Here is a 72,089-nt window from a genome sequence, read left to right on the forward strand (position 1 = left end):
TGGTGGGGACGTAACAACTACAAATAAAGGTATAGCATGGAATTCTCCTTTAATATGAATAAACATGATGTCATGCAGTTCATGGCTCTGTCTGCCCGTTGCGCAAATTGGAGGGAGGAGGAGGTCGGGCGGTGACAATAACAATAAAGGATTATGCTTTTGTTATCGAATGCTTCGTTGCTAATCTTCCAAAAACAACATCATGCCACAGGTATGGCACATACTGTACCACGTGTGTGTGTGTGTGTGTGTGTGTGTGTGTGTGTGTGTGTGTGTGTGTGTGTGTGTGTGTGTGTGTGTGTGTGTGTGTGTGTGTGTGTGTGTGTGTGTGTGTGTGTGCGTGTGTGTGCAGTGTGTATGAAGCGCAGTGTGTATGAAGCAGCAGCGTCTTTTCTCTCAGCATCTCCTCTGCAAATGAAGGTAAAATGTCTGTCTCAATTATTTTCATATGGATGTGAATTCACCTTCCTATAGTGGGAATTTGACATATTTGATCAGTTTTTGTGCTTTGTATTTGTCCCATTGTATGTAAGTGGTGTGACTGTAGATGTGTGAAGCCTACTTGATGAGTTATTGACTAAGTTGTCCTTTCTAAATCCTGTACTGTACTGTATGTCAAACTTATACGGACAGATTGTGTTGTGTTAAAATAGCAAGAGTTGCAGAGCTAGTGAGCTTGTAGATCTGCTATTTTCAGCATGCAATGTAAGATCTTGCATTATGACGGTATAAAGGCCTGCCAACATAATATGTTTTGTTGGCAAAATCAACTGTAGATTGTAAAATCTTATGATATTTAGTCCACTAAAACTAGACTAAATCTACAACTTTTCAGATGACAAACATGTGTCTAAAACTAAATGACATTTCAGATGACTAAAATGTGTCCTTTGACTCCCAAGTCAAAAAAACACTTTTTGTTTTAAATAGACACTTGTGCTTTCTAAGGTGTGATCTGGGGCCCTAAAGATGAATACAAAATTAATATCAACATCTTAATACTTTCCAATACTTCAATACGGGGGGGGGGGGGGATTATGACAGGCTTACTGCCGTCAAAATGTGACTCCAAGGTAGAGAAAACTTTTTGTTTGAATACAAATTTAAGTAACACTTGCTATGCATCCCAAATAAGCTTATGTGTTATGATAAAGATTATTATTTATAAGTACTTATATATAATTGAGTACCACAGACGAATAACAGTCTAAGTCCACACTATTGATCCATAATATATAAATGATAGATAAGGGTTCAGGAAAACGGGGTCAGTCTGAAATTTGGACTGTTTTTCGTCTGTGGTACTCAATTATAAATGTTTATAAGAAAACTATATTCACTTATAATATTTGTATAATGCTTTATAAACATGGAATACATAGCAAGTTATGAAGTGTTATAAGTAGTATAATTATTAAATAGTATTAAGTCATTATAATAAAGTCTATAATGTGTTATGATTAAGGTTATGAAGTATTATGATTTTTTATGAGCGCTTTTAAATATAATTATACATGTTTATGAGAATATTATAATGTCCTATAAGTGTTCATAATGCGTTATAAACATGGGATGCATAGCAAGTGTTCCCGTAGAGGACAGGGGTGGGCAACTTTGACCATGGCGAGGGCCAATATATGTCCACACTCACTCCAGAGGGGCCACAGTGCACATTACTGTCGTAGCAAAAAATAGCTGATCTACACGCTCGTTTTGAACTTGTAGATCAGCTATTTTTGCTATATTGGAATTGAAAAGCTGAATAATTTTTGCTAATTTTGAATTTGAATCCTGAGAAGTAACCTTTTTATTGAATTTCAAATGCATTTAGTTATAGTTATGTTAACTTTATGAACTGTTAACATGACTACATTGGACACAAAAAGACAATAACATTGTAATACTATAGTCATTAAGTACGAGTCATTTATAGTCATGAAGTCATTAAAGCGGGTTTGGAATAAGAGTACCACAGACGAAAAACAGTCTAAGTCCAAATTTCAGACTGACCCCTCCACGAAAAGGCCTCGTTGTCCTGAACCCTTATCTATCATTTATATATTATGGATCAATAGTGTGGACTTAGACTGTTATTCGTCTGTGGTACTCATTATTGTAACAGCTGAAATCAATACTATATCAGTTGCGGCCCGGGGGCTTAATTGGTTTAGATTGTTGTTATAGAGCGTTGCAGTCCCGCCCCCTACCAGGGCCCAGGAAATGATTCTCCGTTCATTTTCCTCATAGACATTTCAAAACGTATTTATTTAAAGACGTTTACGCCGCGGACAACGCCAACTCGAGTCGTGACAACTCATGACAACAAACACCATTTTTTGGGCCGAACAAATAATTAGAAAGAAGAAAAAAACGGCAGGTTACAACACTTTTTTTGTTGTTTTTCTTCTTTGTAATTATTTGTTTGGTCCAAAATATTGTGTTTGTTGTCATGAGTTGTCACAACTCGAGTTGGCTTTGTCCGCGGCGTAGCCGTCTTTAAATAAATGCCTTTTGAAATGTCTATGGGAAAAATGCATTGGGAATCATTTCCTGGGCCTGGCGTCGTCATGAAAGGGGGCGGGCCTGCGACGCTCTAAAGTACCAAGCTCACCTTATGCCACACCTAGTATTCAACAATCAACACACTTAACACATTTTGACTTGGGAGCGATTCTACAAATCTCTTCTAAATCCTGACAGTTTTCTGAAAATGTTTCTATGTCAGTGGTTCTCAACAATTTCATGTCAAGGACCCCCAGAATTATCTGTATTTGGCCGCCGACCTCCATCTGAAAATATGTTGTTCCAGGAACCCCCCAGAAGCAAAGATTTGAGTTAAAAACGTTCGTTCTGAAAAAAAATATATTCCAAATTTGCGCCACATTTTCACGATTTTTCAAAAATACCAGACCTACAAGATCGTAGCGCGCCACTCGGTGGCGTGCTATGAGCTTGTAGATCTGCTATTTTTCAATAGCTAAAGTATAACATATAATGCTTAAAACACCAAAAGGGGTTCCCGCCCAAAATGGGTTAAGAGACGTATTAGTAACAATTAGAGTTGGCTAATAATATTTTCCCCAGGGCCACTGTACAAGCTGCGGCATTGATCCAAAATGTCACCAGCCAAAATGATCTCACATGTCACTCCTCCTCTTCTCCGCTCCCGGTCGCTGCTCGCACAGAGTACAAAACTCTGATTCAAAGCAACCAAAGGTAATGGCACCGCCATATCTTACAAGTAGTTATCTGTCTAAAGCAGGGATTGGACCATATTTATATGCATAGAGATAAGAGAGGCCTACACCACAGAGTGGTGTAGGTTCTCTGTTCTCATAACAATACATTACATTCAATGTAATACCACCCCATACAGTAAGTGGTAGTGTGGAATGTACAGACGGCTCGTCAAGATTCCTCCTTAAGCTACACAGACTATAGTAGTATAGTAGTATAGTAGTACACGACATAGCAAGACCACACCTAACAGATTCCTTCTTAAGCTACACAGACTATAGTACACGACATAGCAAGACCACACCTAACAGTGAATATAAGAAGATTCCTCCTTAAGCTACACAGACTATAGTACACGACATAGCAAGACCACACCTAACAGTGAATATAAGAAATTATCGTATGAATGAAAGTAATTCAAGTTGTAATTAAAGCAAAGTAGGCCTATAAGTATATAGTGATGAGTCATATACACTAACCACTGGACCACTGAGCACTCTTTATATTTAAAAGCATGTGGTACACACCACACACACACACACACACACACACACACACACACACACACACACACACACACACACACACACACACACACACACACACACACACACACACACACACACACACACACACACACACACACACACACACACACACACACACACACACATCTGTGGACAAAATCAATTGTAGATTTAGTTGACTAAAAAGAAAAGAGTGGTTTTTCTGGATTTGATCCTCAGTCCTACTCAAGCGCTCCATACTTAGAGTATATATGAATAGAGACGGCACCAGAGTTCTCCTCCCATCCACTAGCATTAAGTTGCTCAAAAGCGCATGAGGCGATTTCACTCCTCCTTCCGGGTAGGAACAGAGTGCATTCTGGGATGGATTTGCCCCAATAACATGAACGCGCTGCCGTTGACTATCATCGCGCGCGTTCACGTAGGAAACAGCGTTCACGTGTCATGGGCCCAATAACATGAACGTGGGCAATGATAGTCAACGCTGGCTCGAGCTGCAATGACAAATACGGCCACTATGTCCATTTCGCCTCAGGGTTTCCTCCGGGTGCCGTCTCTATTAATATATACTCTAAGGCTCCATACGGCCGAACCGGGGCCCGCCCGTCTCCACATGGCCCGTTTCCTCCAGTCAGAACCTATGTTTTCTACAGGAAGGTGTTGGGGTGAATTTATCCCGTGTTTAGTGATAGTGTGATAGAGAACATATCCCAAACACCCACAATGGACTTTTTTATTTTTGTATTTTTTTCTTCACTGGACCATTCTCACATGTCTTAGGCATGAGTTCCCAAAGTGGGGCCCGGGGACCCCTAGGGGTACTTGAGGGAGTTCCAGGTGGTGCCTTGCTCAATTAGAGATAGTTAGGAACCAATGTCCGTTCTCTGTAACTCAGAGAACGGGTCCATTTGGTTCCATTTGTACACTCTGAGTTAAATTAACAGTGGTTTTACAATATAAATTGGGGGTCCCAGAGATAGAAATGCCATTAAATGGGGGTCCGTAGACGAATGCATGTCAAATCTTCTCTTATGGGGGGTCCCTGGCATGTATTTTCAAATGGGGGTCCGCGGGCTAATTAGCGTCAATTTTGGGGTACTTGACATGAAAAAGTTTGGGAACCACTGGTTTTAGGATTGGGTGGACCAAAGGAGACGTTCCCAACTGCACGTTTTTCATCGGTTTTGCCCCCCCAACTCATGCTGTGATTGTAAATGCCAGAGTATAAAAATGAGACTTGAGGCATGACTTAAACACCTGAAGGGTGGGTAGCTGACGAAAGCCACAGAGGCCCAAACGTTGTGTGTTTTTTTACCCCGTCTTGGTAAATAACGTTTTTTGGGGGGCTTTCAAAACGGTGTGAGGCTTATTCTTCCTTTTGTAGTCTGTTCTTTTTTGTTCGAGCACCCGTTGAATTACCCCGGGATGTGCGTGCACCTCCTTGACCACAATACTTGAAATGCACTGAAATGTAATTCTTATCTGAGTGGTCATGTGGATTTAGAGCTATTAATAAAATAGCATCACTTACAGCACCTTTAACAAGCAAGTGTAGCATTGCACGAAAGTGGGGATTGAACCCGGGGCTCCCCCTCGCCAGACCAACGCGCAACCTACCGTGCCAATTGGGCTGAGCCTGATTGGCAGGGTGTTGCAGGCTGGGTCTTGGCCGGGGGGAGGGGCTACAGGGCTGTTGTGGGCGGGGTCTTGGCTGGGGGCTACACAAGCAACAGACGGACAAGTTTAATTGTTTGTTAATCCACCTTTTTTATTACAAATCATACATTTGAATTCCATAATGTACTGTATATTCACAATGTGTATTCACATATTTACACATCAAGTTCGCTCATTACAACAATTATCAATCCCGGTCTCCTCTTGCATGACTGGCAAAACAATTCACACAAACACCAATAAGTGTAAATCCCATAAGACTGGAATTAAAACAATCAAGTGCTTACACATGAAAACCAGTGCATGCAGCATGCAGCACAGGCATACTAATACAGTTCTTCAGCAGAGATAGAAGAGGCACCAGAGGTCCAAGCTCATCTACACTGTGCATAATCTCTGCAATAAGCAACAGTAACATATTGGTCCATTTGACACACATTCCCACTGTGTCTGCACACTGTGGCAGCGGTGGCCGAACGGTTTGCGGAGCGGTCTTGATACAGGAAGGTCGCCAGTTCGTATCCCCGGACCGGCACGTTAAAATTACCACCGCTGAAGTGCCCTTGAGCAAGGCATTGAACCACTACCATGAAATGTTCTATGAGCAGGGCCTGGCTGTAAACAAGTATCTGATGCTTAGTCCAGTTACCCTGGGTAAAGATAGTAACTTTGCTTTGCTTTGCACCGTAGGCATACTGCAGATTGTTCCCTTGTTTTAAGGAGTTTTAAGTAGTTTGCCTCGAACATGAATTCCTTCCACCGGAAGCCCGTGAAGCGAGTGTCTGAACCAACACACCACAATCCTCAATTTACCCCCTTCAGTCACATGCTGTGTGACATGCCACTTTAGCTCCGTTTATAGTCCTGACAACTGACCAAAGGCATTGCCATCGTGCTCAGCTGATCCACTTTGTGTCCAGGCTCTGAACCTGGGTCTTTTGGCAGGACAGCAGGATGGCAGGGCTGGCATGCAGAGCCTTCTTCAGGTCGAGCAGGCCCAGGCACTGGGAGCGAAAGCGCACGTCAAAGAAGGCATACAGGAAGGGGTTGAGGCAGCTGTTGACGTAGGCCAGACAGGTGGCGTAGGGGTGAGCCAGGAGGAGGAAGCGTAGGAAGGCACAGGAGTCCGGGGCCAGGTTCAGGTAGGAGAGAGCGTCGGCACTCTTCAGCACGTGGAAGGGAGTCCAGCAGGCGGCGAACACCACCACCAGCGTGGTGATGGTCCTCAGCAGTCTCCGCTTGCGCTGCTCTTCCTTGCCGTCGAAGTGGCGCGTGACGGTGCGGCCGATGAACCAGTAGCACGCCATCATGGCCAGGAAAGGTAGAAGAAACCCCAGGATTGAGGAGCAGAGGCTGAGGCCGGCCACCAGCAGGCTCTCTTTGTTCTTATCCGTCACCACCAGGCTGAAGTCCATGACGCAGGAGGTCCGGTTGCTCGTCTCCTCGTGTTTGGTGGTGCGGAAGATTAGAGTGGGCGCAGCCAGTAGAGCAGACAGGAGCCACGTCACTGTCAGGGACGCCCTCATGTGGCCCCGGGTACGAAGCTGTGAGCTGGACATAAGAGGACACACAGGGGGTTGTTATAGTTAAGTAAAAGTATAGCTAAAGGAAAATAACTGAATTTGAACTAATACACATTTTATAAAACTGAAATAATATTTAAAAGATACCTGAAACTGTATTTTTTGTTTACAAAACTTTCAAAAAGAACTAATCATGGAGAAAATTTGTTTACATTTTTCTTCTTTATTTCATTCATAAAATTACTAGAAACCCCACGTTTAAAACTGATCAAAACTATATCGAACCTAATCAAATCTATATTATTGAAATTGAAAAATAAACAAGTCAAAAACCCAAATCAAGATTAAAGTCAAAACTCCAATAATCACCTTGAGGAGGAGCGTACGATGGCCAGGTAGCGGTCGTAGCTCATGCAGGTGAGGCAGTAGACGCTGGCGTACATGTTCAGGTGGACCACGTAGCTGCTGACCTTGCACAGGGCCACGCCGAAGGGCCAGTGGTAGCCCGTGGCCGTGTACACCGCCCACAGAGGCAGGGCGAGCACGAAGGCCAGTTCGGCCGCAGCCAGGTGGCCGATGTAGACGTCGGCGGTGCGCCGCTTATTGCCCCGCCGCGCTCTCCACACGGTGAAGATGACCAGTCCGTTTCCGGACAGGCCCAGGGCGAAGATGAGCACGTAGAGCAACTCTCCACACGGTGAAGATGACCAGTCCGTTTCCGGACAGGCCCAGGGCGAAGATGAGCAGTCCGTTTCCGGACAGGCCCAGGGCGAAGATGAGCACGTAGAGCAACGGGACGACAGGCCCAGGGCGAAGATGAGCACGTAGAGCAACGGGACGACGGAGTACGAAGGTCCCCACTCTGAGTAGTCACACAGTGCGCTGGACGACGTCTGGTTCTCCTCGTAGTCGTAGTACTCGTAAACGCTTTCGTTCTGCATCTCCATCTCCATTTTGTGTTCCTCTCTGATGATCCCGTTGTCGTATTTTGAAATCTGTATGTTTAGTCTGTGTGTGTAGGTTCAAATTAACGAAACCTCAAAACAATGTCCCGCCGAGTGAAGCTATACTTCTGATGGACGTGATCCCAGGAGAAGTTGTCAGCACTGTGTGTCTCACATCTGAGTGGTCTGACCCTTATATACCCCTCCTAGACCCACCTCCTACCTAGGACATGCCCTAGTCCCATCCTAGGACATGCCCTAGTCCCATCCTAGGACATGCCCTAGTCCCATCCTAGGACATGCCCTAGTCCCATCCTTGGACATGCCCTAGTCCCATCCTAGGACATGCCCTAGTCCCATCCTAGGACATGCCCTAGTCCCATCCTAGGACATGCCCTAGTCCCATCCTAGGACATGCCCTAGTCCCATCCTAGGACATGCCCTAGTCCCATCCTAGGACATGCCCTAGTCCCATCCTAGGACATGCCCTAGTCCCATCCTAGGACATGCCCTAGTCCCATCCTTGGACATGCCCTAGTCCCATCCTAGGACATGCCCTAGTCCCATCCTAGGACATGCCCTAGTCCCATCCTAGGACATGCCCTAGTCCCATCCTTGGACATGCCCTAGTCCCATCCTAGGACATGCCCTAGTCCCATCCTAGGACATGCCCTAGTCCCATCCTTGGACATGCCCTAGTCCCATCCTTGGACATGCCCTAGTCCCATCCTAGGACATGCCCAAGCAGCCCCCTCCCTCCTAGAACATGCCCTAGTCCCATCCTAGGACATGCCCTAGTCCCATCCTAGGACATGCCCAAGCAGCCCCCTCCCTCCTAGAACATGCCCTAGTCCCATCCTAGGACATGCCCTAGTCCCGCATCCTAGGACATGCCCTAGTCCCATCCTTGGACATGCCCTAGTCCCGCATCCTAGGACATGCCCTAGTCCCATCCTAGGACATGCCCTAGTCCCATCCTAGGACATGCCCTAGCCCCCTCCCTCTTAGGACATGCCCAAGCCCCCTCCCTGACTTAGGACCCATTGTTCCTCAATTGGGGGTAACCCCAGGGGTACACAGAGTACTACAGGGGGGTACTTGAGAATAATAACAATAATGACATAACATTTTAGCAAACGTCAAAGGTTTTAACATGCTGATCTGTAAAGTGTTAAAACCCCCCAAAAACAAACTTGACCAGCACAACTGTTTATTGAATTGAAAGCAATAGGCCTAATTATTAGCCATTGTGGACAAATCCGCGATTGTGTTCTTTTTTAACCCTTTTGTTACACCAAATACACACAGGTATATTTTACCCAATGCAAAATATTTCTCGTCAAAATATATTGAAGTACAGCAATACATGGCAACTTGAGGTACTCTTCTTTAATATTGCATCATGGCTTTTCACAAAAAAAAGAAAAAAAGATATGGGGGGGGGGGGGGGGGGGGGGGGGCAACATTGGTGAAAAACGTGCATATTATTTTTGAAATTTTCCTAAAAAAATATATATTAAATTGGGAACTTCTCCTTTGGTCAACCTATTCCTAATGTGTGAGAATGGTCCAGTGAATAAGAAAATGTAATACAAAATATATACAAAAATAATAATAATAATTTAATATGCGCTTGAGTGAATTCATTCACAGAAAGAACAGTTTGCCAGGCCTAAGTTATGAATCACAAGTGTACAACAATCAAGATATCACAATGATACTAAATCATAATACAAAATACTAATCATGTGAGATTAAATGTAGTTTCCATGGTCAAATTATCACTGCACTATAATTAAAGTAGCCTACATGATATGGAGCATGTTGTGTGGACATCGTTGGTTGTTCTACCCATGAGCTGTTTAACAATGGAGTGTTCTGTCCATAATGGCTCCTTCTCACACCTCATTGAATGGACTGTGACATAATTTACATTTCAATAGTTGTTGTGTCATGGCTGCCTACTGCACTGTACATGCTAAACATGGCTGCCTACTGCACTGTACATGCTAAACATGCAGCTGCAGAACAAACTAAATGCAATGGCCTGAGCCATGGTGAACCTCTCAGCAGATAGGGGCCTATAGCCATGGTGAACCTCTCAGCAGATAGGGGCCTATAGCAGGTTGACAATGGCCTGAGCCATGGTGAACCTCTCAGCAGATAGGGGCCTATAGCAGGTTGACAATGGCCTGAGCCATGGTGAACCTCTCAGCAGATAGGGGCCTATAGCAGGTTGACAATGGCCTGAGCCATGGTGAACCTCTCAGCAGATAGGGGCCTATAGCAGGTGGCCTGAGCCATGGTGAACCTCTCAGCAGATAGGGGCCTATAGCAGGTTGACAATGGCCTGAGCCATGGTGAACCTCTCAGCAGATAGGGGCCTATAGCAGGTTGACAATGGCCTGAGCCATGGTGAACCTCTCAGCAGATAGGGGCCTATAGCAGGTTGACAATGGCCTGAGCCATGGTGAACCTCTCAGCAGATAGGGGCCTATAGCAGGTTGACAATGGCCTGAGCCATGGTGAACCTCTCAGCAGATAGGGGCCTATAGCAGGTGGCCTGAGCCATGGTGAACCTCTCAGCAGATAGGGGCCTATAGCAGGTTGACAATGGCCTGAGCCATGGTGAACCTCTCAGCAGATAGGGGCCTATAGCAGGTTGACAATGGCCTGAGCCATGGTGAACCTCTCAGCAGATAGGGGCCTATAGCAGGTGGCCTGAGCCATGGTGAACCTCTCAGCAGATAGGGGCCTATAGCAGGTTGACAATGGCCTGAGCCATGGTGAACCTCTCAGCAGATAGGGGCCTATAGCAGGTTGACAATTTGAATAGAAATGTGCCGTTTTAATTAATACATTTATTTGCAGAGGGCAAAACAACAACAAACAAAAAATCCCCGCGTAAACCCCCGAAATGTATAGAAAACACCATGCTGTCATCATATCAGATTATCTATCTCTATCTTCTCCTTCTTTGACCAGCAGTAAACCAATTTCCATGAGTTTTGGTGATGCTCTATATTGTCTGAATCAACTTTGTTTGTGTTTGTTTACGTACTAAAAGAGTGACTTTGAGAGCCGTTTTAGCATACAATGTAAGTCAATGAGGGGCATATTTTGAATTATCAATTTGTAATCACTGCAACATTTCTTTTTAATTTCTTGTCCACATTTGGAGTTACATCAAGGTAACATCAAGGTAACTACACACAGAGATGGGCAAAATACTTGTATTTTGTAACAAAATGTATTTTGTTACAAAATACAAATACTGGGTCACAGAATGTATTTAAACACAAAATACAAATACTGGTCTGAGAAATGTATTTGAGATACAAATACGTATTTTGTATTTTGAAAATACATTTTCATTAAAATGTCTATAATAAGTAAATTCATAATTAATTGCCAAATATTAAATTAATGACCTGTCAGAATGTCTAATACAGGGGTAACCAACCAGGGGTTCGCGAGCTACCAGTAGCTCGCACGAGCCATTCAAGTAGATCCCGGTGTGAGCGGGTGTCAGACTTACAGGCAGTCCATCACTACCAATACACAGAACGTGCATTTAGAATAGCTCGCAGTGATGGCCCCAGACATGTGGAGTTTGTTTGTTTGACTATTATGCACAACTTCCACAATCTCCACTTAGAAGCTTGTTCACCTATGATCAAAGTTACAGTAGCCCTTGCATGGAACTAGTTGTGACAGTGCATTCCTTTAAATCCTGGCATGGTCTTTTTATCGTTATCTAATCACTCATCATGGTTTTGACTCTTATCTTTCTGTTTCCATTGTCCCATTGTCATGCATGACATCACAGCTATGCAAGGTCTAAGACTGTCTCTAGGATGTCTCATCAAGATGTCACCAACTCCTCATGACCTCAAGCAACCCTGTCCTCTGAAAAGCAAGCAATCTCTACAATAACCATATGACACGCACCCACTCACCTCTGCACCTAAATGGCCCTTTCTCTCATGTTATGTAACATGCGATGGAAGCACTAACTGTACTGATGAGACCCAATTATTGAAACCTCAAATATGGAATAAACTGTCATCATGCCACAGTTAATGACCGTCTTATAGTCCCCTGGTGGTCGTAAGGTTTTCTTTAACCCTGGCATCTCCATTTTGTTTGGGCATGTCATTATAGGCCAAGTGCCGTAAATTGACTTTTCTGTATTATTCTAGTATAATTTAAAAAATGTGCAGCACATTTAGTTTATTATGTATTCATGGTCAAATTATTGATCACACAAACAGGAAGGTAGGAGCGCACACCAGTAGTGGGGAGGTGCTGACCGCAGGAGATAACTATGACTGAGAAAGGAGAGAGGCCGCACAGCTCGTAGTCACGATGCCATCAAAATCTGTATTGATCACAAATGTTGTATGTCTGTGGCATGAGGAAGGGGGAGAGACCCCCACACCGCCACTTGCTGGTTCAAGAACTTTATTTTAAAGAGTCATAGCAACGTTTCGGCCTTTCGGCCTTCTTCAGGCATAGTTTGAGAATAGGCTGACATTCATTAAATACATTAAATAAAAACAGTAGGTTTAGACAACCAATCAAATTGTATATAGTAATCATTCATCAGATAGCAGCTGTGAAGAACCCAGTCATGTGACTTAAAGGTGCAGTACTTCTGTAGAACATTCCTAGTATATTATTGAAAGTCACCAATTACAACAATACAGGGAATAATATATAAGTCATGCCATAATACATAAGGAAATCAACATACAATTAAAGAAGTAAATAAATGTCAAAAAGGTCCATACTCAAACAAGAGTGGACATAAAGGATAAAAAAGAAGACACATGGTGCTTTTAGTACCCCACTGGACATGAAGTTCAAATAAATAATATAATTAATACATTTTATGGATTACAGCATAACATTTAATAATAGCTCATCATTCAGCCCTTTCGGGTAGAGGGTTTGCAATGTGTGTATCCAGTAAGCCTCGCGTTGTTTGAGCAGGACATCATGGTTACCACCCCTGGCTGGTAGTTTGACTTGTTCTATACCAATAAAGCGAAAAGTGGAGATGTCATGTTTAAGATCATTGAAATGAATGGCAACAGGATATTCACGGTCATTTCTTCGAATAGAGCTCTTATGTTCACTCATTCTCTGTTTTAACTGTCTAGTAGTTTTCCCAATATATGCTAAACCACAGGGACATTTGATCATGTATACCACATGGGTTGAGACACAAGTTATAATGCTGTTAATCTTGAACTTCTTTCCAGTATGGGGGTGATTAAAAGAGGACGTCTTGTGTGTATTACCACACTGGGCACAATGGCCACATGGATAATTGCCCTGTGGCAGAGGACTCAATAAGGTCTGTCTAAGTGAAACCTTAGGGGACTGAAAGTCAGAATGTACAAGTTGGTCTTTTACATTTTTTTACTTTAAAAGAAAACAAGGGAGGGTACTTAAATAATGACAATAATTCAGGGTCAGAGACTCAGAGGTTAAAATGTGCCAGTGCTTTTTGAACATAGCCTTTATCTTACGAGAGTGAGGAGAATATGTGGTGTTACCGAAAACATTTTTTCTTTTTTCTTTGTTTTTGTCAACAGTTCTGTATATATACTTGTGTCTCAACCCATGTGGTATACATGATCAAATGTCCCTGTGGTTTAACATATTGGGAAAACTACTAGACAGTTCAAACAGAGAATGAGTGAACATAAGAGCTCTATTCGAAGAAATGACCGTGATTATCCTGTTGCCATTCATTTCAATGATCTTAAACATGACATCTCCACTTTTCGCTTTATTGGTATATATACTGTATATGTACTGTATGCATTTGTCATTTGAACATCTGTAAATGTGAATATTCATCGAACTGAGAAACAAAATATTGTGCTATATAAGCAATTAATTTCATGTCCTTTGCGTTTTGTTTTATAAAAAAAAGCCTCAACAAATAACATAATAATAATAATATGTATATTTCTAATACATTTGTCTTAATATTTAGGCATTAATTATATAACTATCAGTTATTTATTCTTAAACTATAGTCTCTGGATGTGTGCACACATCGCAAAAAACAAGTGTTTTTTTTAACAAACTTTAGTGGTAGATCATGGCTTACAATTGGGAATAAAATGGGCTCTTGGGCTTGAAAAGGTTGGTTACCACTGGTCTAATACATTGAAGGTTATTAAGAATGATACACTTTATATTTTAAGCAAATCAATGTGCTATAACTGTAACAGTAACAGTAACTGTAACTGTAACAAACAGGACCCACAAAGGAATGAATTGGCCATCTGATTCATCACTGTCACTCCTCTTTGACTTCTACCTCGAGAAAAATGTAGAAAGAGATTGATTGATTGATTGATTGATTGATTGATTAGGCCTACCACCAATTTACATTTAAACCAACAATAAAAAAACAAGATAAGTAAACAAGATACTAATGACTAAGATGAATAGATTATCAATTAGAGGAGCATTCAGTGATTTGGAAACCCCCCCGGTAACAAGATGTGCACATGCACGCACTACAGTGGGGAGAAACGCAACAGGCTGTAACAGCACACACACCAAGCCCCGTTCAATCATGATTGGTGGAAGGCCCCTCTCTATCCTGATTGGATGAAGGCTGGGCCACCTAGCCAAAAACGAAACCTACGGTCTTTTGACCCCCCCAGGGAGGAACAGGGAGGACCTCTTATATGGTCAGCACACTCTATAGTAGGGAGGATTATCACAACAAAACAAAAGGAGTGATATTTGAATTAAGTGAAATCACTGAATATACCTTTAATTACCATTAATAATTTAACCTGAACAGCGGGATGTCACAACAAAAGGGCACTTCATTATAATAAAGGCTAAAAGGAACAGTGAGGCTACTAAGGATAAATGAAAGCTGATTTACTATAAACTCATAAAAGTGGTGACTCATCTAAAATGTAAATGGTCTAGTTTAAAGTATGAATCACCATTTAAGAGTTCAAAGAGGGCATGGACAGGTTTTATATTGAACTGCTGTTTAAAACAAACAGCAGTTGTGCCACTAGGTGGCAACTGTTAATTTTTAATGAGATGAATTGCAGTCAGGTGTGTTTTTTGTGACTGATCCAGCCAAACAAAACACCAAAAATAGAATTATACACCCACACTGTGTTGAAATAGTACTGCACCTGCACATTTAGGCTCTACACAGTAGAACAAACATATTTATTATAACATGTTGGTTGTTTGGTGTGCCCTGTTCTGTTCAGTTCCATGTGTCCACATGTTCTGCTTGTCCACAGAGTCAGACATGTCCAGCTCTAAAGCCTCCCTCCACCTTCCACTACTTTACTAATATTTAAATATGTCCTGTTGTAAGCTTGCCTTAGCTTGCAATATCCAATAATCATGTTTAGATTAATACACCTTTTATCTCTGGGGAACAAGTAATCATTTAGTTGCAACTTGGAGATGTTAGGTAAAGTCTCAACTCAAGGCCCGTCCTACTCTGCCTCTCATTTGTGGTTCAATGGTCCTCATTCACAACGGCGTTTACGCTCATAAAGTGACGTTACGTGAGCGGAGCGTGAGCGGACAGGCATTTACGTGGATTCCCACATTACGTGGGAATTCATGAACTTGAACGTGAACTTGACGGTGACGTGGGTTGGTTGGAAATTCCGCTGAAAGCTGCGCCACCTCTCATGGTCGTGTACGGCTTGCGTAGATTTATTAAGAAGGCTTTAGTCTTCATGCTGAATCAATTAAAAGTCCCCAAATCTCAGATAAAATATGTAGGCATGTGTCCCCAACATTGGTCGCACATAAAAAAAATATAGCCTATATAAAAGCCAAGTATCACTTGTATGCCTAAATGCATGCATTCTAGAGGCAGGTTAGCCTATAGTGCCATACAGAAACTGCCCCTGCAAGCCCGACACCTTTTTTATTTATTTATTAGGATATTTCTAGCATGCGCGATTGCGCTGCTCACTTGACAGCTTTCTACTCGCAGTGCAACGCGCTGTGAGCTTGTAGATCGGCTCTCGCAGTCTCGCGGACTCGCGCTGCATGTTAAAAAACAAACTCACAATTATAATAAGAACATACACTTATCTGCATTCTGCACTGTACGAATCCAACGTTGTTTAGTGTAGTAATGTCTGCAGTATAGGCCTATTTAAATTGTTTCGTTATGGAGCTCCTTTGAGTCAGTCTGACTGTCGGTGCGTGTGTGTGTGTGTGAGGGGGGATTAGCCCTATATAAAAAATAGAAGACCACATTAGCCTATTTGAATGAATGGCATCAGCGTGTTTGAAAGTCGGCCAGTCATATCATAGTTTTAAGCCAGCTCACCTCCACTCGCGCTTGTTCACAAACATGACGGACAGACAGACAAGAAAGGCTGTTGATGATGATTATTATTACCACTGTAACTCGCTGATCAGCATGTTGACAGAGACTCAGCCAATTAAAGTTTCACGTAGGCCTAAATGCATTTGCTGCAAGCACCTATCTGCCTCCATTTGCGTCGTGGTATTAATTTATAATATGTATATTGATCACATGCGGACGCCACACAGAATAGCCAACTCTTACCTGCAGCTGAGGAAACATACAACGTAGTTGGGTCGGATGAAATATAGCCTTAAGTCCAAATCCCACAAGAAAAAAAAAGAAAGAAAATATGTCCTGTGTCCATGCATGTCCTGGATATATTTGCTTTCCAAATCCGACAGTGCAGGGCAGGGAATCAATCACCGCAGTAGACTAATCAATAGGGCCTTTTATCATTGCCGAGTTTTAATATAGCATTTGGTTGTGTGGTGAACAATACAAATTAACTTCTTTCTCATTATGTGAAAGTAACTGTAACATCAGTTAACTTATTAACGTTCTGACATTTAACAAGGAGTGAAGCAATGCGTGCCAAGTTGGCAAGTTTCGTTTATAATTATATACAAAACTTGCGCTGTTTGCTTGAAGATCTGTCCATGCAGAGACCCGCCTGTCAAAATTAACTGCTCTACAAGCTCATCGCGGCTGTTGTATATAATTTAAAGCCCGGTGCAGGCTATGATGACGTATTTCGATATTTCCTGTTGCCTTATATGGTGTGGGATGGGCGTTCTAACCAGGCGACACCAGGCGAATCGCTTGGGAAAAATGCGGAAAGGCTACACTCTGCGATCCGCACAAATGAAGTGATTACACCAGCTTCCCTGTATACGACGGGAGCAAATCGCAGCGTGATCGGACAGAGAAATACAATGATATTTAGTATCTGTTTACGCATACGTTACACTGCGGTGTATTTCTCCTTTGTGAATGAGGACCAAGTGTAAGCCAATTCAGAAGTGACATCACACATTGTGTTGTGTTGTGTGTGGGCCTAAGCACACTTTAGATTCCATGCGCGGACAGAAGAAGCTGTATTTTACGTCATTTCCGAGTTTTTAGACAGCTGGTGGATGGAAAAGAAGCTCCACCCCCTCGGCTGACTGCCGCGGAGGAGAGCATTTCCGGGAATCTGTCAGTCGAGGCAGTCAGCCGCGGGGGTGGAGCTTCTTTTCCATCCATCAGCTGTCTAAAACTCCGGAAAGACGTCGTCAGTCAGCTTCCTTTGGCCGCGCCTGTCGGCTCAAATGTGCCCACGGTGTGTGGGTGCATGTGTTTTGCCCCTACAGTTTAAACCTGAGGCTGTGTAAAATGACATTCAAAAGTATTTTATGTATTTGAAATACAGAAAATACTAGATCTGAAAGTATTTAGATACAAAATACATCTAATTTCTTCCATCCCAGCAAAATACAAATTACAAAATACAAAAAAGTATTTAAAATACTGCCCATCTCTGACTACACAACCCAAACCTCTAAAAAAGTGGTCTTACCCTTTAAATTTGTGTTAAAGGCAGACATATTGGTCCTCATTCACAAAGGAGAAATACGCCACAGTGTAAATGAGATGCGTAATGATATCATATTAATCCGTCCTCTTAACCTACGATTAGCTCCCGTGTTATTCAGGGAAGCTGGTGTAATCACTTAATTTGTGCGGATCGCCGAGTGTACGCTTTCCGCATTTTTCCCAAGCGATTCGCCTGGTGTCGCCTGGTTTATGAAACATCCACGCCCATTCCACACCATATAAGGCAACAGGAAATATCGAAATACGTCATCATAGCCTGCACAGAGGATTCCCAAGCTTTAAATTATATAGACCAATTATTTGTTTACAAACATTGGGACTGGGCGCACGGGTGACTGTTTGATGTAATCAATTCCCAACAGATCTCCAAACCTGTTGTTTTGGGGAGCGCTGGTTTCAGTCCATTCAACCTCCTCTTGTGACTTGGCTAGTGAGATGCACCCTAGGAGACATTTATACTTCAAAGCGCAACAGTACTGCGCACAGAGAACAGCTGATATACAAGCTCACATCGCATCACAGATGCGACTGTTGTGAGCCTAGAGGTCTGCGTGCGCGACACCATCGCGGGACTAAGCATAAATTATACTTGATGGGTTGCAGGTGCGCGTGCAGCCGTGGACAACCAGGCTCTGCTGCCGTGATCATGAGCGCACCTCCCGTTCTTATGACAGCGACTGGAGTAGCCCCATATGTGCCCTCTCCCTACGCTCATTCTGTAGCTCCAAGATGAGGTCACACACAGGGCCCCTCCCACCCCGTTCAGAAACGGCGCATGTTTCCACAAGGAACGATTCTTACCCTTTTCTAAACAATGAATCAAAAACGTGAAGCGGCAGAAAGGGTTTACACTAATTCAAATTTAGCAACGTACAAGAAAATCCAACTTTAAACGGTTACACGAGCGTCTAGCGGTTGTTTAGCATGTTTTTCAAGGAAGTTGAAAAGCTTTAGCGCCTCCCCTGGTCGAACATTTCCAACTGACTTCAGTTCATTCGACATGCACGCGCACACGCACGAATCCCTTGATAAACATGGAAGCGGCTGACTAAACCAACCGCTGTAACGCTCGTAACCGTTTAAACTCGGATTTTCTTGGACGTTGCTAAATTTGAATTAGTGTAAACCCTTTCTTCCGCTTCACGTTTTTGATTCATTGTTTAGAAAAGGGTAAGAATCGTTCCTTGTGGAAACATGCGCAGTTTCTGAACGGGGTGGGAGGGGCCCTGTGTGTGACCTCATCTCGGAGCTACAGAATGAGCGTAGGGAGAGGGCACATATGGGGCTACGACTGGAGGTGTGGTTTTGAGGACAACTGTTTTGAATTGCTATTATTGTTCAAACACAACAGAAACCAATGATTATATATTTCAAGGGCGAGAGATCACAATACAAATCCTAATCATTCTTCCTCCACACTGGGAGAAAAACAGCATCTGAAAGTTTGATGGGGCATTTTTTACACGTGAGTGCAGTTATAACTTTTCCATTGCATCTTATGAGAGGTGGTGTTCTTCTGCTGCCTTTATGCGCGTGCATGCTGTTTCGTAGGCTATCAGTGTGACGTCGTCTGATAAGGCGTCTATACAACAGTGAACCGCGATGAGCTTGTAGAGCAGTTCATTTTGACAGGCGGATCTCTGCACGGACAGATCTTCAAGCAAACAGCGTGAGTTATATGTATATAATTATAAACTAAACTTGCCAACTTAATTGGCACGCATTGCTTCACTCCTTGTTAAATGTCAGAACGTTAATAAGTTAACTGATGTTACAGTTACTTTCACATAATGAGAAAGAAGTTAATTTGTACAGTTCAAACGTCGTACAGTATGTGGTACTGTACGTGATACCTACCTGCAGCACTACGTCGTACAGTATGTGGTACTGTACGTGATACCTACCTGCAGCACTACGTCGTACGGTATGTGGTACTGTACGTGATACCTACCTGCAGCACTACGTCGTACGGTATGTGGTACTGTACGTGATACCTACCTGCAGCACTACGTCGTACGGTATGTGGTACTGTACGTGATACCTACCTGCAGCACTACGTCGTACGGTATGTGGTACTGTACGTGATACCTACCTGCAGCACTACGTCGTACGGTATGTGGTACTGTACGTGATACCTACCTGCAGCACTACGTCGTACGGTATGTGGTACTGTACGTGATACCTACCTGCAGCACTACGTCGTACGGTATGTGGTACTGTACGTGATACCTACCTGCAGCACTACGTCGTACGGTATGTGGTACTGTACGTGATACCTACCTGCAGCACTACGTCGTACGGTATGTGGTACTGTACGTGATACCTACCTGCAGCACTACGTCGTACGGTATGTGGTACTGTACGTGATACCTACCTGCAGCACTACGTCGTACAGTATGTGGTACTGTACGTGATACCTACCTGCAGCACTACGTCGTACAGTATGTGGTACTGTACGTGATACCTACCTGCAGCACTACGTCGTACAGTATGTGGTACTGTACGTGATACCTACCTGCAGCACTACGTCGTACGGTATGTGGTACTGTACGTGATACCTACCTGCAGCACTACGTCGTACGGTATGTGGTACTGTACGTGATACCTACCTGCAGCACTACGTCGTACGGTATGTGGTACTGTACGTGATACCTACCTGCAGCACTACGTCGTACGGTATGTGGTACTGTACGTGATACCTACCTGCAGCACTACGTCGTACGGTATGTGGTACTGTACGTGATACCTACCTGCAGCACTACGTCGTACGGTATGTGGTACTGTACGTGATACCTACCTGCAGCACTACGTCGTACGGTATGTGGTACTGTACGTGATACCTACCTGCAGCACTACGTCGTACGGTATGTGGTACTGTACGTGATACCTACCTGCAGCACTACGTCGTACGGTATGTGGTACTGTACGTGATACCTACCTGCAGCACTACGTCGTACGGTATGTGGTACTGTACGTGATACCTACCTGCAGCACTACGTCGTACGGTATGTGGTACTGTACGTGATACCTACCTGCAGCACTACGTCGTACAGTATGTGGTACTGTACGTGATACCTACCTGCAGCACTACGTCGTACGGTATGTGGTACTGTACGTGATACCTACCTGCAGCACTACGTCGTACGGTATGTGGTACTGTACGTGATACCTACCTGCAGCACTACGTCGTACGGTATGTGGTACTGTACGTGATACCTACCTGCAGCACTACGTCGTACGGTATGTGGTACTGTACGTGATACCTACCTGCAGCACTACGTCGTACGGTATGTGGTACTGTACGTGATACCTACCTGCAGCACTACGTCGTACAGTATGTGGTACTGTACGTGATACCTACCTGCAGCACTACGTCGTACGGTATGTGGTACTGTACGTGATACCTACCTGCAGCACTACGTCGTACGGTATGTGGTACTGTACGTGATACCTACCTGCAGCACTACGTCGTACAGTATGTGGTACTGTACGTGATACCTACCTGCAGCACTACGTCGTACAGTATGTGGTACTGTACGTGATACCTACCTGCAGCACTACGTCGTACAGTATGTGGTACTGTACGTGATACCTACCTGCAGCACTACGTCGTACAGTATGTGGTACTGTACGTGATACCTACCTGCAGCACTACGTCGTACGGTATGTGTGAGTCAACTCAACGGTATGTGACCACAGTGGAAAAGATGAAAACATGGCATGTCATCTGTTGAGAAGGACCGCCAACTGATCAGGGTTAGGCACCTTTGCGTCAAACTATTGTGACACTGCATTCCTATTAATCACGCCATGCCAGCGGCGTCAACTTTGGGAGTGCCTGAGGGCTTGGGCGCCCACTGAAAAAATAATAAGCCAAATAGCACCCACTGAGATTAAGTTGAAGATCCCCTCCCCCTGGTCATTTTGTCACGTATAGGCACAGCCATAGATGGGCACAGCCACACACCTTTACGGTGTTCACAGAACAGGTATTCAAATGCTAATACGGTGGCTTTGTTCCAGTGACCGCACGGTTCATTCACACTCCGTCTCCTGCAGCAACACAACACTAACACAGTCAGCGGAGAGGCTGCTGTCTGTGTACCGTCGGCCCGTCTGTAAAGAGCCATGACTTGAGACTTGACAAACAGAGCTGCATCTCAGCCAAAATATCCCAAAACAATGTCCGGGGAACAGAACTGTTCCTTTTCCTCAGACTACTTTTACTTTAAAAGGTAAGATGCAGTGGCTGTAATTGGGTCAAGGATCTTGCTTTCGTGAGCAATGGTGTACGAGATTGGTAATAAATTGGTCAAATCATGACATTGTTAGACCATCTGGGGGAAATAAATAAATAAATCTGCGTCGTCGTCGTCGTCCCACCTAGCTAAAGGTAAAATCCACCCGCCGCTTATGGCTGAAACAATTTAATTATTTACTGTTGATCATGCTGAAATGTTGAAACAAGATGCTGAAACAATTTAATGTGTTCGTTAATTGTTGTGAACTGAAAGCGCGCACCACTGTATTTATTAGCAACATGTAAATTATAAAGTACCAAAAAAATGTTTTTTTCCCCCGCTGCGGCCGGGGGGGGGGTCAGGGAGGCGGGGCGGGGGGCACCCACTGCCGTTATAGGAACCTGCCGCCCCTGCGCCATGCCCTGCATTAAACACTCATCATAATTATCTGTTTTGACTGTCAGGTAATTATATTGTCCCGTCATGCATAGGTTCATTCTTTATCATCAACATAGACTACAGCACCGCACCTTAATGGAACCACAACTTAAGCTGTTGACAAACAAGTCCTCAAATAATCCTCCTGTCCTCAAATAACACTGTCCTCTGGTAAATGGTAAATGGTGCATTTATATAGCGCCTTTATCCAAGGCGCTTTACATAGATTGTGCATTACATTCACCCATTCACACACACATTCATACACCGATTGCAGCGGAAGCCATGCAAGGTACCAACCAGCACATCGGGAGCAATTTGGGGTTCAGTGTCTTGCCCAAGGACACTTCGACATGTAGACAGGAGGAGCCGGGATTCGAACCGCCGACCGATGGATTGGACGACCTGCTCTACATCCTGAGCCACAGCCACAGCCTCTGAGAAGCCATCTATCTATCTAGGCCTACTGTAATAACCTAATGTGTAGCTCTCAAGTATCCTACGCACCCATTCACCTAAGTGGCCCTTTTTCTCCTGCAACTGTACTGATATTAAAGACCCAATTATTGAAATCCCAAACATGGAATATATGTGGCATAATATATGCATGGGCCACAGGCTCACTGGGTAGCTATAGCTAAACACTTTAACCCTGACATCCGGCTGAAAACAGGCTCACTGGGTAGCTATAGCTAAACACTTTAACCCTGACATCCGGCTGAAAACAGGCTCACTGGGTAGCTATAGCTAAACACTTTAACCCTGACATCCGGCTGAAAACAGGCTCACTGGGTAGCTATAGCTAAACACTTTAACCCTGACATCCGGCTAAAAACAGGCTCACTGGGTAGCTATAGCTAAACACTTTAACCCTGACATCCGGCTAAAAACAAAAGAACTGCTGATCTATACAAGCTCACAACATGATCGGCTACCCCCCCCCCCCCCCCCCCATGTAATGTGGCCATCATCCAACGTTAGGTCTTCAATAATTGATATCGTTTCATCGGGAGATAATAGAAGGATGGATGATATAGCAAAGAAGAATTATCAAGGAATATGGAGAACTTTGTATATTAAAAAAATGGTTCAGAAATCTATCTATCTATCTATTTACATCTATCACTATCTATCACATCTATGGCGCACGTTTGAGAAAAAAAAAGATATATATATATATATATATATATTTTTTAATGTGATTTCTGAACTGTTTTTTTAATATACAAAATTCTCCATATTCCTTGATAATTCTACTTCAATTTGCTATATGTGGCATATGTGGAATATCATGCATGTCCCAACAGACCTAACGTTGGATGAAGGCCACATTACAGCACGCAGAAAGAAGGCTATACTCACCCATCCAATAATCAGTGGCGTGCACAGACATTTAGAGGGGCAGGTGCTCAAGTGAAAAGAAGGGCACCTTGTGCAGCGCGTGGAACCGGCTGGTTGCCTTAACAGTGTGAGATTTACAGATGTTGGGGCATAAATAATATATTAGAGGCTTTTTTCATCAAGAATTGATCAATTTCACCATGGTCCACTTTTTTGTTTTCCTTTTTTTCCCAAAAGGGCACATTGCTGTCCGGAGGGCAAAGGGCAGGTACTCTAGCACCACCTAGTGTCTATCTGTGCACGCCACTGGTCCACACTGTCTGCATCAAGGCTAATGTTTTGCCTTGGTCAGGGCCGGATTAACACCTCTGAGGGCCCCTGGGCACTGAAGCTCGAAGGGCCCCCCCCTTCGCGCGCGCAACATTTTTGCTGTTTTGGAGCCGTTTTGGGGCAGTTTTATGCCGTTATATTGGCCTATTTCCGGTCGCCTACCCCCCCAGAGTGACAGCCAATCTAGCGCATTGTTGCTGCTTTACACACAATTGCACTTTTTAGCTGCCCTTCTCACCAACAATAAAACACTAATCTTTTTAGACACCATTTATTTCATTCGGATTAGCAGAGAAATTTTCTGTGGAGCTAAAAAAAAAAAAAAAAAAAAAAAATCTAAACTTTTTTTTTTTTTTTTTTTTTTTTGGGGGCCCCTGGTGCCCAAGGGCCCCTGGGCACGTGCCCAAAGTGCCCTATGGTAGATCCGGCCCTGGCCTTGGTGAAAAAGTGTTAAGCAAAATGACGGAACAAAGTTGAATACCATGTACGTTATTAGTAAATGTCTTTTACCCTCCATCTCGCTGCTATATTCCAGAATGAGGCGTCTGCTGAACGAACAGCGATGAATGGAGGAGAGCTGAGTGAACAGATTCCTTCAAGACAGGAGCCGTTGGCGAACACACACTAGACGTCACTTCAAGGTCCACCGTTAAGAATGAAGACCAAGTATGCCATCATCTTCATCTGCATCGTGGCCCTGGTCATCATCGAACAGGAGACCAACATCTTATCGAGGTGAGGGAGGTGGCCTTCATATTGAGATGCAGTGGAAGTTACGGGTCCATTTGGTTCCAGTTGTACACTGTTATAAACCTTTATTACACAGATTGTTTCTTGTTTCTTGATAATGACCGCTCTGCTCTATACCGCTCTGCTGCTCCCTACCCCGCTTGATTTACTGCTGTTTCCAACATAACAGCCATGTAAACACACACACACACAATGTCATTTACAGCTAAACATTGCTCTAAAAAATAACATGTTTCTGAAAACATTTTAGCGAGAGATAGACGAAGCGGTAGGCTACACGACAATGGATTCTATTTGATCAACTCACTTCCTTGTTTTCCGACTGTGCTGCAGCTGGGCGGCCAGTGCAACACTTATAAAATACTTGCATTGCCGTAAGCTGCAAGGAAATACCAGAACCACTTTGCAAATCTACTACATTACACAAGTATACTACATTACACAAATCTACTACATTACACAAGTCTACTACATTACACAAGTCTACTACATTACACAAGTCTACTACATTACACAAGTCTACTACATTACACAAGTCTACTACATTACACAAGTCTACTACATTAAACAAGTCTACTACATTACACAAATCTACTACATTACACAAGTCTACTACATTACACAAATCTACTACATTACACAACCCAACTACATTACACAAATCTACTACATTACACAAATCTACTACATTACACAAGTCTACTACATTAAACAAGTCTACTACATTACACAAGTATACTACATTACACAAGTCTACTACATTACACAAGTCTACTACATTACACAAGTCTACTACATTACACAAGTCTACTACATTACACAAGTCTACTACATTAAACAAGTCTACTACATTACACAAATCTACTACATTACACAAGTCTACTACATTACACAAGTCTACTACATTAAACAAGTCTACTACATTACACAAATCTACTACATTACACAAGTCTACTACATTACACAAATCTACTACATTACACAAGTCTACTACATTACACAAATCTACTACATTACACAAATCTACTACATTACACAAGTCTACTACATTAAACAAGTCTACTACATTACACAAGTATACTACATTACACAAGTCTACTACATTACACAAGTCTACTACATTACACAAGTCTACTACATTACACAAGTCTACTACATTACACAAGTCTACTACATTACACAAATCTACTACATTACACAAGTCTACTACATTACACAAATCTACTACATTACACAAATCTACTACATTACACAAATCTACTACATTACACAAGTCTACTACATTACACAAGTCTACTACATTACACAAGTCTACTACATTACACAAGTCTACTACATTACACAAATCTACTACATTACACAAATCTATATCTCTGGTGTTGCTAAATCATGACTGTGCAGATCTGTTATGCGCCTGAAGCCGTGTGTGCGCACAGGCGCCCGTTAGGGGGAACATTGACTGTAACATCAATTAAATGCAATTCAATTTTGCAGGTGCAAAGACATTTCAATTTGCATCACCCGACTCAACATAGACAAAAAGTAGAAAGAAATGAAAATAACATGCATATTGACATTTTTCAACCTACAGTATAATGCCTAATTAATTAGATGTAGGTCAATTGAAGCCTATTTGCTTACCGCCATTGCCCTTGATCAGGGGTGGGCAATTATTTTTCCCAAGGGGCCACATGAGAAACAGAAAATATTTTGGAGGGCCGGGCCAAAAGGCTGAACTTAATTATGCATAATATCAATTTTATTTCTATATAAAAAGCAGTAATTGGCATTGTTTTGCTAAGCAATGGTAAACAAAATGTGAAACATTTGACTCAAATTATAGGCAGAGTGACTATTTTACATCATGATGATGTACAATAAGAGTGCCCCTCACTTCACATGGGTGTGATTTTTTTACTTTCTACTTGCAGGCTTGAGACGTTTCCTTTCCCAGTTAAAAACTATGTTTTTGTTTAAGTTACAAGTCCTGTAAAGTAAATACTAGCATTTTCTTTTAACAATGAGAACATTAGAGGTAGCTCTCTTTCACAACCCATGGCGCGCTGCTTACTATCAGCGACTCAGCGAGAGATGAGTGTTGAGTCACAACCATTAAACAACGACGTTCTGAAAACAATAATAAGGCGCTGTATGTTGATGTGTGCACGTTCGTTCTGCCAGATTTACTTTGTGGTTCAACGGTGTCGACTTGTGTGCCGAAAACAGACGATCCACAAGCTCACGGCGCATCGCCCAAGTGTTCTGAACTTCAGAAGCATGCCACATTCGGGGCGCAACACCGCCATACGGCAGCATCTTAAAACATCTTAACTTTATTGGCGAGGCGGGTTAGAGTGGGTTAAATAAAGCAATGAAGCATAATGGGATTTAACTTGTCCTCCTGCGAGGGAGTTTGGTAATCAAAGCATGCGCCTGCACCTACCGTGTTGTGGAGCTGCATGCTTCATGGCTATTTGCATTCACCGACGTTGTTCCAAAAGCCAAAAAGCCGACATTTTCGCATATGAGGGGGGTGAAGGAAGGAAGACAAGTTCTCAATCACACGCAATTCACGTGCACAGTTGACGTGCAGATTGTGTGCACTGTGAGAATACATGGGCTTCAAAATAAAAGAGATGCGGTTTTAGTCCACCCGCATAAGGTAATTAGAAAATATGTTTTATTTTCTGATTATCAAGTAATCTTTCGCGGGCCGGTCAGAGTCAGCCGGCGGGCCGTATTTGGTACGCGGGCCGTACAATGCCCAGGTCTGCCCTTGATTAATGGCAATTGCGCTATTATAGTGCATTCGATCGATCAAGCCATAATGCTACTTACGTTAGCATCGGGCAGCTAGCTAGCTGTTGCTGTCACAAGACTCCGTCGCCCATTTTAGATCATCGGCACCATAAGAATCCATTATATCCGTTTCTTTCAATCGCCTGTATCTCCTATTCCTTGTCCCAGATGGCATTTTTGGTCATTGATGTCACAGAGCCGGCGATGTGGAGCTCTCCAGTGCCCCGGCATAGACCCATATTGTAAACAACAGTTGAACGAGACCTGTTCAACTTACTAGGATAATACTACTTCCGGTAGTCTCGAAATGTGGCTTTTCAAAATAAGAGCTTGACTGGGAAAAATGCTGGCGTGAATTAGATCCGAATTTTTCAATAAATGCTAGCGGGCTAAGTGCTAAGCAAAGAAAGGACATGCAAATCTAACAAAATAAAGTATAAATGGGTGAGATTTTAAGGCCCATGCATACTCAACATGACATCATGCCGCGGTGATAAGCGAGTATGCGTCCTCACAGGGATGAACATAAGACGGTGGAGTACTGTATTGTAGGGCATTCACTTCTAGTCATTTTTACTAGTTGACTAGTTGCCTAGTTTACTAGTCGACTAGTTGCTTAATGCCCTACTGTATTGTACTGTAGATATGCTGAGGCGTTTGTACGCTGAATTAGTTTATATGAAATGTGAGCTAATCAATCCATCTTGTCTCATCAGGGTCTCTCATGAGCTGATCCAGAGAGTGACTCCACATCCGACGCCACAAACCCAGCAGGGTCTGCCCTCCGAGGAGCCAGAGGAGGAGGAAGACATCATGGACGCCAACAGCCACAGCGGAGGCCACAAGCACATCCTAATCCTCGCCACGGCCAGGACGGGCTCCACGTTCGTGGGGGAGTTTTTCAACCAGCACGGCGACAATATGTTCTATCTGTACGAACCCATGTGGCACGTGGAAACAAAGCTGCAGGCCATCAGGGTCACCAACGGGTCGGTGTTGGCAGGGATCTACCAGGACGTTCTCCGGGGACTGTTCCTGTGCGACTTCACGCCTCTGGAGAAGTTCATTTGTCCGTTGCCTCAGAACCACATGACGTCCGAGTGGTTCGGTAGACGGTCCAGTATGGCTCTCTGTAAAAAGCCTCTCTGCACTGCAGAGCTCAAGGATGTGTGGTATTGCAGATTTTGATAACTTTCTTTGATAAGTAGAGCCAGTATGGGCCAGTTGTGTAGAACAGGTTTGATGAGTAGAGCCAGTATGGGCCAGTTGTGTAGAACAGGTTTGGTCTGTTATAGTATTGATTTTCACAGCAGATTTTAAACATAGAATACAATTCCATTTCGTTTTTTTCCCCCCCGCGTTAGCCACAGAAGCGGGGTGTGGTTATATGCACAACCCGTATAGGCTTTTAAATGTCACCACAAAACTAGCATATTAGCATATTAGCATTATCATTGGCGATGTATAGGCATTGCTCTGTCTATACTGTATATGCTTATCACTGTATCTCAATATAAAAGGATATATTTGTAAGATTATACATAGGGGGATTCAACCATATAGTATATAAAAGGATATAGACTGATCTGGCGCGAAGCTCCGCCCCCTCCGCTATTCATGTCAGTGGAAGTTGCTCAGTGGCGTTTTGAAGCACCCGGAAGGACCGTCTCAGAACGTCTACTTCCGCATTTGCCAACCAAATTTTGGTGGTCAAATGCGGAAGTGCAACCGAGCGCTCAATGTTAAAGCCCAGCTGCACGGGGTTTCCCAGTCATGAATCCACGGGTCCGCCTGTAGTCCCTCCTCTTACCACTAGGGCCCAGTGCTTCAACGTTGGAGTGCCTCACTGGCCCTTGGATTCAACAGCCAGGCAAATTAATTCTGCAGTCTGAAAGCCGTTGCAATTGCAGAGGGAAGCCACAGCGTTTCACAGTAGGCTCTGTGCGGGGTATCCAGAAAGTACCATACTTGTTTCCTGATCCAGTTACTTTCCCACAGCTTAGTTTGGCTTACTGGCAGCACTGGAAACAAATATGACATCCTCATATGTGTTTCCGGTTCAAATCGTCTGCAGAACCAATCAAACAATGCTGCAGGAAAATTAACCCGAACAGAAAACGAGTATGCAACCTTCTGGAAACCCGGGACTATACAGTTATCCAGAGAGTCTTGTTTTGACTCCACACTAAGCTATATGTCCCTCTCTTCACCCAGGAACCAGTGTAATACGCAAAGCTGCGGGCCTCTCAACCTGGCCCTGGCGTCCCAATCCTGCCTCACTAAAGAGCACCGCGCCATCAAGACCGTCCGCGTGGGCCACCTAGACATCCTGCGTCCCTTGGTGGAAGACCCTCGTCTGGACCTGAGGGTCATCCAGCTGGTGCGAGACCCCCGGGCCATCCTGGCGTCCCGCATGGCGACCTTCCCCGATGAATACAGGACGTGGAAGACGTGGGCGCGGCAGGGCAAGGTGCCCGAGGACGACGAGCACGTGAAGTGGCTGAAGGGGGAATGCGACAGCGTCCGCATGTCGGCCATCGTGGGTCTGAGCCGGCCTCACTGGCTTCGGCGACGCTACATGCTGCTGCGCTACGAGGACGTCACCCACTACCCCATGCAGAAGGCAGAGGAGATTTACAGCTTTGCGGGGATACCGTTCACTTCGCAGGCCAGGGAGTGGATTCGGACGAACACGCAGACCACGCCGGCGAACATCAATCCTTTCTCCACCAATAGGAACTCCTTGGAGCAGGCGGACAAGTGGAGATTTAGCCTGCCGTACGAGCTGGCCCGGGTCGTTCAGATGGTGTGCGGGCCGACCATGGAACTGTTTGGGTACAGCCTTGTGGACGATGAGAAGACGTTGGTCAATAGGTCCGTCAGCCTGCTTGACCCGTTGTACCTGATGTAGCAAAGATTGTGCTTTTAATTGTTGCAGGGGGACTGCCCTGACTGAGGTTAGGGTTAGCGACCTACGTGGCCGGTTAAGACTGAGGTTAGGGTTAGCGACCTACTGTACATGGCCGGTGAAGACTGAGGTTAGGGTTAGCAACCTACGTGGCCGGTTAAGACTGCAGGTTATCGACCTACGTGGCCGGTTAAGACCGAGGTTAGGGTTAGAGTTTGGGATAGTGTTAGTAAGTATATATCTGTCAGGAGGTCGGAACAATGACATGAAAGGTGGATTGGTGGCCAAAAGGTACCGTTTCCACACCCAAAATAAGATTTTACGGGGGCCAGTTTCGAATTGCAGCCATCCGTAGGTGCCCTTTGAGAGCGGTTTTGAAGGAGTCAAGGGATTTGCATGTCTTAATGACTGTTGGTAGGGCGTTCCACATTTTGGTGGCATAGGAGCGAAAAGAAGGTGTGGGCAGTGGGCAGTGGGCACCCCTACATGTGGGCAGTGGGCACCCCTACATGTGGGCAGTGGGCACCCCTACATGTGGGCAGTTGGCACCCCTACATGTGGGCAGTGGGCACCCCTACATGTGGGCAGTGGGCACCCCTACATGTGGGCAGTGGGCACCCTGACATGCTGTCTGCCTGAGCAAATGGCAATTGTAGCTCTATGTATTCTGTGTGTTTCCAACATGCATGATTCATTCATGAATGCTTCTGCTGAACTTAAATACTGGGTCAGTTTCCCAGTCCTGACGTAAGGTTGCTCCATTTCTCCTTTTTTGGAAAAAATAGGCAGATTACTTATTATTAGAGTGAGGGAGAGCGATACAGGCAGACTGGCAGACAGACAGATACAGACAGACAGATACAGACAGACAGACAGACAGACAGACAGACAGACAGACAGACAGACAGACAGACAGACAGACAGACAGACAGACAGACAGACAGACAGACAGACAGACATGAAATTTGGGCCTATCTAATTAATCCAGGACTTGAACCAGATCAATAATCTACAGCGTCAACAAACAAGAACAAGGAAACAATAACACACCATATTGGAGGTGAGACTGAGGTTAACACTTTACTATCCTCACCCGGCACAAAAAAACGAGAACACATTTGTACCTATAAATCCCTGCACGGCCTGGCCCCTTCTTATTTATCTGAACGTTTGGTCCCTAGCACCTTTATTCTTTGGCTTTTAATCGCACCTAATGTTTGTTTTGTTTATTGCACTCTTGTTATTGTGGCATTAATTATTTTGTATTGATGTTTTTGTTATTGTGGTATTAATTGTTGATGTTTTTATCTCACCCTGTACAGCACTTTTGGATTGTTTTAAATGTGCTCTATAAATAAAGTTTGATTTGATTTGAACCTAACATGTTATAAACTAATAGTATTCTCCAGAACAAGAGAGGTTATCAGTATACATAACCTGTAGTAAACAATATAATCTATTCTAGAACCAGAAAGTTTAACCGTTCACTATATGTGACACAAGACCTTTTACAACATAATGTTCTAGAACACTATGTGACACAAGACCTTTTACAACAAACTGTTCTAGAACACTATGTGACACAAGACCTTTTACAACATAATGTTCTAGAACACTATGTGACACAAGACCTTTTACAACATAATGTTCTAGAACACTATGTGACACAAGACCCTTTACAACATACTGTTCTAGAACACTATGTGACACAAGACCTTTTACAACATACTGTTCTAGAACACTATGTGACACAAGACCTTTTACAACATAATGTTCTAGAACACTATGTGACACAAGACCTTTTACAACATAATGTTCTAGAACACTATGTGACACAAGACCCTTTTACAACATAATGTTCTAGAACACTATGTGACACAAGACCTTTTACAACATACTGTTCTAGAACACTATGTGACACAAGACCTTTTACAACATACTGTTCTAGAACACTATGTGACACAAGACCTTTTACAACATACTGTTCTAGAACACTATGTGACACAAGACCTTTTACAACATACTGTTCTAGAACACTATGTGACACAAGACCTTTTACAACATACTGTTCTAGAACACTATGTGACACAAGACCTTTTACAACAAACTGTTCTAGAACACTATGTGACACAAGACCTTTTACAACATAATGTTCTAGAACACTATGTGACACAAGACCTTTTACAACATAATGTTCTAGAACACTATGTGACACAAGACCCTTTACAACATACTGTTCTAGAACACTATGTGACACAAGACCTTTTACAACATAATGTTCTAGAACACTATGTGACACAAGACCTTTTACAACATAATGTTCTAGAACACTATGTGACACAAGACCCTTTTACAACATAATGTTCTAGAACACTATGTGACACAAGACCTTTTACAACATACTGTTCTAGAACACTATGTGACACAAGACCTTTTACAACATAATGTTCTAGAACACTATGTGACACAAGACCTTTTACAACATAATGTTCTAGAACACTATGTGACACAAGACCTTTTACAACATAATGTTCTAGAACCTGCTGATGGATATTTTTAAACCAACCAAATTAAACTAAAAACTTGACTGGCAATTATTGAGTAGAAAACAATATTTGCATGTAACAATTTATAATTATTTTTTATAAAGTATCATTCACGATGCAAGAAATAGAGCACCGCAGTCTGACGTCAATATCACTAGAGGGCCAGGGGTCCAGGGGTTTGTGTACTTTTTTGATTTGTATTATAATCCCAGGGGGATCTTAGATGGCCTCATATAAGAACTGTATTTGAAAAAATAAACAAATCATCCCAGGCTGTTTCACAGTTTCACTCATAATGGATATGAAAGAATCAACTGACTGAGAGAAAATGCTAATGTTACTGCTGCCAAATTAGGTAACATGTCTCTAGAAACAGACTGTATCAAATGTGACTGACAGACTGTCGTAACGATACAGAGACACCTCCCCTATTAGACACTATTCTATGAATCATTATGCAGGGTTTGGCTTTGCCCTACTGACTTTGAGCTACTGACTTTGGCCTACTGACTTTGAGCTACTGACTTTGGCCTACTGACTTTGAGCTACTGACTTTGGCCTACTGACTTTGATCTACTGACTTTGACCTACTGACTTTGACCTACTGACTTTGGCCTACTGACTTTGAGCTACTGACTTTGGCCTACTGACTTTGACTTTGACCTACTGACTTTGATCTACTGACTTTGGCCTACTGACTTTGAGCTACTGACTTTGGCCTACTGACTTTGAGCTACTGACTTTGGCCTACTGACTTTGACCTACTGACTTTGACCTACTGACTTTGATCTACTGACTTTGACCTACTGACTTTGGCCTACTGACTTTGACCTACTGACTTTGGCCTACTGACTTTGACCTACTGACTTTGACCTACTGACTTTGAGCTACTGACTTTGGCCTACTGACTTTGATCTACTGACTTTGACCTACTGACTTTGACCTACTGACTTTGATCTACTGACTTTGGCCTACTGACTTTGAGCTACTGACTTTGGCCTACTGACTTTGAGCTACTGACTTTGGCCTACTGACTTTGACCTACTGACTTTGACCTACTGACTTTGATCTACTGACTTTGACCTACTGACTTTGGCCTACTGACTTTGATCTACTGACTTTGACCTACTGACTTTGGCCTACTGACTTTGATCTACTGACTTTGACCTACTGACTTTGGCCTACTGACTTTGAGCTACTGACTTTGGCCTACTGACTTTGACCTACTGACTTTGACCGACTGACTTTGATCTACTGACTTTGACCTACTGACTTTGACCTACTGACTTTGATCTACTGACTTTGGCCTACTGACTTTGACCTACTGACTTTGACCTACTGACTTTGATCTACTGACTTTGGCCTACTGACTTTGAGCTACTGACTTTGAGCTACTGACTTTGGCCTACTGACTTTGATCTACTGACTTTGACCTACTGACTTTGGCCTACTGACTTTGACCTACTGACTTTGACCTACTGACTTTGGCCTACTGACTTTGACCTACTGACTTTGGACTACTGACATTGGACCTCCTCGGACTACTGCGATGTGGTGCTGCTGATTAGGGTTAGAAATTGTCAAGACTAGCTCCCAGACAGACAGACACTCAGACAGACAGACAGACAGACAGACATGTGCAGGTGAAAACGTCATCTTTGGCCTGGCCGAGAGAATGAAAACAATGCACACAATATGTATAGTTAAAATTCTTTATTGAATCTAGGACTAGGCTTAATGTAGTCATATTTTATGACGTTTTCTAATGCTTTATTGAACATTTCCCTGATGTGTCGTATTGTATGACGTTGTAGGGTGAATTCCTCTTGGATTGAAGGAACTTCTATTCAGCAGCTTCTTTTCCCTGTGAAAAGATGAATACGTTTAGATTCATATTCTACACAATCTTTAGTTAAAGAGGGAGTGCCACAATTTTTGTATTTTTCCAGTTTTTCATGTGTCTATGAGGTGACAGTACTTCATTAGACACCCTGGAGTCGTTTTTATGTGCAATGGTGTATTAACTTTGTATTTAGGGTTTCTTCCTGGAGGCTGACCACTTGACAGTCAAACGGGCCAATGAAATAAACAGTAATATAGTGACATCACACTATCAGCCCCTCCCCTAACCCCTCCCCCGTTATCATACAACTACAGCTGTGGGTGCGGCTTCAGTTCAGGTGGATCACCACCCATCACCACCCACCCACCAGGCAAACCAGGCATACTTAATGAACTGGTGGGCGTGCCCACATAAAATCAACATTTTAACAAATACTGTACATTTTATTTGAAAAACGTCTTCCTCCTTATATAGTAATAGCACCTGATGAACATGTTTTATTGTGGAAAAACAATCATGGCACTCCATCTTTAATGATAACCAGCCACAGTATGCTTGCCTTCGTCACACTGCATTGGGTGTTTACCTTGGAGTCACGACTCTTAGCTCTCATCTTGTTGACCTGGGATTCAGCAATGTCAGCGCGCTCCTCAGCCTCCTCCAGCTGCATTTGGTCAGGTGAGAGTTGGCGGCTTCCTCCTGCAATACGATAGAGGTGGTTAACCTCCTCCTACAACTGTCCATATGTGGCCTAATTTGACCGAGGGACTGCTTTGGATTTTTTTTTAATTTTCGTTTTTTCATGTCATGTGAAAGCAGGGAAACAGTTTGACCCACCAGTTTTGGAGATATGGCTTATAGAGTAATGTCTTGCAGGGAAACAGCGAGTTGAGAAAACAGGCTTGAAAGGTTCACTTCTGTGGACTCTAACATTACATCTAGCTACATGTTTAAGCATTTATTTCATATTTACATGTCGATTTCAGCTCTGACACTTATTTCAGACATGCTCTAGTATGTGAAGAGTCTGCCTGTGCTATTAACTCATTTTGGATTAAAATAAATATAGTTTTTCTCCTTTGGTGAAAAGTTGGTTGCGCAATGGCAGGCTCTCAGTCAAATCTGGTCACATATACTATGTTTTTCTTAGAGCTGGGACTCGATTCAAAATTTTAATCTAATTAATCAGAGGCTTTGTAGTTAATTAATCTCGATTAATCGCATTGTAATCGCATATCATTATTTGACCCGAGAACAGTGAGAAAGCTATTTTTTCAAATGGATTTTGGTATACTAGTGAATCAATGAATAGTGAATACATAAGTTTAAGCAATAAAACATTGTTTTTGTAATAATAATAGGGGTAATAATAATATCTCAAATTTAATAATTTATATAGAGCTTTTCTGAGTACCCAAAAATGCTTTACAAGGGGGACATGATAAATCAAAAACAACTTTATTAGGGGAAAAACACTAAGGAATGAAATAGCTGGGGAAAGCAATATTGAAGGTTTGGATGGTGGGGGCATGTCTCTGAGAGTTTGGGGAATGTATTCCACAGGGTTGGGGGGGGGGGGGGGGGGGGGCTTGGTGCAGCAAATATGTGACATGACCATGAGAAAGCACCTCTGTGTTTCTTCCGTGGACATACAGTAGCCTAACAGCCATAACAGATTTTACATTTTATTTGGCCATAACCATTTAGTTAGAAACCATGTCATCTGGTCGGGTCCTTGAATTGCTACTGGTAGTTGGAATAACGTTAGCGCTGATCCATAGTGTTAGAAGGAAGAAAGTAGGCTTTCACATCTTTTTTTGTGCTAAAAACGAGGGGCTGCACAGCCTGCACTTCCGTGGGTGTGAGGGGAAAGGATCCAATTAAGTACCATAGAACTCCTCCTGAGTCCTAACTACGCTAAGGACCAGAGTAGCCCCATATGTGCCCTCTCCCTACGCTCATTCTGTAGCTCCGAGATGAGGTCACAGAAAGGGCCCCTCCCACCCCGTTCAGAGACGGCGCATGTTTCCACAATTCCCCATTTCTTACCCTTTTCTAAACAATATATCAAAAACGTGAAGTGGCTTTCAGGGTTTACACTAATTCAACGTCAACAACGGAAAAGAAAATCCAACTTTAAACGGTTACGAGCGTTACAGCGGTTGGTTTAGTCAGCCGCTTCCATGTTTATCAAGGGATTGGTGCGTGTGCGCGTGCATGTCGAGTGAACTGAAGTCAGTTGGACATTTTCGACCAGGGGAGGCGCCGGGGAGGCACTAAAGCTTTTCAACTTCCTTGAAAAACCTGCTAAACAACCGCTAGACGCTCGTGTAACCGTTTAAAGTCGGATTTTTTTTTACCGTTGTTGACGTTGAATTAGTGTAAACCCTGAAAGCCACTTCACGTTTTTGATATATTGTTTAGAAAAGGGTAAGAAATGGGGAATTGTGGAAACATGCGCCGTCTCTGAACGGGGTGGGAGGGGCCCTTTCTGTGACCTCATCTCGGAGCTACAGAATGAGCGTAGGGAGAGGGCACATATGGGGCTAGACCAGAGCTACTGTTGTTGACGCTAGCTTCCAGGCTAGGCTCGGTGCAATATGTTTCGCATCGAGCCGATACTGGAGGCTTGACGAGGTGCGGCGATATGCAAATTATTTATTGAATAATTGCACACAACTGTGCTGTAATCCACGCTATCATCGGATAGCCTTTTAAATCCTATTCCACGGGGACAAGCAAAGTGATCTCAGCGGCTTCCCCCAGTCTGTGGTGAACTGTCTGGTGGTCGGACACTTCACTCAGTGCACTGGCTGGCTGATGCGCCGGTCCGTCTGAAAACTGTCCAGTGACAACGTTCCGCGGTGAAAAAAATAGTGCGATTAAAATGCGTTAAAGTCCCGGCCCTAGTTAACTTTTTCTCTGTATGATATGTCTACTGTTTTAATTGTAATGAATCTGCATTTGCAATGTTGATGTAGTTTTTATCCTATGCATGTACAAAAGCCACTTCTCAAGCCCCGTGGAGGTTTTTTAGGCATTCTCTTTCACAGTTTTTATTGACTTTGTGTATCATTTTTTTAATATTCTTGTAAGTGAAAACAAACAAACAAACAAACACACAAACAAACAAACAAACAAACAATATGATAGAGATGGTTAACCTTTCTGCATCTTACCCCGTTCTCCACTAATTAAGAAAACATGATTCATATGAATTATTGGTGTGGTTGCACGCACGCACGCACACACACACACACACACACACAAAATAATAATAATAATAATAATTAATTGCATTTTTATAGCGCTTTTCCAAGTGCTCAAAGCGCTTTACAATGTTTCATTCATTCATACATTGGGAGGTGAAATGGCGAACAGTCGACGCCAGCGTCCTCACTTCCCACACCAATGGTGGCGAGCTCACACCGACCAACTCATTGGAGGCAATGTAGGGTTCAGTGTCTTGCCCAAGGACACTTTGACATGTGGACAGTAGGAGGAGCCGGGATTCGAACCACCGACCCAGGGATCATTGGACGACCTGCTCTACCTCCTGAGCCACAGCCGCCACAAAAAAAAACACACACACACACACACACACACACACACACACACACACACACACACACACACACACACACACACACACACACACACACACACACACACACACACACAGCTTACCGACTCCTCAGATTGTCTCTTGTAGCCCTTGACCTTTATCTGCAGCTTGTCTACCAGATCCTGAAGCCTGACAAGATTCTTCTTGTCCTCTTCAGTCTGAAGTGACAGTGAACGTTCATTAGTTGTGTGTTTGTGCAATCTAATGTCATTTGTTTTGCCAGTGGCAGGATGGTGGTTGAAGTGGACATGTTATTACTGCACATTACCTGGTACGTCATGATGGTGGTTGAAGTGGACATGTTATTACTGCACATTACCTGGTACGTCATGATGGTGGTTGAAGTGGACATGTTATTACTGCACATTACCTGGTACGTCATGATGGTGGTTGAAGTGGACATGTTATTACTGCACATTACCTGGTACGTCATGATGGTGGTTGAAGTGGACATGTTATTACTGCACATTACCTGGTACGTCATGATGGTGGTTGAAGTGGACATGTTATTACTGCACATTACCTGGTACGTCATGATGGTGGTTGAAGTGGACATGTTATTACTGCACATTACCTGGTACGTCATGATGGTGGTTGAAGTGGACATGTTATTACTGCACATTACCTGGTACGTCATGATGGTGGTTGAAGTGGACATGTTATTACTGCACATTACCTGGTACGTCATGATGGTGGTTGAAGTGGACATGTTATTACTGCACATTACCTGGTACGTCATGATGGTGGTTGAAGTGGACATGTTATCACTGCACATTACCTGGTACGTCATGATGGTGGTTGAAGTGGACATGTTATTACTGCACATAACATTACCTGGTACGTCATGATGGTGGTTGAAGTGGACATGTTATTACTGCACATTACCTGGTACGTCATGATGGTGGTTGAAGTGGACATGTTATTACTGCACATTACCTGGTACGTCATGATGGTGGTTGAAGTGGACATGTTATTACTGCACATTACCTGGTACGTCATGATGGTGGTTGAAGTGGACATGTTATTACTGCACATTACCTGGTACGTCATGATGGTGGTTGAAGTGGACATGTTATTACTGCACATTACCTGGTACGTCATGATGGTGGTTGAAGTGGACATGTTATTACTGCACATTACCTGGTACGTCATGATGGTGGTTGAAGTGGACATGTTATCACTGCACATTACCTGGTACGTCATGATGGTGGTTGAAGTGGACATGTTATTACTGCACATTACCTGGTACGTCATGATGGTGGTTGAAGTGGACATGTTATCACTGCACATTACCTGGTACGTCATGATGGTGGTTGAAGTGGACATGTTATTACTGCACATTACCTGGTACGTCATGATGGTGGTTGAAGTGGACATGTTATTACTGCACATTACCTGGTACGTCATGATGGTGGTTGAAGTGGACATGTTATTACTGCACATTACCTGGTACGTCATGATGGTGGTTGAAGTGGACATGTTATTACTGCACATAACATTACCTGGTACGTCATGATGGTGGTTGAAGTGGACATGTTATCACTGCACATTACCTGGTACGTCATGATGGTGGTTGAAGTGGACATGTTATTACTGCACATTACCTGGTACGTCATGATGGTGGTTGAAGTGGACATGTTATTACTGCACATTACCTGGTACGTCATGATGGTGGTTGAAGTGGACATGTTATTACTGCACATAACATTACCTGGTACGTCATGATGGTGGTTGAAGTGGACATGTTATTACTGCACATTACCTGGTACGTCATGATGGTGGTTGAAGTGGACATGTTATTACTGCACATTACCTGGTACGTCATGATGGTGGTTGAAGTGGACATGTTATTACTGCACATTACCTGGTACGTCATGATGGTGGTTGAAGTGGACATGTTATTACTGCACATTACCTGGTACGTCATGATGGTGGTTGAAGTGGACATGTTATTACTGCACATAACATTACCTGGTACGTCATGATGGTGGTTGAAGTGGACATGTTATCACTGCACATTACCTGGTACGTCATGATGGTGGTTGAAGTGGACATGTTATTACTGCACATTACCTGGTACGTCATGATGGTGGTTGAAGTGGACATGTTATTACTGCACATAACATTACCTGGTACGTCATGATGGTGGTTGAAGTGGACATGTTATCACTGCACATTACCTGGTACGTCATGATGGTGGTTGAAGTGGACATGTTATTACTGCACATTACCTGGTACGTCATGATGGTGGTTGAAGTGGACATGTTATTACTGCACATTACCTGGTACGTCATGATGGTGGTTGAAGTGGACATGTTATTACTGCACATAACATTACCTGGTACGTCATGATGGTGGTTGAAGTGGACATGTTATCACTGCACATTACCTGGTACGTCATGATGGTGGTTGAAGTGGACATGTTATTACTGCACATTACCTGGTACGTCATGATGGTGGTTGAAGTGGACATGTTATTACTGCACATTACCTGGTACGTCAGCTCCTTCACTCTCCTCTCGTACTTGCGGACACCTTTGACAGCATCTGCGCCGCGTCTCTGTTCAGCTTCAGTCTCTGCCTCCAGTTTGCGCACCTTCACAACGGAATTAGGCACTATGACGTGAATCATTCTTATTTCATTGTCTATGACTATAACTGAAGTAAACTAAATCTTAGCCTAGACTCTGGAGCTGCTTCTTGCCTCCCTTCATGGCCAGGTTGTATGACTATAATCTGTGTTGGTATTAAACTATATCTTAGACAGGTTGTATGACTATGATCTGTGTTGGTATTAAACTATATTTTAGACAGGTTGTATGACTATAATCTGTGTTGGTATTAAACTATATTTTAGACAGGTTGTATGACTATGATCTGTGTTGGTATTAAACTATATCTTAGACAGGTTGTATGACTATGATCTGTGTTGGTATTAAACTATATTTTAGACAGGTTGTATGACTATAATCTGTGTTGGTATTAAACTATATTTTAGACAGGTTGTATGACTATAATCTGTGTTGGTATTAAACTATATTTTAGACAGGTTGTATGACTATAATCTGTGTTGGTATTAAACTATATTTTAGACAGGTTGTATGACTATAATCTGTGTTGGTATTAAACTATATCTTAGACAGGTTGTATGACTATAATCTGTGTTGGTATTAAACTATATTTTAGACAGGTTGTATGACTATAATCTGTGTTGGTATTAAACTATATTTTAGACAGGTTGTATGACTATAATCTGTGTTGGTATTAAACTATATTTTAGACAGGTTGTATGACTATAATCTGTGTTGGTATTAAACTATATCTTAGACAGGTTGTATGACTATAATCTGTGTTGGTATTAAACTATATTTTAGACAGGTTGTATGACTATGATCTGTGTTGGTATTAAACTATATCTTAGACAGGTTGTATGACTATGATCTGTGTTGGTATTAAACTATATTTTAGACAGGTTGTATGACTATGATCTGTGTTGGCATTAAACTATATCTTAGACAGGTTGTATGACTATAATCTGTGTTGGTATTAAACTACATTTTAGCCAGGGTCTATGACTATAATCTGTGTTGGTATTAAACTATATTTTAGACAGGTTGTATGACTATAATCTGTGTTGGTATTAAACTATATCTTAGACAGGTTGTATGACTATAATCTGTGTTGGTATCAGTGTTGGGTGTAACGGAGCTATTAATAACGGCGTTATGTAAGGGACTACTTTTATTGGTAACGGAATAAAGTAAGTAGTTAGTTTTGCAATTTAGTAGTTAGTTACCTAGTTACTTTTCCAAAACAGTAATCTCGTTACTATAATGTGTCCCTGTTCATTTTGTGTGCAAGATTTAAAAAGAATAAAGCCCCGACTGCCCACGGAGTCTATTTCTCCTGCCTTCTGTGTGATTTGTCTTCCCAAGCCCCAACGCGCAGCGCATAGTATAGCCTACTATACATCCTGCGTATACTACATCCTGTAAATTCACTTAAGAAATAAAAGTATTGTTACAAGAAGCTTTTATTTTGAAGAGGAAGAGGAAGTTGTTTCGGTTGTAGCCAGCTGCCATGACAGTGCCGGTAGTGGAATAATAACAACATGCTTTAAGCCCAAAAAAACGCATGCGTCTTTGACTTAAACAATGTAGGCTAAACACTTTGGAATTACGTTAAACATGGTAGATCCTCTGTGGCTGCGTCATTAGGTGAGTACTAGTTTAATTAATTGTTTAAGTTTCATAGTAACATTCATCATCAACAGGCTGTTGTTGATGCCCCCCTAGCCATGGTTCACATGACGCTCGTACTTCACGAGCATGACAGTCATGTTTCAGGGCTAATGCCCCCCCAAAATAACAGGTTACAGGATTCTCATTCTGTTACTGTCACTGGATGGCCGCCGTGCCATTTCTTATAAACTATGGTGGTGTTCATGCGCCGCGGTGTGCGCCGTGGAGAGGGCATTATGCGCGCTGCTGGCTGGTTGGAGCGCAGCGCAACAGCCTTTCTGTCCAGTCCTACGTGTACGCGAATTATATTCGTTAATAAAGAGAGAGCTGTAAAGGGGATATTGTCTATGGTCAGTTCATGGTGTGTATCATTCTCGTTTTTAACCATAGGCCTAGAGTTAATTAGGGCCGTAATAATGCGGCGCAATGACGGTAGGCAGTAGCATAATAGCCTACAATGTAAACAACTTGCGCAAGCATTAAAAATGGGTTTTAATTGTCGGGTAACGGAAAATAACGGAAAATAATCTAACCTTTTACTTTTCTCAGAAGGTAATTTGTAACGGTAAGGGATTATTTTTATGGGCAGTAATCCAGTAACCTAACGACGTTACTTTCTCAGCGGTGGCCGAACGGATAGCGGCGCGGTCTAGATACCGGAAGGTTCCCAGTTCGAATCAGCCGTCCGACACGTTAAAATTACCACCGCTGAAATGCCCTTGAACAAGGCATCAACCACTACGATGAAATGTGTTCTATGAGCAGGGCCTGGCTGGAAACAAGTTCTTGAGCTTAGCCCAGATACCCTGGGTAAATATAGATTTCATTTCATTTCATTTCATTTCATTTCATTTCATTTCAACGATGCCCAACACTGGTTGGTATTAAACTATATCTTAGACAGGTTGTATGACTATGATCTGTGTTGGCATTAAACTACATTTTAGCCAGGGTCTATGACTATAATCTGTGTTGGTGTTAAACTACATCTTACCCTAGACTCCAGTTTCTGGAGCTGTTTCTTGCCTCCCTTCATGGCCAGGTTCTCTGCCTCGTCGAGCCGGTGCTGCAGGTCCTTCACTGTGACCTCCAGGTTCTTCTTCATTCTCTCCAGGTGAGAGCTGGTGTCCTGCTCCTTCTTCAGCTCCTCCGCCATCATAGCAGCCTGGAAAGGTCATCGTTGCGTTGTGTCGTTAATATGCTAATATGAAGACTGAATATGGTAATATGAAGACTGAATATGGTAATATGAAGACTGAATATGGTAATATGAAGCATGACATGAGGACATCTAACAGAAAGTCATTGTTGCATTGTGTCGTTAATATGCCAATATGAAGCATGGTGCAAGGATATCTAAAAGATGAGGGTAGGACAGGACATCCTAATTTACATCAGTGATGGATATAAGGATATCTAATAGATAATTATGTTAATAGTATAATAATAAAAGTATGTTAATAGTAGGGATGTCCCGATACACTTTGTTCGCTTCCGATCCGATCCCGATACCTCAATTACTGTGTTAGCCGATACCGATACCGAATACTGATACCAGTGTTGTGATCTCATGTTGTGTTTATAGCTATATCTCGTGTTGTGTTTATAGCAGATTCCTCACTCAAATGTGCACTTGCAGTTTGGGCAACTCCAAAGCAAACTCCACATGTCCCAACATTTTATTTACCTGCCATAGTGTCAACCCCTGTGTCGGATCGCTGGTTAGACTGGCATATTCACCGATACCGATATGACCCGATATGACAAATAAGGGCCGATCCGATACTTTTCCCGATACCGATACAGTATCGGGACATCTCTAGTTAATAGTATACTAATAGATGAGTATACTGTATCAATAGCGTCCTAATAGATATACTGTATATGTTAATAGTATACTAATAGATAAGTATATCAATAGTATCGTAAGTATGTTAATAGTAGGCCTATACTAATAGCTGAGGGCAGGACAACCTAACTCACATCAGTGATGGCCTTCTTGGCTTTCTCCTCAGCGTTCCTTGCTTCTTGAACACTGTCGTCCACTTCTCCTTGCACCTGGACCAGGTCAGCCTCTAGCTTCTTCTTGCTGTTCAAGAGGCTTGTGTTCTAAAATAAACATTCAGTTGAACAACGTAAGTATGAATGACTTGTATTATTATTATGTATTAGACATTGACAGGGCTCCATTTTAGTCACCGCTAAACCCCTTTTCCATGTGTCTATGAGGTGACAGTACTTGATTAGACACCCTGGAGTCGTTTTTATGTGCAATGCAACTTTGTATTTAGGGTTTCTTCCTGGAGGCTGAACCCTTGACAGTCAAACGGGCCAATGAAATAAACAGTATAATATAGTGACATCACACTATCAGCTCCTCCCCTAACCCCTCCCCCTTTATCATACAACTACAGCTGTGGGTGCGGCTTCAGTTCAGGTGGATCACCACCCATCACCAGCCACCAGGCAAACCAGGCATACTTAATGAACTGGTGGGGGTGCCCACATAAAAACAGCATTTTAACAAATACTGTACACTATTTTGAAAAAGTTATACCTCCTTATATAACAATAAGACCTGATGATCATGTTTTAGGGTGGAAAAAAATCACGGCACTCCATCTTTAACTATTCAATTTTTTTTTGCAAAATAGTAAAAAAAAAAAGGCAAAGTAGTTTAGGGATAAGGGGTTTAGTGGTGACAAAAATGGAGCCCTCAGAGAGTTCTTCGTTGATGTACCTGGGAGTGCAACAGTCCAGCACGTTCGCTGATGTCCACCAGTTCTTGCTCGGCCACTTTGCGGCCTCTCTCCGTCTGTTCCAGAGCCACTCTCAGCTCCTCGATCTCAGCCACCATGAGGCCGTTCCTGCGCTCCACCATGGCCGCCTGCTCCTTCAGGTCTTCTTGACCTCTGAGAGCATCGTCGAGGTGCAGTTGGGCATCCAAAAAAATAAATCACATATTGTAGAGAGGGTTGGAAATTGTTCTGTGTTTCTGTGGGTATCATGAATATTTAACAAAATGTTTCGAGCTCGTGACTAAATGTTATCGGCATCGGATCCATTTGGAACAAAGTGACGGTACCGCACCGGACATAATAGGTCTCTACACGACGTCGACGATATGAGTGAAGATCTCACAGAACAAACACTTGGTCTCTCTGTCTGTAAGCCATATCTCCCAAATTGGTTGGTCAAACAGCACAACCAATATGTCAATTTGGAGCTACGATTCCCTGCTTTCAGGACATGAAACAAGAAACAAACAAGACTGTCATAATTCATACCAATTCGCGGCAAGCTCAACAATAAAATCTGCAGTATGTAAATAACATGAACACGGTTTCAGAGGCACAGCATATTTCGGGAAGTTGTCTTTATACAACGCAGTTTCGGGAGAAGAGACCTCCTTCCGCTCGACCTTAACCACTCCCCCCTCCTTATCAATCACTCCTCCTTCCTTATCAAACTCACCTGCCTTCCATTATCTCCTGGCCAATCCTGCCACAATCACCACAGTATAAATACACCTGTGCGCCGTCAACTACCTGTTCTCACTGCATACGTGATCGAGAACAAACCAAACAACCGTCTTCGTTTTCGTTTACCGACACCGAAGTGACAAGTCCTCAGCAATCCTCAGCGATCAATCAACACGTAAGCGTCACTCTTTGACAGTCGTCACTGACTCATTCAGCTCAATCCGTGTTCGTTAAACTCCTCAGTCACTCATTTGTTTGTAAACAATCTCACCACCATTGTCTGTGTTCCCACGAACACCCGAAGCGCCGCTTAACAGCGGCGCGGGCCGTCTCCCTGTTTCCATCTCTCGCTCCGTCCTACAAATAAAGAGAGAGGGAGAAACTAAACCACCACGGCATCAGCGCCGCGGCTATCTCTCTATACTATACTATATATATATATATAGCTACTCCTATATATTATATACCCTCCGTGGACTAGATATAGAGTAAGAATATAGAGTATAAGTGATTAATTGATACTGATCGACTATATACTCAGATATTTATATATATATATACATACTCATCGTGAACTGGATATAGAGTGATTAATTAATCTACTTTATATATATATATAGATATCTCCATATATTACACTGATTGTGGACTATATATATATAAGTGATTAATTGAGCCCCATCTACTCTATACATATATATATATATAGATATCTCCATATATTATATTGATTGTGGACTATATATAAGTGATTCATTAAGACCGATCACTATATATATATATATACATATAGATATCTCCACATATTATACTAATTGTGGACTATATATAAGTGATTAATTAAGACCGATCACTATATATACATAGATATTCTATATAGTCATATCCACAATGGATGCACGCCACCAGCTGGAGCTCTACGCTTCCGACAGCGAGGAGCTCTTCTCCAACGCAAGCCCTAGCCGTGCCTCCACCTCCCTTGTCCCGGACACTGACATGTCGGGCTCCCGCTCCGAGCGTTCCGTCCCGCCGGCTCAGCCAGGCAGACAACCTGACAGCAGCAGCCGCACTCCGTCCTCCTCCTCTCGGTCCTCCCGCTCCTCCACCCCGGTCGCCGCCAGCCTCGGCTCACTCCAGCCGTCAGTTGCCGACCGGACGGTGGCCGGCCTCCAGCGCCTCCTCACGGCCAGAGGTATACCATTCTCGCGCACTGACCGAAAGGCGGCACTATTCGCTGCATGGCTGGCTACCTCATCAGGCCGTCCCGGACGCGACGCGGCCCCGCCCACCCGGGCCACGCCTCCCGCCATCTCCGCCCACCAGCACCAACAGGCAAGTGCCCGGCCCACTTCCCTCCTCCCCCCCTCCCCCCCCATCCCCCCCCACAAGCACGCTGGCAGGTGTGGCAATGCACCACACTGGTGGTCGCGGCAACGCGTCACACGGATGGTCGCGGCGTCGCACCTCGCCCACTTCCAACCTCCCCCCTCCCCCCCCCCCCTCCCCTCCCTTCCCTACGAGCACGCTGGCAGGTGCGCCAACGCGCCACGCTGACTATCGCGGCAACGCGTCAAGTCGGCGGTCGCGGCAACGCACCTCGCCCTCTTCCAACCTCCCCCCCTCCCCCCCCCCCCTGCACGCTGGCGGTCGCGGCAACGCGTCCCGCCCACTTCCAACCTCCCCCCCTCCCCCCCTCCCTTCCCTACGAGCACGCTGGCAGGTGCGCCAACGCGCCACGCTGACTATCGCGGCAACGCGTCAAGTCGGCGGTCGCGGCAACGCACCTCGCCCTCTTCCAACCCCCCCCCCCCCCTCCCGTTTTCTTCCCTCAGGTCAAAAGCCCAAGCTCGCCGCCACCTTCCCACCCGGAGCACACCCAGCACCAGACCCGCCGCCAGACTCACCGCCGCTTGCCACATTCCCACCCGGACCACACCCAGCGCCAGACCCGTCGCCAGGCTCACCGCCACTCACCACCCTCCTCCCCCCCCACCGATCCGGAGCCCACCCAGCGCCAGGCTCGACGCCGCTCGCCCTCCTCCCCCCCTCCCGCCCACCTGGAGCCCCCACAGCGCCAGGCTTGCTTCCACTCGCCCCTCCCTGAGCGCACCCAGCGCCAGCGGGCTCGCAACGACTTCGTCCACCACTCCACCCGCCGTTCAGCACGCCACCGGGCTCAGGGCGCCCCCCCCGCCACCCCAGCATCCCCCCACAGCCCCCGGTCAGGATCCGCCCCCTCCCCGGACCCGGCACAGCATGCCCCCTCCCTGGACCCGGCACAGCATGCCCCCTCCCTGGACCCGGCACAGCATGCCCCCTCCATGGACCTGGCACAGCATGCCCCCTCCCTGGACCTGGCACAGCATGCCCCCTCCCTGGACCTGGCACAGCATGCCCCCTCCCTGGACCTGGCACAGCATGCCCCCTCCCTGGACCTGGCACAGCATGCCCCCTCCCTGGACCTGGCACAGCATGCCCCCTCCCTGGACCTGGCACAGCATGCCCCCTCCCTGGACCCAGCACAGCATGCCCCCTCCCTCGACTCGGCACAGTGCGCCCCCTCCCTCGACCGGTCACAGCGGTCCCCCTCCCCCCATAGTCCCCAAACAAGACCCGGACAGCCTCATCTCTCCCTCCAGCGCCACAGACAAGCAGGGAAGACCTACCTTCTACCAATCCGGAAGAATGATCTGCAATAACTTCAACCACCTCGGCTGCTTCCAATCCTCATGCAGGATGCTGCATGCCTGCTCCTTTTGTGGAGGAGCGCACGGCCGCACCACCTGTCCACACAACCCCACTTCCTGACTAGCCCGCCGCCACTTCAACACCCCCGTCAAAATCCCAGCCCTCTCCCACGCCCTACGCAATCACCCTGACCGCCAGTTCGTCCACTTCCTCCTCAACGGCTTCACCAATGGTTTCACCCCGGCTTGCTAGCCATCCCCACCACTTCCCACACCTCCCACAACCTCCTGTCAGCCACCCAAGACCCAGCAACGGTCGACACCCTCCTCACCAACGAAGTCAAGGAGGGGTTCACGATGGGGCCCTTCCCAGAGCCTCCCTTCCCGGTATACCGCATCAGCCCGATCGGCATTGCCACGCGAAAGTATTCAGGGAAGAAGCGCCTCATCATGGACCTCTCTTCCCCCCACAACTCACACATCCCCAGCATCAACAGCCTCATCCCCAGTCACGACTTCTCCATGCACTACCACACCGTCAACCACGCCATCAACCTCATCCATCTCACAGGCCGCGGATCCCTCCTCTCCAAAGCCGACATCACACATGCATTTAAAGTCCTCCCCATCCACCCTGACTACTGGCACCTCTTCGGAGTCCAGTGGAAGGACTCCCTCTACTTTGCCACCCGCCTCACATTTGGATGCAAGAGCAGCCCAAAAAAAAATAAAAAAAAAAAAAAATATTCAACTCACTCTCCGACGCCCTATGCTGGATCCTAATCAACAACCACCCCATAGCCCACCTCGTGCACCTCCTGGACGACTTCCTCATAGTGGAGCCCCCTCCCCCCCCCCCCCCCCCCCCGCACACGGCCTCTCCATCCTCAGGTCCGTATTCACAGACATTGGAGTCCCCCTCTCGGAGGAAAGAACATCGGCCCCGCCACCTCCCTGGAATTCCTCGGCATCACCCTGGACACCGTGGCATTCAAAGCCTCCCTCCCCAAGATAAACTCAACCGACTCACCCTCCTCCTACAGAACTACCTGGTCACGCCCCGCTGCACTAAACGCCAACTCCTGTCCCTCCTCGGCCACCTCAATTTTGCCCTCCGCATCATCCCCCAAGGCCGCCCCTTCCTATCTCACCTCCTCACCACAGCATCCTCTGCACGCTCCCTGCACGACCTCATCACCATCACCAACCCATGCCGCACTGACCTCCGCCTTTGGTACCACCTCCTCTCCAAATGGAACGGCATCACCCTCTTCTATGCCACCCTCACCACCCACCCCGACGACATCCAGCTGTACACCGATGCAGCCCCCTCCATTGGCTTCGGTGGCTACTACCAAGGCCGTTGGTTCGCCTCGGCATGGCCACCGGAATTCACCACCCTATCCCACTCCGCCACCCACCCCTCCTCCGCCCTTCACGAACCTTACCCAGTCGTAATCGCCACGCTTCTTTGGGGCCACGAATGGTCCCGAAGGAGCATCCTCATCCACTCTGACAACACTGCCACCGTCGCCATCATTGACAAAGGTCGTTCCAACTCCCCCGACATCTCGCCCCTCCTCCGTCGTCTCACCTGGACTTCCGTCACGCACCACTTCATCCTCCGTGCTGCACACATCCCAGGTCACCACAACATCATTGCTGACTCCCTCTCTCGTCTCTCCCTCCAGAGATTTCGGCAGCTCGCTCCGGAGGCGGACCCCCAACCCACGCCAGTTCCTCCCTTTTCTGCAACCATCTTCACCTGAACCCCCACATCCGTCACCTCATCACCCAAGCCCAACATCGCATCCTCAACGGATTCTCGCCGGCTACCCTCTCAACCTACCTCTCCGCCTGGAACGCCTAAAAGCGTTTCCACACCATCTCCAGCATCACCTTCCCTTCCACACACCTCCCCGTCATCGCAGCCTTCGTCACCTACGCCCACTCCCACCTCCGCCTTCGCACCTCCACCATGCAAGTCTACCTGAGTGGCCTCAACTTCTTCTTCAAACTCCTCCACGGGTCCCCATGCCCGTCCGTCACTCACCCCCACATCATCCTGTTACTCCGAGGCCTTCGCCGTGCCGAAGCCCCGGCCCCCGCTGGCCGCCAGCCTCTTGCCTCCGACTCACTCCTCAAGTGCCTGGCCACGCTCCGCGCCGGGTACCTGTCCCCCCTGGTCGACCTAACCCTCAAAAGCATGTTCCTCCTCGCCTTCTTCAGGCTCCTCCGCCCGCTACGACCCTTCCCGTCATCCTAGCCTCTCCGACGTCACCTTCCACTCCTCCAACTCCCTCACCTTCACCCTCAAACACAGCAAGACAGACCAGCTCGGGCGTTCCTCAGTGATCCACCTCTTCCGAACCGATCCTCCTCTCAGCCCCTACGAACCCATTCTCCGCTACATCTCCACGAGACGCTCCCTCAACGCCTCACCACACGACCCACTCTTCATCACAGAGACGGGTTCCATCGCCACCCGCTCCTGGTTTCACAAACACCTCCGCCAAATCCTCACGCTGTCCGGCCTCCCCTCCCAGCTCTACTCCGGCCACTCGTTCCGTATCGGCGCAGCCACCACCGCGTCTAGACGAGGCCTCTCGGACCAGCTCATCCGAATCCTCGGCCGCTGGTCCTCCCAAGCCTACCGGTCCTACATCAGGACCAACATCACCGACGTCCAAAACGCCCACCTTCACCTAGGCCGCCTGTAAAACTCTCTCCCCGTTCTCAAGGATCCTCACTCGCGTCCCTTCCTCCAGTCCCGCACTCGTCTCCCAGTCAGCTCTTTTGGGGGCAGTACCGGAGCAGAGACGTCCGCTCTCCGAGCGCGCATACACGGCGTCCTCTCCAGAGACTACTCCCCCACCCTGAGTCTCACCCATCCCGGGTTCCCCTCCTCCCCCCATTTTTCATATTCAATAAACGGTTGAACTTGAGCGAAGGTGTGGTCTCTTACTAAGTGAAGGGAAGTTGTCTTTATACAACGCAGTTTCGGGAGAAGAGACCTCCTTCCGCTCGACCTTAACCACTCCCCCCTCCTTATCAATCACTCCTCCTTCCTTATCAAACTCACCTGCCTTCCATTATCTCCTGGCCAATCCTGCCACAATCACCACAGTATAAATACACCTGTGCGCCGTCAACTACCTGTTCTCACTGCATACGTGATCGAGAACAAACCCTCCATCCACCCCATCCACCTCCATCTCCAAATCTCTATAATCACACTTCTCTCCTTCTCTTCCAGGAACCCGGGGGCAGTACCGGAGCAGAGACGTCCGCTCTCCGAGCGCGCATACACGGCGTCCTCTCCAGAGACTACTCCCCCACCCTGAGTCTCACCCATCCCGGGTTCCCCTCCTCCCCCCATTTTTCATATTCAATAAACGGTTGAACTTGAGCGAAGGTGTGGTCTCTTACTAAGTGAAATTGTTATTAATGAATGTGTATGTTTTTATTTGTAGTTAGTTTATTTGGCCATCAAAATGTGGCCTGGAGTTTTTGTTTAACATTATTTAACTTAAAGCCACGCGCTTTTTACCTAAAGCGTTGCCTTTCTTGTTTGGCGGGGTATATATATGTTACAGTGAAATCGAGAAACCAGTGAAATCAAGAAAAAAATCACACCCGGCCGGGCCGGTTCCGGGGTGCCGCCCCGCGTCCGAAACGGTTGAGAAATGACAGAGTTACCGTGTGCCGGTCCCTCTACTGTACCCTCTACTGTACTGTACTGTACTGTCACTGTACTGTACTGGCACACCCAAAATCATCATATATACAGTTAATATGTGCGTGTGTGTTTGTGTGTGTGTTAGGTTGCGCACAGGTTCGTGCTCATACCCACCCAGCCAGCCAGCCAGGCAGGCACCCACCCACACACATAGTCACTTAAGGAAGTGGTTGCACCACTTAAAAACAAGCCATGACTGGGGCCCAGGAGGGTCTATTATTATTATTATTATTAGCCAGCTACGTATGTTTTTCACCTTAAGCTGTCCCTGGATGTTCCTCAGCTGCTTCTGGGCCTCGGCAGCCTGGCGGTTGGCGTGACTCAGCTGAACCTCCATCTCGTTCAGGTCTCCCTCCATCTTCTTCTTGACCCTCAGGGCGTCATTCCTGCTCCTGACCTCAGAGTCCAGGGTGCCCTGCATGGAGTCCATCACCCTCTGGCTGTTCCTCTTGATCTGCTCCATCTCCTCCTCCTTCTCCGCCAGCTTCCTGTCCACCTCGCCCTTGATCTGGTTGAGCTCCAGCTGGACGGGAAGAATCTTGGACTCCTCGTGCTCCAGAGTACCCTAAAGTAGGCAGTATAGCAGGACGTTATAGCAGACGTTTACTGTAACATCATGTGCTGCTACACTGTTTAAATATTAACCCATTTAGACCTGACGTCGAAATTAAAAAAAAGGCTTCTAAATCATGACAGTTTTCCGCTGATATGTTTCTATATCAGTGGTGCTCAATATTTCATGTCAAGGACCCCAAAAATTATCTGTATTTGGCCGCCAACCCCCATCTGAAAATATGTTGTTCCAGGGACCCTTCCAGAAGCAAAGATTTGAGTTAAAAACGTTCCCTCTGAAAGCATATATATTCAAAGATTTCCGCCACATTTTCACGATTTTTGAAAAATAGCAGACCTACAAGCTCGTAGCACGGCACTCGGTGCCGCGCTATGAGCTTGTAGATCTGCTATTGTTCACCCCAACAACGCCGAACACCGCTGACAGCCTCGCCAAAACTGGCCGTTTTAAACCATTTCCAGGCATTCATTTTACCTTATTTTTTTAATCATATTAGTTTTAACGGTCTACTTTAGTTTTACTACAAGATTGTAGCAATCGGCAACTTTGTTCACCAATTACACGCCTGCCATCACCCGATGCCTACCTGCGGCCACCGGCCTAGCAGCGTTTTCTTGCAGTGACAGGCTGACAGCTAGTTTGACAGCTAGTCAGCTACCCAGCTTGACCAGCCATCCTAACCACCAGAGAGGAGAGACCACCTCCGGCTTACCCGACGCCAACTCAACGCAGCAGGCCCAGTCTCTGGGCCTTGCGGGTAAGTTCCGAACCTCAACGGGACCTACTACTGTCTACTGTCATACCAATTCAACGCTGCGGGCCACTGTATGTGGCCCCCGCCGGTGCGTCCCGCACTAAACCTCTGCCTGTCACCCAATACCTCACTGTAACCTGCATATTTTCATCATCAAAGTCACTTTTACTGGCCATAGTTCTTTTTTTGTTTACCCCCAGACAACATGACAACAGCACATATACCTCATCATCCTCCGACTGTGACAGCTGCCTCCGCCTAATCCAGAAGGTGTCCCAGCTTGAGGACAGAATCTCCAATCTGTACCAAATCCGCGATAATGAACTCATCATAGACTCCATATTCCACATCACCCAAGGACCGGCCTCGGATACCTCCGAGATCTCAATTGGATCCGCTCCAGTGGCAGCAGGGCCTGCGGCTGTGTATAACGACACTCTTCCGGCATGTTTGGATGCTCCTGGGCCCGTCCCAGACGTCCCCAGGCGCCCTGCCCCAACGGTCCCTGTGGCCGAACTGAACGACACCATTCCGGTCCGTCTGGACTGGGTCCGGGACGATGCTCCGCGCCCGCCCGTGGCCAGCTCCACCCCGGCGTGGAGAACAGCTGGCCGGGGTCGGGGTCAGGATATTATGCCCCGTCCTCGTCCACCAGCATTATCATTAAAAAATAGGTTCTCCCTCCTGGCCGAAGTCCCCGAACCCCCTCCTCGCATCGACACCCCCCTGGAGTCCGGTCCTGGTCCCTCCAGTCGTCGTAAGCTCCTGAGGACGGCTGTCGCCAGCCACTCGGGAGGTCTCAGCTCCCCCTGCCCAACTGACCCCCCGACGCTGGCCAGCAGCCTCCCAACAACAGCAACACTGTCCCCCTCGTCGCAGCGTCCCGTGTCCACTCCGCTTCCCCTGATCACCCCCACGGTGGCTATCATTGGTGATTCCCAGACAAAGTTTGTCCGTTTTCCGAACGCCGTTACGCACTCGCTCTCGGGCGCGACCACCGCCGACATCCTCATTAAACTCCCCGAAATCCTGGCTTCTCTCCCATCCACCGTCACTAGCGTTATCCTCCACATCGGAACAAATGACACTCAATCGCTAGTAACCCGCTCCAACTTCAAATTGATCTTCACACTCAGGGGCGGCAGGTTCCTATAACGGCAGTGGGTGCCCCCCGCCCCGCCCCCCAGCCACCCCGCCTCCCTGCCCCCCCCCCCCCCCCCCCGGCCGCAGCGGGGAAAAACACTTTTTTTGGTACTTTATTTACAGTTTGCTAATAAATACAGTGGTGCGCGCTTTCAGTTCACAACAATTAACGAACACATTAAATTGTTTCAGCATCTTGTTTCAACATTTCAGCATGATCAACAGTAAATAATTAAATTGTTTCAGCCATAAGCGGCGGGTGGATTTTACCTTTAGCTAGGTGGGACGACGAAGACACAGATTTATTTATTTATTTCCCCCAGATGGTCTAACAATGTCATGATTTGTATTACCAATCTCGTACACCATTGCTCACGAAAGCAAGATCCGTGACCCAATTACAGCCACTGCATCTTACCTTTTAATTAAAGTAAAAGTAGTCTGAGGAAAAGGAACAGTTCTGTTCCCCGGACATTGTTTTGGGATATTTTGGCTGAGATGGCTCTGTTTGTCAAGTCTCAAGTCAGTGTGGAGATTGGCCGGCGGTGTTGCTGCCCTCCCCTCCCCTCCCGACTCATGGCTCTTTACAGACGGGCCGACGCTACACAGACAGCAGCCTCGCCGCTGACTGTGTTAGTGTTGTGTTGCTGCAGGAGACGGAGTGTGAATGAACCGTGCGGTCACTGGAACAAAGCCACCGTATTAGCATTTGAATACCTGTTCTGTGAACACCGTAAAGGTGTGTGCCTACGTGACAAAATGACCAGGGGGAGGGGATCTTCAGCCTTAATCTCAGTGGGTGCTATTTGGCTTATTCTTTTTTCAGTGGGCGCCCAAGCCCTCAGGCACTCCCAAAGTTGACGCCGTTGTTCACACTCCTCAGAAGCTCTGGTCTAACAATACACATCTCCGGTCCACTTCCCACCTGGAATCGTGGCGACCTGCGATTCAGCAAATTGCTTCAGCTACATCACTGGCTCCAATCTGCCTGTCTCGCCGCTAACTTCCATTACATCCATAACTTTTTTCTGTTCTGGAATCGTCCCTCCTTTTATTTTGACGGGCTACATCCAAGCAAACTCGGCTGTGAAATGCTCAAACGTAACCTCTGCCGTTCCGTGGCTGCCCATAATAACTATTCACAACAACAACAACAACAACAACATTGACTCATCCCCCCGTCTGCTCCGGCTCACCACCACCACCACCTGACAACCCGTATCCGCTATATCGCCCCCTGCTGGCCGGGCGGACCTCCTACCACTAGTTTCGCCTTATTTTCACCCATCATTTTTATTTCTAGTAATACCCACACACAGTATTCAATCCCTGTTCAAATTGGCCAACGACCGCACTACAGCACAAAATCCCACGGAATCAAGCTCAACAACCTAATTTATCCACCACTACCACCACCCTCCCCCTCCCATACACCCACTAGATTTGGGCTACTAAATCCACGATCTCTCAATAATAAAACTTTTCTTGTTCATGATTTCATTTTAGAAAACAAACTAGATTTTTTTCTAATAACAGAGTCCTGGCAAACAGACTCTGTAAATTTGATTCAGGCCACCCCCCCAAAGTATTCATTCTTTCATGAACCTAGACGGTCTAGTCGTGGTGGCGGAATAGCAGCCATACATAAAGTCTCCTCCAAATGCTCACCTGCAAACTCACTTGGTACATTCACCTCCTTTAAAATGCTCAGTTTTATCATTCATGCTAAGGTTCCTGTTCTCTGCCTTGTAATTTATAGGCCCCCCAAGTACAACGCCCGCTTCCTAGACGAATTCTCTGAGCTACTGTCATTTATAACCCCCAAACATGACAAAGTAATAATTATCGGCGACGTGCACGTCCACGTATGCTGTCCATCTCACCCAATGGTTAAGGATTTTATCACCCTGACAGAATCTTTTAACTTCATCCAATCTATTAATGCACCCACTCACAATAAGGGACACACCCTTGACCTTGTTCTGTCCTTGGGTGTGTCTCCTTCCATCCTCAAAATCACAGACTTCCCTCCATCAGACCATAAAGCCATTGTTTTCGAAATCCAGATTGCCCCCTCCAGCTCAACCGTCCATCACCCAGCTCATCTGGTACGCGTCATTGATTCTACAACAGCCTCCACATTTTCAGAATTATTCCAGTCCTCCGCAACTTCCCCAACAGTTAACTCCTTTCCCCATGATCCAGCTGCGCTGATCGATTATTTTAATAACACTTCCCTAGCCATTCTTGACTGCATCGCACCCCGCAAGGCAGTTAAGTCTCGTACAACAGGGACACCCTGGCTAAACGACGAGACCCGCCTCTTGAAGAGACGCTGCAGAAAAGCGGAAAGAAAATGGAAAGCAGACAACTTGCACGTCTCCCTTGAGATCCTGAAATCCCTAATGGAGGACTATCAATCCGCTGTTAGGGTTGCAAGAGAGAAATACTTCTCTAACATTGTCAAAAACAACAGCCATAACCCCAGATCACTATTTAAAGTAATAGACTCAGTCACAAATCCGGCCCCTACTCTTAATACTCAACTATCCCAGGAAAAATGTGAGGACTTTCTCAATTATTTCATAGATAAGATCCACACAATAAGAACCCAAATAACCCCCAACAATAACACCTCCCCCACCGCTCCAACAATCTCAGTTTATAACTTTCAACCCGTCACATCTCACACATTAGGAGATATTATTCTTTCAATGAAATCCTCCACTTCACAATTGGACCCTATACCAACCAAACTGCTCAAAGAAGTGCTCACCACAGTCTCACCCCACATCCTTGCCATTATAAATGCCTCCCTATCCACTGCTACTTTCCCCGCCGCCTTCAAACACGCCATAGTACAACCCCTCTTAAAGAAGCCAAACCTGGATCCTTCTGAGCTACAAAACTACAGGCCCATCTCCAAACTGCCATTTCTGTCGAAAGTTCTAGAAAAGGTCATATGCTCCCAGTTAACAACTTTCATGAACAATAATAACCTATTTGAAAGATTTCAGTCAGGTTTCAGAGCCCATCATAGCACAGAGACAGCACTCATAAAGGTCACCAATGACATACTTCTCACCACTGATACCGGAGATTGTGCAGTACTGGTTATGTTGGATTTGAGTGCTGCCTTTGACACGGTGGACCACCCCATCTTACTCAACCGCCTGCAGACATGGGTTGGTTTGCAGGGAACAGCCCTGGAACTTCTCCGATCCTACCTGGCAAATAGGTATTTTTCTGTCACGTCCGGAGATGCCTCCTCCTCCATAGCCCCACTTACCTGTGGTGTCCCCCAGGGCTCCATACTTGGTCCCCTACTGTTTTCAGTTTACATGCTCTCCTTAGGCGTCATTATCCATAAACATAACCTCACTTTCCACTGCTATGCAGACGACACCCAAATATATGTCCCCATAAAGTCCCCTTCCCCTGACAGTCTAAACGCCCTTAAGGCATGCCTCCTGGACATAAATAGTTGGATGTCCCAAAATTTTCTCCAGCTCAACGCAAATAAAACCGAAATAGTTATCTTTGGCCCTCCAAGCGACACCGACATTCTAAAAAACAGCCTAGCAGACATGGCTATGAACATCACACCGGTAGCCAAAAACCTTGGGGTTTTCATTGACTCAGGTCTTACCTTTGACATCCAAATAAAGAAAACGGTGCAAGCATGCTTCTTCCAATTAAGAAGCATAGCTAAAATCAAGCCATTTTTAACAGTTCCCGACCTAGAAAAAGTTATCCATGCATTCATCACATCACGCTTAGACTATTGTAATGCACTAAACACAGGCCTAACCCATAAATCAATTTCCCGCTTACAACTTGTCCAAAATGCTGCCGCCAGACTCCTGACAAACACCAGGAGACGGGACCACATCACTCCGATCCTGGCTACACTTCACTGGCTTCCTGTTGCTTTTAGAATTGATTTTAAAATCCTTTTATTAACATTTAAGGTACAAATGGGCCAGGCACCCCAATATCTTGTGGATCTCCTACACCCCTATAACCCTCCCCGCACCCTTAGGTCTTCAGACGGGGCTCTCCTAAAGGTTCCCGAGAAATTCCATCGTGTAAACAAGGGAGAACGAGCCTTCTCCATCCGTGCCCCTAACATTTGGAATACCCTTCCCAAATCCATCCGACAAGCAGATACCATTGCATCTTTTAAATCACTTCTCAAAACGTATTTGTTCAGAAAAGCATTCCCCCCCCTGCCCCGTTAAATGTTTTTTCACTGAACTTTGTCGGTATTATTATCTATTTGTATCTATTACATTGTTGTTTTTATATTGCTGACTGTAAGTTGTTGATTTGTTGCTTTTATTGATTGTGTTGTACAGCACTTTGTAACTCCGTCCAGAAAAGTGCTATATAAATAAAGTTATTATTATTATTATATTATTATGTGTGGGTCATGGGTACATTGTGACCTCTCTCCCATGTGTGGGTCATGGGTACATTGTGACCTCTCTCCCATGTGTGGGTCATGGGTACATTGTGACCTCTCTCCCATGTGTGGGTCATGGGTACATTGTGACCTCTCTCCCATGTGTGGGTCATGGGTACATTGTGACCTCTCTCCCATGTGTGGGTCATGGGTACATTGTGACCTCTCTCCCATGTGTGGGTCATGGGTACATTGTGACCTCTCTCCCATGTGTGGGTCATGGGTACATTGTGACCTCTCTCCCATGTGTGGGTCATGGGTACATTGTGACCTCTCTCCCATGTGTGGGTCATGGGTACATTGTGACCTCTCTCCCATGTGTGGGTCATGGGTACATTGTGACCTCTCTCCCATGTGTGGGTCATGGGTACATTGTGACCTCTCTCCCATGTGTGGGTCATGGGTACATTGTGACCTCTCTCCCATGTGTGGGTCATGGGTACATTGTGACCTCTCTCCCATGTGTGGGTCATGGGTACATTGTGACCTCTCTCCCATGTGTGGGTCATGGGTACATTGTGACCTCTCTCCCATGTGTTGGTCATGGGTACATTGTGACCTCTCTCCCATGTGTGGTCATGGGTACATTGTGACCTCTCTCCCATGTGTGGGTCATGGGTACATTGTGACCTCTCTCCCATGTGTGGGTCATGGGTACATTTTGACCTCTCTCCCATGTGTGGGTCATGGGTACATTGTGACCTCTCTCCCATGTGTGGGTCATGGGTACATTGTGACCTCTCTCCCATGTGTGGGTCATGGGTACATTGTGACCTCTCTCCCATGTGTGGGTCATGGGTACATTGTGACCTCTCTCCCATGTGTGGGTCATGGGTACATTGTGACCTCTCTCCCATGTGTGGGTCATGGGTACATTGTGACCTCTCTCCCATGTGTGGGTCATGGGTACATTTTCTTCATGAGCCCCCTTATTGTTTTGTGTCCTACATTTAGTTTTAATTATTACCATTGCAAAAAAAGCAAATATTTCCACTTCCATTAATTTTCAGAAGAAATCGCAATTCCATGAAGTAGGAAACAGTTGTTTAAAAGGTAAAGAAAAATTATAAATTGCTATAGCAGTGGCTTCATGGTCACTGACCGAAAGGACTCTGGCAGTGAGTTTTAAGAAGTAGTGAAAATAGCCGATCTACAAGCTCACAACAAGGCGGCTGATTGGTGGCTTTCCTCATCCTGTTTGCTGTAGATCTGTCATCATGAAGGACATTTAAATTACAGACGGGACTACATATTTTATTGGAGCTTATGTTGTCACATTTTGATTCAGCGGTAATACATGTTTTATTGTTGTGTGATGACCCACACATATAGATACACAGACTGTGAAGTGGTTAGGGAGTACCTGCCTAATTGTCTCCCTATAGGTGAGCCTGGGTGGGGCATTCCATTCCATCTGGATTGCTCATTGGAGAGCACCTGGGCCCGGTGCCTCTATAAAAGCAATCCCCCTGCCATTCCCACAGGGAGATCCAGAAGAGGCAGACCTGCTGTCTGTGCCTCCACTGCCTGCTTGCCTCCATGCCCTTATAGAACCATGTTTACCTTATTCTTTCCATCCACACACACACCACACCATGTGCCACACATCCATCACCACCACACCACTGATTGCTGACTCCACACCTCATAGGATCCGTTGCCTGGTTATGTTGTACTCCAGTTGTAAGTTGTATGTATAGGCCTACTTGTTAATAAATACAGTTTCTTATACTGTTGCGCTGTCTCCTGTCTCCCAATCGTTGCCATAGCATGAGCCAGCTATGACATATGGGGGCTCGGTCCAGAAGTGAGTATTAAACTTTCAAACTTGGATTTTTTTTGGGTTATCTAGTAGCGGCTACTAGAGCCTATTGGTTGTGCGCGCACGGTTTTGACAGCCGTTCTGAAGTAAATTGGGGGTTTCCCCCGTGACGTACGGTAGATTGGGGCCAATCAGAGCCGAGGGTTGGGAAGCCTGGCTCGGGATTCCCTTTTTTGTCTTTTGTGACGGATTTCAAATTGTTTGGTGCAGGCGGGTGCGGTCTTTTGTTTGACTCTCCGTGGCCGCTGTTATTTCTTTTGTTTCCGTTGTTTGGTTTCACGTTGAGCATGGAGTTATTTGGATAAATCGGACACGTTTTGTGACACATCGAGGGTAAGTTACTGAGTACTCAAACAAATATAGGAGCTACTGCATTGTCCCATGTGAGGCTTAGCCACGTAGTTTCTTTAAACTTTCGTGGGTTTGTTATTTTTCTTATAGTGTTGGGGGAACGCAGTAGTAGCAGTTGTCTCGGGAGCACAGTACGTGGCTGACGGCGCAATTTTTAATTAGTTGCGTTTGTCCCCATCGTATAACCAGTGCATCAGTACCCCTGCCGAACCCCATGAAGAGCTAGGGTTGAGGTAGATAAGATTTGGTTAGGCAGATAGGGGACGCTCTTTTTGTTTGGGGTTACTCTGTGTAAAGTTACATCGCTGTGTTATTTAATCTGTGTCTATTTATCCAAACGTTGTACATGATGGCTGAAATTGGTGAATTTGTGGCGTCACCGTCAGTTGAGTTATTAAATGACTGTACAAAGGACCAGTTATTCGAAATCGCTGATCACTATCACATTGACATTGGGGACAGGAGACGCAAATTGCATACGCTAAAGTTAATATTAATGGCCAATTTAGAAGACGCAGATGTTTTGCCGTCGGAGCCTGAGGAAAAAGAGGGAGGTGGTGCGGCTGCTCATGGGCTACTGCCTATTCAAAGTTTAAAGGCAAATCCGGGTTTTTCATTTGAACAGCAAAAGGAGCTTATGCTTATCCAAATGGAGACGGAGAGAGCTAAAGCCGAGCAAGAAAAAGGGAGACTTGAAACTGAGAGAATGAGAGTTGACTTGCAGAGGGAGAAGTTGGAGCTTGTTAAAGAGGGGAAAATGGATCAGACGTTTTTGGACAGTGGAGGGAGAGCCTCTAATTCATATAACAGGCAGTTTGATTTGGTGGGTAATTTGAGGTTGATGCCAAAATTCAATGAGAGGGAACCTGAAACTTTTTTTTCATTGTTTGAAAGACTGGCAGACTCGAGAGGTTGGCCTGATGCAGACCGGACTGTGATGCTGCAGTGTGTTCTTACGGGGAGGGCGCAGGAGGCTTATTCAGCGTTATCAGTAACTGATTGTTTAAGCTATGCAACTGTTAAGTCTGCTATCCTTAAGGCGTATGAGATGATACCTGAAAGTTATCGTCAGCGCTTTAGGAATAACAGAAAAGGTGACGAACAGTCATATTTGGAATTCTCGCGGGGATCTGTGATTAACTTTAACCGCTGGCGTATGACTGCAGGGGGACACACATGCGAGGGGTTGTGCGATTTGTTGCTGCTAGAGCAGTTTAAAAATGCAATTCCGAGTCAGATAGCAACTTATCTCACGGAACAGCAGGTTAAAACTGTAGCAGAAGCTGCCGCTTTGGCTGATCAGTACGTGTTGACGCACCGAGACTGGGAACCACGGGGTGCCCAAATTACGCACCGGGGGAACATTGAATCCAGCCATGGGGACGGCGGTCGCAGCGCACCTTTCAAGGGAAATGTTAACACGGAGGACGGGAAAAGTTGGGCTGCTCGTGACGGTGACAAAACATGTCACTATTGTGGCAAGAGAGGTCACATTAAACCACACTGTTACGCATGGAAACAAAGAGAAACAACAGAGGTGAAGTCAGCTGCGGCTTGTGCGCCGGTGTCATATGTGAGGTCGGTAAGTCATTTACATGAGAGCGGGAGTAGTCTCGGCGGTGTAGATGAGGCGTATCGACCGTTTGTGGAAAGGGGGTTTATCTCTCTTGTGGGCTCACAGGAGAAAGTGCCTGTGACAATTCTGAGAGATACGGCGGCGCAGGGCACGTATGTTCTTGACTCAGTCCTACCATTCTCTTCACAGTCGGCTACAGGGCGTGTCATGTTGAGCCGTGGTATGGGCATGTCCACAATCCCTTCTCCTATACACAAGCTAGATCTTGAGTGTGGTCTGGTTCAGGGCGAGGTGGAAGTGGCGTTGCGCGCGGCGTTACCTGTGGCTGGGGTTGATGTTCTCCTGGGTAACATGCATGCTGGGGGGAGCGTGTGGGGAAATGTGTCATCACCAGTACTGGTAAATCGGGCGGGTTCTCCTGAGCCTACCAAAGATGTCATTGTAAATTCTAAAGTGAAAATGAAGCATTCATTTGGTCGACGGGCTGAACGTCGGGAGTTCAGACCCGGCGAACACGTGTTGGCTCTTTTGCCTTTCCAAGCGAGGCTCATGGGGCCATACACTGTTGTCGAGCGTGTGTCTAAAGTCGGCTACATAATTTCCACTCCTAATCTACGCAAAGCAAGTCAGTTGTGTCATGTAAACCTGTTAAGGCCTTGCTATGGTCGTCAGTCAGTCACCATGTGTCCTTCTGCTCAGTCAATGGCAGTGACTGAGTAGAGGACAAACTATTTGGTGTCGAGATTTGTCTGGGTGCTTCTAGTCCTGTGACGAACAGTCAAAAAGTGCTTTAGTTTTCGAGATACCCCTACCGGGCTTAGGACCAAACACAACATAGTTTTTCCTCATCTCTAAGGCCTCCCATACATGAAATGGATTCTTGTATAAAAATATTTTACTGCAAAAGTGGTGAAATTGATATTTAAAGTTATACACCCCAAAGTAAAAATACAGCCTGTCCGTCTGGGGATTAAGGCATATAAACTCATGTAGATTCACAATGGAAGCTCTGAGAGGTTTACAACTTGGCATACCTGAAGCCAGGACATCCCTCTACATTCTATAAAAAGAATAATGTCAATATGTGAATGTAAATATGAGATATAGACATTTGAACACATACCTACAATAGGCGGAAATGTAAATCTATGTAGAGTGTCTTCTTTACTTTGTAGTGACTCTGACATGGATTGTCATAGCAACACATATGAGGGCTTGTATGGAAGGTGTGGTTCTGCTGAATTGAGCAATACCAATTATTGTGTAACTGTAGCTTGAATACTCGTGGAGTTATGGCACTAAACGTATATGGTTTCCCAAATGGGAGGAAATAAAGCAGTCCTAATGAAATCTACAGTATCAAACAGATTAGTTTTATTTTGACTTCACTTATGCAAGGGTGGTGAAATTATAACAAATTCACTTGAGTAGAAGTCCCTAAAATATATGAAATGTCACAAATGAGAAATTGTGAAAGTATATATGCAGCTTCAACAATAGTAGGCTACAGAGAGAAATGCAGCCCTACAATAGAACTACCTACTAACTATTATTTAGCACACCTGGATGAGGGACAAGCTCAATGCTCAATGTTATCCTCATACCAGCAAGTCATTCATTCATGTAGAGTTGATATAATCATTGTTTGCTTAAGGTAAAGTTGTATTTAGCTTCACCGCATCTGCATTGTATTGCCTACGGCTTTCTTCATAAAAGGTAAATCATTGCAAATATTTTGGAATTTGAAAAGGATATATATTTGGAATAATGGCAAATCAAGTAGCTATCTGACCTAGCTTTAAGTTCCATTTAGTGTAACATACTAACAGAGCATGTCCAGTAGCCATTGACAATAGTAGAACCCTGACACTGTAGACCTTAGGGCGAGAAAAGGGCGAGGTCACATGCACGCATCGGCCTGGGTGACAGCAGACTGCTGGGCGAGCGCTGGCGCTTTGGCATGGGGAGTCAGATCAACATATGGAATTAATTATGTACTGGCCATATATGGAGCGTGTCTTGAGTATACAGGGATTAATGAGGTCAGATCATAGTACAATATGGAATGTCAGAACAGGTCAGCTCCATTTATGGAGATCTAAGGGTTTGAGGTTTGAGGTCAGACGTAGAGTTGCTGGCCAATATTGATGACATCAGGGATCTCCATATATGGGAATTCTTATATATGGCCTTAATATTGATGAGGGATCTCCATCCCTGATGATGTCACAAGGTGACTATAACTAACTGACTAACTGACTGACAGTGACAGGACATTTATGTTTTCATAGTAAATGTGATGTGTCGTCGCTATTACAACATGGTTAAAAAAACATCCAAATACAAATAGAAAAAGGAAAGTGAAACGGTCCATAATGTCAAAACCTCCGCAGTAGAAGACCTTCAACACTGAATGTTGCTCAACAGAGAAATTATGCTGATGTTCATAAAACCCTGGCTCCATATACCAACACTAAGCTCTCGTAACCTGATCGTATGAAGATAAATATCATACAATATATAACCTCTGACTGGGAGTTATAATGACATACTGAAGACTGAGCTCTGAGGAAGATGTGATGATGGTCTAAATACAGGAAAATCCTGGAAACTGAAGGAAAATCTCATACATTACAATTTGAATTGTAGATTGAGCTGAAAGGTCTGATGTGGTATGCTCTGAAAGTGTGCCCATGGGATATGCACTGATAGAAGCTGCACGTCCAAGAAAAAAATCACACCCGTGTGAACCGAGTGGTGTAAGGTCTTATATAGACTGATCAGCTGTGGTCTGACGTAATGTCTGACGTAATGAAATCACACCCGTGTGAACTGGGTGACCATAGCAACCGTGCTCATTTTTTGGTACGAACAGACAGACAGACAGACACACGTAAACTAACAAAGCCAGTTGTAGGAGTGGTTTACACCACTCAAAAACAGCTGTAGAGCTTCAGATATATTGATGAAGAAAATCATGGACCAGTGTCTTCAGTATGTCATCATAACGCTTAGTTTAGTGTCATCACTTTCATTTAATTAAATTAAAATAGGTGAACATTTGGTCTGCTGTTCTGATTCTTTGTTTTGTCTGGCAGCTGCTTTATTTCCTTTAGAGGTTTAAGGTAGCTTTTATGATGTTTATATAATACAAGAGCAGCCGACGATACAACTTCATCAACCTTCCTCATTGTCTCTGTTACTATTATCAACCTTATTCAGTCTTCTTGATGAGACTGCATGGTGCAGGCATACTCTCACTCTCAACATTTGCTGTTCTGACTGGTGTAGTTTGCTCAGCAACATGATACATGATAAGATATCTTTAATTTGAAGGAAAGTATATTTTCTGTATTTGGAGCCAGGGTTTTCATCATCATCATCATCATCTCTCTGTTGAGCACCATTTAGTATGTGTTGAAGGTCTTCTGCTTTGGGGTTTGTGACATTATGGATCTTGTTTCTTTACTTTTTCTAAATGTTTACCACAGATGATACAAATATTTGGATCCAATGTTTGTACATCACACTCCATTCTGGTAAAAAAAAAAAAAAGACAAATACTTCAGGTTCAGAATTCATCAATCAACTATGTTGTGTCCGACCGTACACTACTATAGTTAGGTACTATGCACAGTAACCATGCTGTTACAAGTGATACTAATGAACCATTCTGGTGAAACAGTCTGGGCTTTTCTATTATGCTACTGGACAGGATCTGTTACACTAAATGGAGCTTAAAGCTAGGTCACTCCAGCGAGCTAAATAGCTACTAGACTTGACAAGGTTCTTCTGCTCTTTTCACAGTCCAAAATATTTGCTGTGTCAGTTCATGAAGAAACCCATATAGGCAACACGATGCAGCAGATGGAGACAAATACTGTAAAAATTACTTTAATTGCATTGTTCCATAAGTCTTGTCTTATTAATACTGGTAGAACTTAAGACTTAAGACTTAACAGGACATGGGGGAAATATGAGAATTGATTGTGTTTGTTTTGTATAAGGGATGTGAAAAGTTACTGTACATTGCTTTTCTAAATAAAGTAAACAATACAAAATGAAAATTGTGAAAATTGTGGAGGGCAGAGATCCAGGAATCCTGAGTTGGTGTTTGCTAGACTCTCGCAGTAACTAATGACTTGCTGTTATGAGGATAACATTGATCATTGAGCACCCTCATCCAGGTCTGTGCTATATAATAGTAGTTCTATTGTAGGCCTGCATTTCTCTGCAGTATTGTTGCAGCTGCAATATTCTTTTCACAATTTCTCAAGTTTGGGATTTCATACATTTTGGAACTTCTATTCAAGTCAATTTGTTATAATTATTCCACCATTGATAAGTGAAGTCAAAATAAAACTAGAAAGGTGCAATTCTAGGAAATTGCAAGTGTGGTTGCACTGACATGAGTCACAAAGCATAGGGACCTGGGAACTGAATTCCGTCTTACCGTTTGTATTCTATATTGTGATGTCATGTGAAGCATGACAAAAAGCTTCACTTTTCTGTTGTGCAAAAGTTAACACAAATCACACCTGTGTGAAGTGAGGGGGGCTAATATATTAAAGTCTAACTCATGTTGATTAGGTGATGTAATGGTGATGTGAAACAAACGGTGTAAACACATTAAATGCCATTAACAATAAAGAGACAATATGACGCAAATGTTCCCTTTATTGGCAATGGCGTTTTAAAAAAAAACATTGAACAAAAAAAAACATTAAACCTCCCTCAAAAAGCACCTTGCTGGCAAAAAAATATCGGACAGAGAACAATAGTGTGTTGGTGTTGCCTACGAGTATACAATTACACAATTGGTATTGCTGGATACAGTAGAACCACACCATTCCTACAAGCCCTCATATGTGTTGCTATGACAATCCATGTCAGAGTCACTGCAAAGTAAAGAAGACACTATACAGATTTACATTTTCGCCTATTGTAGGTATGTGTTCAAATGACTATATCTCATATTTACATTCACATATTGACATTATTATTTTTCTAGAATGTAGAGGGATGTCCTGGCTTCCAATATGCCACATTCTAAACCTCTTAGAGCTTCCATTGTGAATCTACATGAGTTTATATGCCTTAATCCCCAGACGGACAGGCTGTATTTTTAGTTTGAGGTGTATGACTTTAAATATCAATTTCACCACTTTTACAGTAAAATATTTGTATACAAGAATCCATTTCATGTATGGGAGGCCTTAGAGATGAGGAAAAACTATGTTGTGTTTGGTCCTAAGCCCGGTAGGGGTATGCCAATTTCTGGGGGCCATTGTCACAGTACTATTCTGTATGATGGTTCTCTAATACTTGATGTCCTCTGTTTTTTTTAGTGCACCTGGGGTTGTGACCCCTGGCCTGTCCTGCTCCCTGGTGGCCGTATTGCTATAGCTAAAACACCTGGGGTTGTGACCCCTGGCCTGTCCTGCTCCCTGGTGGCCGTATTGCTATAGCTAAAACACCAGATCCAGCCATTGAGGGGGGAGGAGAGTCCAGGGTGTTGCAGGGCCAGGGTGCTGAGTGTTATTGCACTCTAGGGTTAAAAGTATCTAAAGTATTTTAAAATGTAGGAAAACCATGGTAAAAGCTAATGTTAACATTATGTACATTTAATTGATATATATATATATATAGTGCACTTCATTGATGTTTTGTTTATATGTTTGATTAACTTGTAGTTAATTAATTCCATGTTAAGTGGGGAGCCGTGGGTCCTAGGGGGACCACGACTTTAAGGGGGGGGGGTGTGATGACCCACACATATAGATACACAGACTGTGAAGTGGTTAGGGAGTACCTGCCTAATTGTCTCCCTATAGGTGAGCCTGGGTGGGGCATTCCATTCCATCTGGATTGCTCATTGGAGAGCACCTGGGCCCGGTGCCTCTATAAAAGCAATCCCCCTGCCATTCCCACAGGGAGATCCAGAAGAGGCAGACCTGCTGTCTGTGCCTCCACTGCCTGCTTGCCTCCATGCCCTTATAGAACCATGTTTACCTTATTCTTTCCATCCACACACACACCACACCATGTGCCACACATCCATCACCACCACACCACTGATTGCTGACTCCACACCTCATAGGATCCGTTGCCTGGTTATGTTGTACTCCAAGTTGTAAGTTGTATGTATAGGCCTACTTGTTAATAAATACAGTTTCTTATACTGTTGCGCTGTCTCCTGTCTCCCAATCGTTGCCATAGCATGAGCCAGCTATGACAGTTGTCACATTTTGATTCAGCGATGAAACATGTTTTATTGTTGTCACATTTTGATTCAGCGATGATACATGTTTTATTGTTGTCACATTTTGATTCAGTGATGATACATGTTTTATTGTTGTCACATTTTGATTCAGCGATGAAACATGTTTTATTGTTGTCACATTTTGATTCAGCGATGATACATGTTTTATTGTTGTCACATTTTGATTCAGCGATGATACATGTTTTATTGTTGTCACATTTTGATTCAGCGATGATACATGTTTTATTGTTGTCACATTTTGATTCAGCGATGATACGAGCCGATCAAATCATCGGCTTGTAAAACAAAGCCTGTTTACTCACATAGTATAATAAACTTTATGCACATAATACACTTTATGGACTGTAGTCTGCAGAGTGGAGGGGGGGGTGGGGGGGTTGAATCGCCTAAGTGCTTTGTCTCTGACTCTTACAACATTCAGTTGGATATAGCTTAGGCGCACACACACACACACACACACACACACACACACATACACGCACACACACGCACACGCACACAAGGTATGCCCCCTCTCTCTCTCTATAGCTCTCTCTGTCGTCGGTGTGTGTGTGTGTGTGTGTGTGTGTGTGTGTGTGTGTGTGTGTGTGAGCGCGCGCACGCGCGGCATCTGCTCTGTCTCTCTCTCTGTCTTTGAAGTGAAATGGGATACTGCCCTGCATGGATCCCATAGTCTGATTGCAGGATCCCATAGTCTGAGTGGATCCCATAGTCTGAGTGGATCATCCCATAGTCTGAGTGGATAAGAAGAACTGCAGAAAGCTGTCATGGGTCCAAAACATTCTTCAGTGCATTCTAATGCACCACCGAGAGCATCCTGCCCGCCTGGTATGGTATGCTGCACGCGGGCTATGACAGAAGCGGTCCCTGCCCTGCAAGGCCCCCACACGCAGAAGAAAAGTTATGTTTGTTTCCAAAACTGTAATTTAGGTAGGTATAATTTGGTGCTATAATTTGGTGCTATAATTTCTTCCAGTCCATGAGACTGTGATATGGCTTAATTTCAGTATAGTATTAGCAGTGGGTAAAGGGCTGTAAGGCATCCATTATACTGCACAGTTCACCCTGCAGAGACAGCATCACATTCCAGATAGCAATGTACAGCAATGGCACTACTGGGGTATATCTACTGTATATATATACGGTATAGCTAATGACACTACTGGGGTATATCTACTGTATATATATACGGTATAGCTAATGACACTACTGGGGTATATCTACTGTATATATATACAGTATAGCTAATGACACTACTGGGGTATATCTACTGTATATATACAGTATAGCTAATGACACTACTGGGGTATATCTACTGTATATATATACAGTATAGCTAATGACACTACTGGGGTATATCTACTGTATATATATACAGTATAGCTAATGACACTACTGGGGTATATCTACTGTATATATATACAGTATAGCTAATGACACTACTGGGGTATATCTACTGTATATATATACAGTATAGCTAATGACACTACTGGGGTATATCTACTGTATATATATACAGTATAGCTAATGACACTACTGGGGTATATCTACTGTATATATATACAGTATAGCTAATGACACTACTGGGGTATATCTACTGTATATATATACAGTATAGCTAATGACACTACTGGGGTATATCTACTGTATATATATACAGTATAGCTAATGACACTACTGGGGTATATCTACTGTATATATATACGGTATAGCTAATGACACTACTGGGGTATATCTACTGTATATATATACGGTATAGCTAATGACACTACTGGGGTATATCTACTGTATATATACAGTATAGCTAATGACACTACTGGGGTATATCTACTGTATATATATACGGTATAGCTAATGACACTACTGGGGTATATCTACTGTATATATATACGTATAGCTAATGACACTACTGGGGTATATCTACTGTATATATATACAGTATAGCTAATGACACTACTGGGGTATATCTACTGTATATATATACGGTATAGCTAATGACACTACTGGGGTATATCTACTGTATATATACAGTATAGCTAATGACACTACTGGGGTATATCTACTGTATATACAGTATAGCTAATGACACTACTGGGGTATATCTACTGTATATATATACAGTATAGCTAATGACACTACTGGGGTATATCTACTGTATATATATACGGTATAGCTAATGACACTACTGGGGTATATCTACTGTATATATATACAGTATAGCTAATGACACTACTGGGGTATATCTACTGTATATATATACACTATAGCTAATGACACTACTGGGGTATATCTACTGTATATATATACGGTAT

General features: G+C 44.7%; 3 protein-coding genes across 3 annotated transcripts; 1 reads left to right on the forward strand and 2 right to left on the reverse strand.

Annotated features, from left to right (window-relative positions):
- Positions 1-6,337: 6,337 nt before the first annotated feature.
- On the reverse strand, positions 6,338-7,917 carry LOC306932972 (apelin receptor B-like; the record flags this gene model as incomplete). Its single annotated transcript, XM_079514943.1, has 3 exons — positions 6,338-6,992; positions 7,334-7,641; positions 7,789-7,917. The coding sequence occupies 3 exons, from the start codon at positions 7,915-7,917 to the stop codon at positions 6,338-6,340; spliced, it is 1,092 nt and encodes a 363-aa protein (XP_079371069.1).
- Positions 7,918-24,844: 16,927 nt separating this feature from the next.
- Positions 24,845-30,649, forward strand: LOC306932974 (carbohydrate sulfotransferase 3-like; the record flags this gene model as incomplete). The annotated part of the gene is made up of 3 exons (XM_079514945.1): positions 24,845-24,924; positions 28,455-28,910; positions 29,953-30,649. The coding sequence occupies 3 exons, from the start codon at positions 24,845-24,847 to the stop codon at positions 30,647-30,649; spliced, it is 1,233 nt and encodes a 410-aa protein (XP_079371071.1).
- Positions 30,650-34,890: 4,241 nt separating this feature from the next.
- On the reverse strand, positions 34,891-53,852 carry LOC306932975 (myosin heavy chain, skeletal muscle-like; the record flags this gene model as incomplete). Its single annotated transcript, XM_079514946.1, has 9 exons — positions 34,891-35,056; positions 35,622-35,734; positions 38,723-38,818; positions 41,152-41,256; positions 43,896-44,066; positions 44,885-45,010; positions 45,642-45,844; positions 53,065-53,374; positions 53,808-53,852. 8 exons carry the CDS (start codon positions 53,850-53,852, stop codon positions 35,645-35,647), a joined length of 1,146 nt encoding a protein of 381 aa, XP_079371072.1. The 3' UTR covers positions 34,891-35,056; positions 35,622-35,644.
- Positions 53,853-72,089: the final 18,237 nt, after the last annotated feature.

This window comes from Electrona antarctica (assembly GCF_951216825.1).
Source record: "Electrona antarctica genome assembly, chromosome: 11".
Lineage (NCBI taxonomy): Eukaryota > Metazoa > Chordata > Actinopteri > Myctophiformes > Myctophidae > Electrona > Electrona antarctica.